Raw genomic sequence first — 72,089 nt, forward strand, 5'->3', positions numbered from 1 at the left:
AGAAGTCAGTAAATGAACGTATGTATTTGTAAACGCTTTGAAGTGGGAAAAGGGAAGGATTTAATAAGCTTTGCTTCTTTCTACTCCTTTTCGGACATGATGTAAAGAGAAATGATATGAAATTGTGTGATGTATTATGCTGCAAGTGTGTTCACGTTCGAAATGAACTAAAGAAAGAAAGAAGAAGAAAGAGTTGGGAAACTTTGGTCACCTCTCAATTAAATTAGACTCAGATTCTTGGAGTGACGATTCAATTCAGAATCGATTCACATATTATTCGGTAAATAAATCATAATAAAACCTTTTCTTTTTTTCTTTTTGTCCTGTCCAGCTTCTCAGGCAAATCATATAGTTGATGAAGATGCCCGTATCGGCTGTTCAGATTTACTTTACAAAAGAGAAGTGTAGGATACTTCTCTTGTTGCCTTATTTGTATTTGACTTTATTAAATGTATTTATATTATCATTCGGTGCAGCCGGGCCGGAGCAGGAGGGGATAGAAAGAGAAATAAAAGGAAGACAAAGGGGGAAATTGTGGGGACAAGAAAGGGATAAGACAAAGAGACAAAAACAACAGCAGCAAACACAACAACAACAATAGAGCAACATCAACAAATACGATATGTACAAATATGATGGTAAAAGCGACAGCAAAGAAGCAGTTAGCGAAATAAATAATACAGAAATGACAATGAGCATTATTACACAACAGAAATACAAATATCAATAGAAATAGCGCTTTTGATAATGAACAATACCAATAATTTACCTCTATTATCAACAATACAGTTGTTCAAATACAACAATACATATACGTAACAATAACTAATAATAAAACATTTTCAAAACAGGTTACAACAAGGTGAGCTTGATGACATTAAATGTCTATGTTGACAGGTGTTCGTAGTTACTGTAGTTTTGCTGATATCCAAATGGAAGGAAACCATTTTGCATTTTTGCTAGGAGGTGTTGGTTGTCTTAACCCTGACTTCCACAGAATGCAAAATGGGAGCGGAATGTCATCGCCACGGCGGAGAATTCTTTCCATTTTAATTCAAATCAATGTGTCCGTTTCTACCGCTTGCGGAACGGCGCTGACATGTCGGTGGTGTTCCGCATCCCTGCGCTAAATATATGCAGAGCTTCTATTTTGCCGGTCGCCGCAACACGGCAGATCAATTTAGCTAAAATCTGCTTGTGTTGGACAGGAAGTCAGAATCAGAATCATCAGAATCAGAAATACTTTAATAATCCCCGAAGGGGAAATGAAGATTTTCAACACAATCCCATTCAAGAGCCAACAAACATTACAAGGAGACAGAACATGATCGCTGACAGGTCTGCGCCCCTTACAAAAAAGGTGAGAAATTGGGGAGGGAGGGGGGTGAGAAAAAAAAAAGAATTCAGTCTAAGTCTGGGCCCCTGGAGAGGGGGTCCAGACTGAGGCCAAGGGAAAAATCTCATAGCCAGAGCAAACTTAAACATGTGTGTAAGAGGGAAACATTAAAGCACACAAAGGACATTAAAGACATTAAAAGAGCAGAGATGAGACAAAATACATTTTCCTGTTTACTTTCAAAATAAAAATAGTCCATCATCAAGGCAGATTGTATTTTACACTTTGAGACGTCCTAATGGGCGGGAACGTACATGAAGTCAACTTGTCAAAAGTTTTCAGGCGTAATTTCACCGGATTGACACAAATGGATCATGCTGATTCTGGTGGTCTAAAATTTAAGAAGCATATACAGGCATATCCCGGGCAGGTATATGGGAGCCTATGTCAAATACCAGCTGATACAGGCCGTTGAAGCAGGGGAGTGGTTAGTAGGAGTTGAATTAAATGTATGTATGTGTGTGTGTACAACACTCACCAGGGATGATGTTACTGTTTTGTTGTTGCTTGTTACAAAAAAAATATTGTTGTTCTGCCAGGCAAAACTGGAGATGTGTTCTGCAGTGTTTACTTTATCACGTGATTATGCGCAGATTCACGAGATCTCTGCGCGGCGGAGGCGATTGCCCGACGACAGATGGCGGTGCCGTTCCGTGGCAGCAACGTTTCGCTGCCGCTCCGCATCCTGTGGAAATCAGAGGTTAGACATTCTTAATTCGATTCAAGTAGTAACAATGATGATACAGGTATGTTCCATACAACTATCACTTATTATCATGTAGTATATACAATACTTAATGACTTGCTTCGCTTGTAGGCCTATAGTATCTGCGCCAACCAAGTTACTGTTGCAGTATCAGTTGCTTTCTGCTGTCGCTTTCCTGCGAATGAACTAGCAGTTTTCCAAAAAAACATTCTCTTATATCCAGTGTTGAGATACTTACTGAAAACCAGTAACTAGTTACAGTTACTAGTTATTATATTTCAAAAGTAACTCAGTTACTAACTCAGTTACTTACACCAAAAAGTAATGTGTTACTGTGAAAAGTAACTATTTAGTTACTTATTTTTTTCTTGTTTTTTTTTTTAAAGCTCCCATTAATGCCCTTTTAGCCTTCATTTCAGTACTGTTATTGCACTGGAGAATAATACAATCTGTTGATCAGCGCTAGGATTTTTCAAAATGGGGTCCCAGGGACCCCATCAAGTCATAAAAATGGGGTCCTACAGTAAAGTTTTGGGGTCCCACTTTTTTGTAAGAGTTTTGAAAAAAAAAAAAAGGATATCTCACAATCTATATTGTGTTTTGGAAAAAGGTTGTCATAAACGTTACTTAATTCATTAAAAAAAATAATGAAAAAAGAAAACTAATTTGTATACATATGTAAATGTATTCAGTTATAAACATTCATTCAGTTTCTTCTTTCCTTCATGGATCTAAACTTTATCGCTGCTGGTAGTTTTTTGTATGTTTTTATTTATTAAGTTGTAGGTGTATTTATTTCAGTATAAAAGTGTAAAAAGTGTTTTGCTTCGGTCATGAAATGATGATAATGGTGTGCCAGGGCATACATACATTTTATATTTAACGCTTAAATCTCTGGACTCCACATCAACTTCAGATCTATCGCTCATTTCAAAATGTTTTTGTTTTTTTTATGTTGTTTGTTTGTTTGTTTGTTTTCCGCCCTTTTTTGTCAAACAAAACTATGTTTTTAATGGCAAACACACAAAATATGCAAAATCTTCCAACAAAAATATTTTCCAAAGTGAAATATTTGATGTGAAGTAATCGGAACCTTGGATAGGTCAATAATTCATAATAACATTGATTTTGATTCAATATTATGTTTTGAGCAATGACAGTTTGAAAGAAATTGATTAACGTGGACCCCGACTTAAACAAGTTGAAAAACGTATTCGGGTGTTACCATTTTGTGGTCAATTGTAGGGAATATATACTGTACTGTGCAATCCACTAATAAAAGTCTCAATCCACTCCTTTGCTCTCTCGCTCTTTCTGTCTCTGACCCTCCCTCACGAATGCTGCTGCGTGCGCACAATTTGTTTTGTTTTTAACCCCTTCTTTAACCTGAACGTACAATGAAAATACACGCAACCCTAACTCAAAATGCTGGACATTTGCGGCATTTAAGAAACTCTGCCCGAACAGCCCCGCAAAAGAAGACATGAAAAGAGGACGCATGGTCAGTCTAGAATATCTCCATGTTAAGAAACTCGGCTTCAGATGCACCATGTCTTGTTAGTAAACACAGACACCCCCTCCCCACACCAACACCCACACACAACGCCTCTTCTTTTATTCCCGTTGTGACACAGGAAGAATCAGAAGGACGACACTGCAACTCTCCAATAAAACACACTCAGATCTTCTGTTTTTAGCCGATACTACATAAAAAATAACGTAAAATAACGCAGTAACGCATCATGTAGTAACGGTAACTGAGTTACTGAATAAAAAAAATAACGCGTTAGATTACTAGTTACCGCCGTTAGTCCCAACACTGCTTATATCCACCTGATGAATGGGACGGCGTGGCGCTGTTGGGAGAGTGGCCGTGCCAGCAACCTGAGGGTTCCTGGTTTGATCCCCAGCTTCTACCAACCTAGTCACGTCCGTTGTGTCCTTGAGCAAGACACTTCATTCACCCTTGCTCCTGATGGGTCGTGGTTAGCGCCTTGAATGGCAGCTCCCGCCATCAGTGTGTGAATATGTGTGAATGTGGAAATAGTGTCAAAGCGCTTTGAGTACCTAGAAGGTAGACATGCGCTATACAAGTATTACCCATTTACCATTGAGAGATTATGACAATTAAGGTAGATAGCTGCACTATAGCTAGCGAGCTAGCTGGCTAAATTGACAGTAAAGCAATAGTACTGTAGATTATTTAATAGAACAACAGTAAAATATATAATTTCCTAAAGTTAGTAGATATTAATAACTACTTACTCTTTCACAATTTCATTCATGTAAACGTGTCCGCTTTAACTTGGGCCTAGCACCAACAGTGAAAGGTGAAAGGTGACGCTAAAATCACAATATGTAATAGCAACTCCACAGCGCCACCTGCTGTACATCCAGCAGAGCAACACCATGTTGGGGTAACAGAGGCGGGAGGGCACAGCAAGACTGGGTGGGGTCAGGAAGTGCTGTCTCCCCTCTCGCAACGCCATTGGTCAGACGCCTACACCTTTGAGCGTGATAATTGGCTGCCGTCCGCGGCGTCTCGCACCTGATTGGTACACAATGTTACGCTGTCTGTGGGCTGAGAAGTTGACGTTTCCGTTGGCTCTTGGCTAGCAGCTGAGGCTGAATGGGTTGGGCCCACAGTGGAGAAATGGCGAGAATGGTGGACGATATCGAGTGTAGAGAGAAATTACAAAACCCCGAGCAGCAGGGACCGGGTCGGGGTGCGGCGAGATGGGGTCCACAACACGCTGGCGCTCAAGAATTGGCCAATTTATATTCGCCAGGTGAGTAGCGATGTCGCGTCTTCGCACTGACGATTGGTTTGTTCCCCCGGTACGAAATATGTCCCGTGCCGTGAAAATACTTAAACACGAGCATGACAACTTGCCAACACTAAGTTAACGACCTAGATTTAAACCTAAACACACGTCGACTATTTGGGAACAGCACACGTTGCACAATGGGAATCACGTGAGGGAGAAATAATGTGTATTTGAGGCGTTGTTGTGCTTGCAAACATGCAATAACTATAGAAGGCGAATATTGTTGGGATCATAACGCACAACTTAGTTTCCCTGGCAAATACACCCACATCCGTGTCCCAGGCAGCATGGCTCAACTAAAAAAACTCATTGTAACTTAGTAGATGATAGCTATTCTTAGTCATGGGATCATTATTCATTTCATTAAGTGAGGTCTCACACCTAGCATTCAAACCCACTTTATGTTGATATCCATCTAGCAGGTTTGGTTTAGACATTCTTTAAGCCAGTGTTTTTCAACCTTTTCTGAGCCAAGGCACATTTTTTTCATTGAAAAAATTCTGAGGCACACCACCAGCAGAAAACATAAAAACATGAAACTCAGTAGCTGATATTGACAATAAAAAGTCTTTCTCGCAATTGTTGGATATGAATTCAAACCATTACCAACCATGCATCACTGGAGCTCTTGTCTCAAAGTAGGTGTACTGTCTCGACCTGTCACATCACGCCATGACTTATTTTGAGTTTTTTGGTGTTTTCCTGTGTGTAGTGCTTTAGTTCTTGTCTTGCGCTCCTATTTTGATGGCTTTTCCTTGAACCCTATTCCCCGCACCTGCTTTGTTTTCGCAATCAAGACTATTTAAGTTGTGCGGACGCAATCCTTCTTTGTAGGGACATTGTTGATTGTCATGTCATGTACGGATGTACTTTGTGGACGCTCCTCAGGCTGTAAGTCTTTGCTGTCGTCCAGCATTCTATTTTTGTTTACTTTGCAGCCAGTTCAGTTTTAGTTTCGTTCTGCAAACCTTTCCCTAAGCCTCTATGCGTTTTCTTAGGGGCACTCACCTTTTGTTTATTTTTGGTTTAAGCATTAGACACTTTTGTACCTGCACCCTGCCTCCCGCTGTTTCCGACATCTACAAAGCAATTAGCTATCGGCTGCCACCTACTGATATAGAAGAGTATTACACGGAAACTCTGTCTTCGTTTTGCTTCACTGCTTTTTCTTAGCGGCACTCGCCTTTTGTTTATTTTTGGTTTAAGTGTTAGATACCTTTTTACCTACAGGCTGGGCTGCCTCCCGCATATTGTGATCACCACAAACCATGTTCCCGACGTCTACAAAGCAATTAGCTAACTGCTGCCACCTACTGATATGGAAGAGTATTACACGGTTACTCTGCCAAGCTCTAGACAGCACAGACACTCAACAACGGCACATTTACAGATTATAATTACTGGTTTGCAAAAAATATTTTTAACCCAATTAGGTGAAATTGCATAATCTCCCACAGCACACCAGACTGTATCTCACGGCACACAGTGGTTGAAAAACACCGCTTTAAGCAATTGGATACACAACACACAGGTTTTTTGACGTTAGCTGCTCACCAGTCGAAGCGGTGAGGAATATTTCATCGTGTGCGGGTTGCAAGTGAATATTTGACATGATAATTGTTAACCTTTGAATGGTGATTTGGATGAGATGATGTGAGCTTGAGCCACTGTTGCCTAGAGACACGCTCTCACAAAACCTTGTTTTTTTGCAGGCAAAAGGTGCCAAGAGTGGATAAGTGTCATCCTTTGCTTCTCTCTCATGGCCTTCAATTTCATTCACCTCCTTGCCAATTTCCACCTGGGACATGTGTGGTACATTCTTCTGGGTATCGGTATGTACTGGTCAGGGTACTAATTCAAAAAATTGTGTTTGCATCTTGTGTCAATATTTAATTTTCCTACTCTGCACTTCTTCGAACCTATGTGTAGCGGCAGGGATCCTCACTGCAGACTTTGCATCAGGCCTAGTTCACTGGGGGGCGGACACATGGGGATCAGTAGATCTCCCCATCTTTGGGAAGGTAGTCTCAACTGCAATCAACTGTTTTTAGTGTGGAGTATTTCTACCACCTACATTTACACCCTGCGTTTCCTCTTATTCTACTGCAGGCTTTTATACGACCCTTTAGAGAGCACCACATTGACCCCACAGCAATCACCCGCCACGACTTCATTGAGACCAATGGTGACAACTGCATGTTAACCATCGTCCCGCTCGCCAACATGGCCTTCAACTTTTACACACTAGCACCTGGTGAGTAATGCAGCAACAAATATGAGGTTTCATTTTAATTTAATTCTCATTACCGACCAATCAATAGGTTGTATTCACGCGACGTCACGTCTGGCTCATTAAATAGGTGAGAAAGTGGTGTGCCAGCGAGCATCTGTTGCAATTGCCTTCTGGGCGGCAGTTTGCCTTTCTCGAAGAAAAATGCCATGTGCTTGCGTTGTTTTAGGCTGTTGGAACCGTTTAAATCGCGAAAAGAATGAACATTTCTTCAGAGTTCTTCAATAGGTAATCCAGAAGGGTGAAAGATGTCAAGAACGCGCAAATTTGCAGTGATCACTTCGTTAAGGATTTGTTTGAGATACTTTGAACATTTAGTATTTCCCATTTAAGTATTATCTAGATATTATTTGTATTTTATCTTGTTTTGGAGTTTTTAAAAAGCATTTTTGCTACAAGTGCACCAACTAGGCTAGTCTAAATAAAAGAAAGCAAATGTGAGCAAAACCTAAATGAGGTAAGCTTTTACCAAAGGCAGCAATCATAAATGAAGCTTACAGCACATACACAACATGGACATCTTTAGTTGTACTTTGATAAAGACTGGGAAAAACCTGCATACTTGTAAACAGCGCATGCAACAAAAAGGCAACAAAAGTTAAATCATGAAATGCAACCTTACCCCAGCAAATATGATACATGATTTGTCTGGGAGAATCTTAATATCAGTTTCCCTGACCCAGTCCCACACAAAGAAGTTGTAGACAGCCGTGCTTTTCCAAGTTTTCATCTCTTTTGTTGTGTAGAATGACGTCTAGAGCACCAGATAGTTTGACATGTCTGGGAACGCGACTGACGGATAATCCTTGAGATCACTCGACAAATCTTTTTTTGATAACGTATAGGGATCTATTCCATTGCATAGTTTGTTTGTTTTTTGCTCGTATCTGCTTTTAATGGTAAAATCTAGGCCCCTTGTACTCAGATAGTTTGCACTCTCTTTGCTGCACACTGGTAGTGATGGGTTGATGAGGCGTCATGAAGCGTTTCGACACATTGCAAAACTGTATTGATACTGTGTCGATACTGTGTCACTAAATACTGACATCTGCTGGACATTAAAAATCCCTACAGGCAACCTATGGACCGACTCAACTGACACTGATTTTATGACCTAGTATATACAATAATATAAACCAAGTCATTGTATTTAATTTAGGATTATTTCATATCTTCATTTAAATAAAAATATATTTTTTTATCTTTTTTAGATACAGTCAATAAATAATGTGAACATGTATCATAACATGGAAATCTAAGAGAACGTGTTGTGAATGAAGATGCTTGTGGGCTGGGAATTATTATTATTATTTTTTTTACACATTTTTATTTAAAAATAAAAACAGTTTTTCCAACGTATTAAATTTTAGACGATTTCTCTTCTTAGTTATTATTTCTCCGGCTGTAGAAAAGACCCGCTCACAGCGCACAGAGGAGGCGTCGGTGCGACACAGTTCGCATATCGGTCACGTGACCGAAACAGCTCATGATCGTGATCACGTGACTTTCTAAAAGTGGTACGCGCACCGACACAGGGTTTTGTTCTATGAGCTTGACGCATGCGCCGATGCATCGGTGTTGCCGGACCCATCACTACTGCACAGCAACCATGTTGGTCTGGTGGTTTACTACTTTGTTTACTTCCTTTCAAAAGCCACGTGACTGGATACAACCTATTATGGTATCACAATACTTGTCTCACAATACAATACAATATTATGATACTGTGAAATGGCGATATATTGCAACACTCTACATCAGTGGTTCTCAAACTTTTTTCACCAAGTACCACCTCAGAAAACACTTGGCTCTCCAAGTACCATCAGTATGACCAACATTAAAATACAGTAGCGTAGTAGGCCTAAATATTAATTTAAAAAAAAGGCAGAGGTTTTATTTAACAAGTATATTTAATATTTGTAGCCACTGTAACATTACACAGTTTAAACAGTAACACTGTGTTTGACTATTTTTAATGGATTCTTTGGCGTACCACTCGATGGAGCCCGCGTACCACTAGAGTCGTGTATAAAGAGAGTATGGCCAACTCAGTTTCAAGCAATCTCCTTTATGATTGGTCAAAAGGCACTCACGTGACTACAGGGTGCCATGACTGCTACTAACTTTGAGCTAATGCTATGTGTTTGCTTCCTCGTTAGTTTTTTGACGAGTAAAAATGCACTGTTGTGCAGCATGGGGCTGCTCCACCCCCAACAATTTTGGAAGGCTTTTACATCGCTTTCCCCATAACCCGGAAAGAAGACAAGTCCGGGAAGTGAAGGTCCGCAAACAATAGTGGAGGGCCACTGATTACCAGTGATGGGCAGTAACAAGCTACATGTAGCTAAGCTATGTTGCTTAACTACACTTTCTATTAGCTTGACAGTAGCTTAGCTACTTTTTTTAACGAGTATCTTTAATTTTAGCTTAGCTACTTTCACACCCATGTAGTTAGGTAGCTTACATCTAAGCTACAAAGAGAGAATATAGACTGCGAATCCAGGCAAGAAAAAAATATATGGAGAAATTACAATGACCTGGATAAATGAGAACATCCATACATACATACGGAGAAAATCCATGATGATTTGGTGTTCGTATGATGAGTCACAATTGGCGATGGTTAAGGCGAAAAATTACGGACTGGCCAATCAGAGGAAAGATAAGGTGGGTCATCAAAACCAGGAAGCAAAATCATAACAGACACGCACTCATGTCACATGTTGACGAGGGAGTCAGAGACAGAGGTACCGGCAAGTAGACGACTAAAAAAACCCAAAATAAATATACTTGAAAATGGCAGAAGAATTCTCTCCTGCAGATTAGATTTTTCCTTCAGTGATAAAGACATGCAGGAAACCCACAATAATGCGTGTACTTTGCCATATTTATACAAATTTATGCTTTTAGAGAAAACAATGGCCAATAACCTTTGTTTTTAGTGCTTACTGCTCTCAAATTAAGGAACACACATTAAGGTGAGTTGAGTTCATGAAGTTTTACTGCACATAGCTATTACCAACTGTTCCCAAACAACACACAAGTCTTTTTTTTTCAAGATATAGATAGATGCTGTATTTTTACTGTAGGCAGAGAAAATGAATAACAAAGAAAAGGCAAACTAAATAAATACATACAGTGGAAATCGGGGACCCCGAGAGGTAGTTGTAGGGTTTCCCCAGCTGAAAGACAGATAGTTAATAGTAATGGAACATTATTGGGTCCATTTGTACACTCTCAGTTACATTAACATTGATACTATATATGTGGGGCCATAGATATAGATGCCGTTAAATGTAGCAAGCTACTTTTGCCGTGTAGCTAGCTACAATTCTTCGGGATAGCTTCCCCTGTAGTTTAGCTACATTTAATTGAGAGTTACTTGTGGCTTAGCTTAGTACATTTTTCATGTAGCTTGCCCATCACTGCCGATTACAGCGTCTTGTTCGAGGTAAACACACAACATCTGCGTTTTGTTCAGGAGAAAACATACATAAGCTAATATAAATAATAACAGAAGAAATTAATAAATTAAAAAGATGGTTTGACAGAAACGTACTATCTTTGAATCTCAGTAAAATTAGAATAATGCAATTGGGTAACCGTCGGAGAGAAATTCAAATACAAATGCAAGTGGACAGAGTAGACATCGAAAGAGTAAAACAGATTACATTTTGGGTGTAATACTAGATGAGAGAATGAACAGAAAATCTAAAAAAATATATACAACATAAAGTGGCAAGAAATACATCAATAATGAATAAATAAAATAAGTTCTGGACCTAAAATCACTCTACTGCTTGCTGGTGTTACCATATCTGAGTTATTGTGCAAAAACATGGGGAAATAACTACAAAAGTACACTTATTCTCTTAACATTTTATACAAAACAAAGTAAGTTATAACAATACATAATGAGTGATACATAGAGTTATTACAAATACATTGGAGGCAGCCACCACAGTTGACATGCTTTGCACAAGTCACATTTTGAAGTGATTGTTGGTCAAAAGCTAATGAAGATTTTGGTAAAATGAGGCTATTTTTATTACGTTTCTTGCGTCATTGGGTGCTTGTTAGAGTGCCTGCTGGCCACTAAACATTGCAGGAATGTAGCGGCAGAGTGCGTCAAATACGGCTGCAAAATTATACTTTCACAAAATAAAATTGTGTTTTATTATAAGTTAATGAGCTGGAGTATGTTTGGAACTATATGTAGACATATTATTTTGGTTTATTTCGTCAAAAAAACTAATGTCAAAACGACAGCAATTGCATTCATCCGGGCACAGCCGCACATGTCCTTGGTAACAGTCATGGCTCTTGTTGTTTAGTTGGCCATACTCTCTTTATACTTGACTCTGATTAGTGGTATGTGTACCACAGTTAGGGAATCCCTGTTCTACATTGTTCACTGATTAATTCATAAATGCATCTTAAAATACAAGTTGGCCCACGCACCTTGGGTGGCTAATGGTTAAATATTGTATGGCAATAATGAAACCTAGTATACTAACCACAATAACTACTAAAACAAAAATGACAGCACAACAATTACATTGGGTAACACAAAGAGCAACTCCCCTTAAGCAAGCGGAATAGGCTGTGACCATCTCTTGGGGAACTCCACAGTATCTAAATATAAAATGTTTACATTTATAATTACTTAAGGCCTACCATAGCTTAGGGTCACTAAAGCTGCTGGTAAAAGTAGTTAACAAATGTACTCAAGTGGTTTAAAGGTGATCCGGAAATTAATACTTTCTGCAGCCCACCAAGACTACCGTCAGCGGCCCCAAAGTAGATTGAGTTAGAGACTCCTGGTATAGGGAGAATTAAAAAAATATAAAAAGCGTCATAGTACCTTTTATGCCACATCTTGAATGTTTGGATTAGTGAATCTGGATAATAAAGAAGAGATTATGGATAAACTTGCGTAGTAGCACAGGCCTCAGGTTTGTATCCTTCTCAGCTAATACCGACCGTGTTTTGTCTTCCTTTCCCTGCAGCGGAGATGTACCATATCTACCCGTGGTATTGCTACCTGTTTGCACTAGCCATCTTTGTGACCCTCACCAACCAGATTCACAAGTGGTCCCACACATATTTTGGCCTGCCTGGCTGGGTGGTGTTCCTTCAGGACCTCCACATTATCCTTCCCCGCAAGCACCACCGCATCCATCACGTATCCCCACACGAGACATATTTCTGCATCACCACAGGTTTGTCTTCGTAGAGCCTCGTTGCTGCTGCTGTAAGACTTTTGTCACTGAGACCACCTCTTGCAGGTTGGCTTAACTACCCACTGGAGAAGGTGGGCTTCTGGAGGACTGTGGAGGATCTCATCCAGGGCATCACAGGAGAGAAGCCCAGAGCAGATGACCTCAAATGGGCTCATAAAGTCAATTAATACCACAGGCTAACATCTCGCTACCTCAGAAGAGGCTGGTTCTGTCCCGGCTTCTCATGCTCTTTTTTTTTTTTTTTTTCCTCACTGTAATTCATAGGAAGAAAAACTAACAGGTTTCTGATGCCATAGCTTTAACTCTTGCACATTTTGTCTGCTTTTCAAGACAATTTTTTCATTACGCCCGATGGAGATCTTCATTTCAAACGGCAATATATTTGTTAACTGCAAAACATGAGCGATTATTGTTCTCAATAGCAAAGAGGTCAGAGCTCTTTCTAATGTTTCCCTCACTTCAGAAAAAAAATCAAACCAGTAAGTCTCTAGGACCTCGGCCGTTTATTCAGATTATTTTTAGCACTGATTTACTTCAGCGATTTACAATAATTAAAGGTCTATTAGATGCTCAAGCGCTACATTTAAATTTTGATTGTAGATACAAGTGCAACTGGAGACAAGCAAGAATGCTTTTCCGTTATTAAAAGCTAAAGAACAAATTGATGAATAACTACTGTTACATTTGTTGAACTCAAGCACTTTTGGTGTGAAGCTGCAGTCGATTACATAATGTGATATTAATATCTGACCTATAATAATATTTGTGACCAGCCTTTTGCTTCAAACACGCAGACAGTCACATCAGATGGTGGCCCTGCAAAGATATTAAAACAATGAATATTTAAACCTTAACACTGAAATCAGTGGCAATATGTTTAAACTGAAATCACAGTCAAACTATCTTAATGAGAAGTTATTTTATTTGCTTATTTCAGTCTTTTAAGAAAACAGCAAATTTTGCGTTCCTGCTCATTTTTCTGAGATTGCGACATAAAAAGATAGAAACACATTTGCCACTCTTTTCGCAGCTCTTAAAACTACTTTTATCTTGAAGGAATCACATCTGATTGTACCTAATGTCGTGGCCTGAGTGTCAATGTTCTGAGTCACCCAGGTTGGTAATCTCGTCACATGACTTTGTGGTCAGGAACGACGCACATACAGTTTGGTCAAACTGCCTTAGACTCCAGAGATGTGTATTGATTGTGTCTTTGTTTGTAATTCAGCTTTGTGTTGAAATCCTGTGTTGTGTCCTGGAGTTCCACACACACCTACTAATGTTGACATGACTACATTACACACATAATTTTTTTTTACTGGGTGTTCGAAATGTTTTTGTGTGCGCAACATTCCTGTGTGTGTACTTGTGGCAAGTAGACTGGGTGACGGTACAAGGGCTCACAAGGATGACGGATGGCGAGCGAGGACTTTTCTTCACTCTCACAGATGAGATTATGTAAATTAGTCGCTTCAGTAAGTAATTTGTAAGTGTGTTATACAGTAAATAACTATGCAGCGTGGTATTGGGGCTCCGAACTTGATCTTAACTCGTTTGATTAGTCAAATGCCTTCTTTCGTGAAGCCTTTAAAATTATTTGAAAAAAAAGGAGCTCTAATTGAAAGTTCACGACAAAGGGAATGGACTTAATCGTAAAATAATGCATCACGAGCTTCTCCTTTAGGTTGTTGAATGCAGACCTGGGAGGATTGACCGTGCTGCATTGAAAATGGTCGTAGGGTTGAACCTAAATTATGTCTTCATTCCAAGGAAAATAAAGCAGTAAAAAGGCTTGATTGTTGTGCGTCTGATAGTCTATGTCTGCAGTTTAGGGATAGTGACATCTAATAGGCCACAATTATGTTTTTATACTATGGAGTATTTAAATGTTTTAATCTATTATACTTGAATATTTTGAATTTAGGGGTTGCAACAAAAACACATCTTAAATTTAAATTAGTATAATGTTTCTGTTAGTGTTCTCTTAGGACCATTTTAAGTGCATATAATAGAAAAAAACACTATTTGTGGCATAATTCGGGTCACACTGATGCCGCTGCAACCCTGATATTTCCTCAGAATAGATCAACAGCAAAAGAACACTCAAATGTCACAGTACTTGTTGAGTATCGTGAGAATCGGTTTTGAGAGCATTTGGTAGTTAAAACACAATGCTGGTTGTTGCTTTGTGTTTAGAGGTGTTGCATCAGTATTAGGAACAGATGGTAGATAGTTTGGCTGGAGGCTTTAGTGTATAGCTTTTTGTGATGACATCAGTCATTTTGAAGAGTTTTTGTGTTATTTGGTGCTACAAATATGAACACAATGTTTGATATTAATTGGTTTATAATAGTCAAATACTTCTCAATTTTTCCCACTGAAGCTAGTTGAGAGTAATGAATGTCAATGGTATCTTAAGACATGCTTTGTTCAGTTGATTTGCTTGGTGGTGTTATTGAATTGCCTTATCCTTTCCCTGATTGATTTACTGTAAATCATGTCAGCAAAATGGGAACGCTTTTGAACCGAGATTAGGTTGCCATTCTTTTGTCTCGCTTCTTTTCTAAGGCAAGGCCCATGTAAATGTTGTAGTTGGGGGTGATGGACTTTTTAAATATCACAATAATATACCTTGATGCCTTTTTGTTGTCTTCCGTTTGGGAGGTAGACAATGTGTATGAAACTGTATTTATAAAGAAACTAAATAAAACGTCAATAATTACATCTACCAGTTTTCCTTGTTTTGTTATTTTTTCCTTGTGTGTTATTGTAACCCTACCTGCACTGAAAATATAAATATATCACTTGCATACTGTATTGACCTGAATGTAAGACCATTTTTAGACAGCATTTAGAGGTTTATACTGCACCAGCAAGGCCCGGTTTGTACACCGGAAGCATCCTTTTACTGTAACTAATTTGAAAGTACATGGAATCATGTCAACTCGGCATACTTGAATCGGAATCAGGGGCCCTAAGCAGAATTTAATTTTGAGCCCCCACCCCCTTTCCCTTTACAATTTTTTTTTTTAGTCTCACACATTTGTCAGATCACTAGAAATGTGGCCTTCGCGGATGAGTCGTCTTTTGAACGGCTCTTTTAAGAATCGATTGGGAGCCATTTTGATTTTTAAAAATCCCTGGCATTTTGTAAAGTGCCAGGTAGAGTATCATATTACTTTACATTCATATTTTTTATCTTGTCAGACATTATTTTGTATGTATTTTTTTATATTTTTCTGTACTTGTATTTGTCTGTAGTTTTTATTTATTTATTTAGAAATCAATGCATGCCAATGCATATGGGATATGGCACCACCCAATTAAGTGTTTACAATGGCAACATAAGACAAATTAAAATATTGTTTAAGAATAATTCTTACCAATTGTGTATAGGTTTGAATTGTGTATGTATACGTTTGAATTATTCTGATCTAAATCTCATAACTGCTACTTGTGATTGTTTCCTTGATTAAAAATAAGTTACTTCCAAAAAAAATCTAACGAGCCAGTCTTTGGAACGGCTCTTTTTAAGGAACGGTTCCTCTAGACCGGCTCCCTTCAAAGAGCCATAAATGCCATCTCTACAGACTTCAGCGAAAGCAGGCTAAACACAATCGGTCGCGTGCACGCGACGTTGACGGCGACAATGGCTCGGCTACGTGCGCGCTCCCGTGCTGAAGGAATCAACATGGCGCTCGCCGCCGGATCAGGTAAATATAACGCAGCAATTATTTTACCGCCAAGTTTTCATTACAATAACCAGAGCCGCATAAATAACATTTATATTAATTGGTCAAGGATAGCAAGGACCGACTGTGCCTCATCTGGTATAGTTAATAATCTATTAACCGAAATGAAAGTAACGGTATTGGCAAAAACAAGCTACAGCACACATCCATCCATCCATTTTCTACGGCTTGTCCCGGGATGAGGTGGCGACTTGTCCAGGGTGTACCCCGCCTACCGCCGGAGTGCAGCTGGGATAGGCTCCAACACCCCTCGCTACAGTACCTTCGAATGCAATTCAGACTAGAACGAGTATGTATGACTGCATACAAATAACATCGTTTTTATAAAGCTGAATCTCTAACGTTAATGTAATCTTATTCGTTCTGGCGTTTATTTGGAGGCGTAAATTAGCAGCAGCGGAGCAGAAGGCTTGTCTTTCAGCCACCCAGCGACTATTTCCCCAAATGGGATCTTTATTTGAAGCCTGGTCGTCAGTGCACATCCTGTCAAGTCTGAACTCCTCCTTATTTAGGGTCAATACGTGGATATTGCATTGCATATGGATTTGTAGGTAAGTTGCATTGTGTTGATTGACATGTACGTACAGCAGGGATGCAGGTGGGCTGTGCAAGCAGGCTGCACCACCACGTCTCACCGCAGAGGCCACATGATGCAGCACTCCCCAGGACAGGAAGATCGGCACGGACGCTCCTTCTGCGTCTGAAGGTCTGTGAAAGCATAATATTACTTCTAACATGTTTAATCGTCTGCACGCAGGAGTTAAAGTCCCCCGCAATTTCCGGCTACTTGAAGAGCTGGAGGAAGGGCAGAAAGGTGTGGGGGATGGAACGGTGAGCTGGGGTCTAGAGGATGACGAGGACATGACTTTAACACGGTGGAGAGGAGTCATCCTCGGTCCACCTCGAGTAAGTGTCAAGTTAGTCTGAAGAATGTGGTAGTGTGCTGTATATAGACTGCCAACTACCTATGAAATGTGTCAAAACACAAGCATTGTTGCTGTCTAACATGCACTCACTCCTAGCTCCTTCTTCCACAGACAAGCTACGAAAACAGGATGTACAATCTAAAGGTTGAATGCGGGCCAGGATACCCAGAGTCACCGCCGTTTGTCAGATTTGTCACCAAGATAAATTTGAACGGCGTGCATACCTCCAATGGTGTGGTACGTACTTGTTTTTCTTCTAGCTGCAGGGCTCAAATAATTGCTGCCACTCGCAAATCATTTTCCAACCCGCACTCTTTCCAATAGGATTTTTAAGTATTGACTAATTGAAAAATAAATGAGTCTGTTATTTTGTCCGCTGTGCTTGATTAAGAATTGCAGGCATGCTGATTTCGTAACATTTACACTTGCGGGGGTAAAAACCTTACTGACCAATGCAATAATACCAGGGATGGCACAGAATTTGGGACTTTTATAAGCACCGACTGTATCAATTTATGTAAAATCAAACGGTGCCCTATTTCAATACCTTTGTTGCTTCTGATGCTGCGTCCGGTTGCAGACTATGCACCAGCTCAAACATTTGGCAAGGAAACAATCACTCAAGTAGCACTCAAAACGGACTCTAGGTAATAATACCATTTTCCATGCCAACACAACAAGAATGCCTGATAGAACACACACAAAAGTACAGTAAGGCTCCACTTTTCAAAATGTGCTTTCTCGCTGCTAATTTACATTGAATTTGCCATAGACATGTTACTGAATAGTATTAGACAGTAACATGGCGATTTCAACACCTCCAAATTTGGTAATGAAAGCTACAACAAAGATGCACGTTACAATCCAATAGCTGACGTGCAATTAATGCAATACTTACAGTATAATTAAAGGTCTATTTGCCAAGGTTCTGCCACGAACCTTCCAATTCCCAGTACATTGTAAAATGTGTCAAAGGCTCATAAAAAGCATTATAATAATAATTATAATGTGCTTCCTATAGCAGTGGATGATGTCTATTAATAAATAGGAATGTGACACCTGAATGATGAAATGATGTACGTCAGGTTCAGTCTTCATTTATGGCGGAACAAACTGTCCTTAGCTTTATACGGACATAAAGAAAATGAAGGGCGCAAGTTTAAATTCATCTTAATTGTAAAAACGATTTCCTAGCTAGGCAACACACCATAGCATATATAACCTATGCCATCTAAAAAAAATGCAACTGCATGCAAAGTCTTCTATATAATACTTGCAATTGAGATAGAACAGCACAATTATCATAATCAGCTCATTTTTAAAGGGGAATGGCACTTTTATTTGGAATTTTGCCTATCATTCACAATCCCTGTGTAAGACGAGAACACACAGGTATTTCGTTTTTTTTTATTGCATTCTAACTTGTAAATAAACGCTAACAAAAGTCAGCTAACAATGGAGCTGATGGGAGTAATCTATTTCCCCTTAAAGCCCTCCAGAAAACATCCAAAAACCTCCAACAATATTCTTATTTACATGTTGTGACTTGAATGCATTATTGTTATTATTAGCACTAACCCTGAATAATTACTTTAAGTGGTGCCATGATCACAGAGAGGTACCTAGTTTATGCAGCTATTGATATACTGAGCTGCTGCTGCTGCATTGCCTCTGAGTTGGTAAAAGATCATTCTAGATTATTAATAATGGCCCTCACTATAATAGTAGAAGGTGGTGGCCATAAACTGAAAAGTTATTAAACTTTGACATTCAACATGGACCCAGAAAACATGAGAAAGACAGGAATAGCGTCCGTTTTTTTTATTTTTACCTCTTTGCAGCGTGAAGAGTATGATTAATTGTTCATCTAAACTGGAAGATATAAACATCAGCATCCCACTGAAAGCAGACATTGTACAGTAAGTGATTGTTTTATTATGTTTGTAGTCAGTGATAGGCAGTAGCGTGCTACAAGTAGCAACGCTTCGTAGCTTAACTATATCGTCGCTCTTTTTTAAACCATTAGCGATTCCTGTACTGAAGGTTGGCTTTTTTTTACAGCCATGTAGCGTAGTAGCGTCTATCGAAGCTAAAGCTACACGCTACAAAGAGAAAAATGAACTGTACATCTACAAAACAAAAACATACGGAAAAAATCCATGATGATTGGTTGGTTTACATATAAGAAAATCCATGATAATAATTATATTCCTAAAATCGAAAACAATCGATCTGTGCTCGATTAGTTGGCCTTTCAGAAGATATATATCGATTTAACATAGATTTAAAACTTCATATAATTGTTTTTAGCACTTACTAATTAATTAAAGATCGTTAAGATTACACAAATAGATCCAAGATGGCCCTCCCCAGAGGATGACGTGGCGGAGTATTCCAAGTCAACTTTTACCTATTCAGTGGCCTAATGGTTAGAGTGTCCGCCCTGAGATCGGTAGGTTGTGAGTTCAAACCCCGGCCGAGTCATACCAAAGTCTATAAAAATGGCACCCATTACCTCCCTGCTTGACACTGCGCATCAAGGGTTGGAATTGTAGGCTAAATCACCAAAAATGATTCCCGGGCGCGGCCACCGCTGCTGCTCACTGCTCCCCTCAGGGGGTGATCAAGGGTGATGGGTCAAATGCAAAGAATAATTTCGCCACACCTCGTGTGTGTGTGTGAGACAATCATTGGTACTTTTTATTTTTTTATTTTTTTAATTTTTTTACTTAATACTATTTGCAGCCTTCTGAGGTAAATATCAACATGAACTTTTTCTACAGGCTAATACATTTTAAAATAAAATAATGAATGAACCAACCATTCAGGACTTTAAACTGCTCATTTTGCAACACACTGATCTAATCTGATGTGCCCAAGCCAGATACCTGCCATCTTTTCTTGGATGCTAGTTCATTAATGTCGGGGCTCAGGCTTTGAGCTGAAGCATCCCTCATTATCGAACAAAGGTGTTCAACAGTCATTATATCTCGTATTCCACAGTCTTGGGGGCTTGCCTTACAGGCACTGCTTTTAACGTCCTCTACGAGCTGACGTCACGTCCGCTTTTCATCCCTTCTAACAACATGCCCGCCCAGTCACAAGATATGAGCGGCTCCTTTACGCACAAACACGGGACGGTATAGCTCGGTTGGTAGAGCGGCTGTGCCAGCAACTTGAGGGTTCCAGGTTCAATTCCCGCTACCGCCATCCTAGTTACTGCCGTTGTGTCCTTGGGCAAGACACTTTACCCACCTGCTCCCAGTGCCACCCACACTGGTTTAAATGTAACTTAGATATTGGGTTTCACTACGTAAAGCGCTTTGAGTCACTAGAGAAAAGCGCTATATGAATATAATTCCCTTCACTTCACTTCACTTCACTTCACCCGTAAATGCAAAGCATACTTCATCAACAGCGATACAGTTTACACTGAGAGTGGCCGTATAAGCAACTTTAACATTGTTAGAAATATACACCACACTGTGAATCCACACCAAACAAGAATGACAAACACATTTTGGGAGAACATCCGCACAGTAACACAACGTAAACACAACAGAACAAATACCCAGAACCCTTTGCAGCACTATCTCTTCCGGGACGCTACAATATACACCCCCCGCAACCTCCAAACCCCCCACACCCCCCAGGAAAATACGTCACTAAAGTCTCAAATTCTGAACGGCTCATTTGGAGCCAGTTTGGAAGAAGGCAAAATTGTTTTCTGAATATCTCCACCATGCCTCCATGGTTTGATTTCACATTTTTGCAAGTTTATTTTGCACAATAGGACCATTTTAAGATAAAATCTCTAGTTGTGAAAAGCTGCATGCAGGAAGGAAACCTATATACTGTAAATTTTTTGTTGTGGTCAGAATGGATGTAAGAGTTGCATTTTAAAATCATTAGCAAAGGAAGAACCTTACTGAGTTTGAATGTTACATCAGACAATTGTACTACACGTGTCCTTATTTGAAGATCAACTATAACTTAAAAAGAAATGTGTTCAAATTTTAATTAAACTGTTCCAGAGTCCACAATAAAACCTTCATTGATTACAGGTAATGTTTTAAATAGTCTAGTATTCAAGTCTAAAGTGCTGCATAATATAACTAATATAAATGATTTAGGTGTAGCATTTAAATAAGTCACATTGCACTGTTTTATATTTGTAACAGTCTTACACGTGAAATGATAGCTCGGAGAACACAGAGGGCATTATTGGATGTGCCTGGGAGGTCAGTTTTTTTTTACACAACACTTCAAAAGAGACAATTTTATTATTGAAGCTGACTTATTGTCCCTACAGACGTTTCGTACTGAACAGCCAGTATTTTGGTTGCCACAATACCACTACATTTCATTTAACTTTTAACTATTTGCTATCACTAGCGCTGACTGGTGTAAGACAGAACAATTGTAAACACACTTGGAGTTGATCCTCTTGGATGCGAACTGAGCTAAAATCTCTCAAGCTTTGCTGACGTCTTGCATGAGCTCACATATGATGTCCAGGTTGATACTACTACTAAGATTTTGTCAAATTTTTTTGTTGTGAGTTGCTGAGTTTCACACGGGTCTTTATGTCTGTCTAACACTGTAGGTTGACATGCATGCGGTGACTGCACTGGCCAAGTGGCAGAACTCCTACAGTATCAGGACGGTGCTGTTGGAGCTCCGACGGCTCATGACGTGCAAAGAGAACATGAAGCTTCCTCAACCACCTGAGGGCCAGATCTATACTAACTGAGCCCCGTTTGTCTCCGTATTGTCCTCCTCCTTAGCTACTGTCCCAACCTCATTTTGTTGGCTAACTTTCCTTCAATGCATCCACATTCCTTTGGCTAAGAGAACACAAGCAGAGCAGAAAACCTAAAGCAAACAAGAACAATTACAGAAACATGCAAACATGAAGTAGATCATTACACACACACACACACACACACACACACACACACACACACACACACACACACACACACACACGCCTACGCACGTCATTCCAAGATACTCGTGTCCTCTCCCATCACTGGATCTCTTGGTGGACTCGACATAAGCCGGCAGTCCACACCAGTTGTGACCATTGGAACACTGTATGTACATCTTAATCTTTTGTATTATTTGTGGAAAATGGATGATTGTACAAAAACATAAATAATCTTAATAAGTGTACTTATTTGTGTGTTGCCTTCTTATAACATAGCAATAGCTCCATGCCTTTACATGCGGTTATTGTTTGCAGTCTTCTGATGTGATAAATCATGGGTAGGTCATGTGACTGCATACCTAATAACATTTTTCACAAGCGTGCTTTGAATTGCAGACTTTCATGCGCGAAAAGGCTTCGCTCATTTGAGTCAAATCTGTTTAATACGCTATTACGTGGATATTGTTGTGTCAATTTGCCTTTCTCTTCACTTCATTAACTTTACAGCAGGCTTTCTGGCATTGGTGTGGCAAATGAATAATGTCGAACAAGAGTAATTTGGCGACTTGTCCAGGGTGTACCCCGCCTTCTGCCCGAATGCAGCTGAGATAGACTCCAGCACCCCCCGCAACCTCAAAAGGGACAAGCGGTAGAAAATGGATGGATGGAAGAGTAATTTAAATCGGTGATTTACAAGTTTTGAGCGATTTTTAGAATATTATTTGGGGAAAATCTAATGCTATAGCTTATTCGGTTCTGTAACTCTTAACTCAAAACAATGTCTACCCTTGTAATGAATTGAAATCAATTTAATAACAAAACACTTGTTGAGTAATAAGCCTTTTATAAAGAAAAACACACTTTCAGATAACATTGTATGAAAACAATACAACTGAATATAGTTCATAAAACTACAGTAGTTTTATACAGTAATGTAATAATGTACAGCATTAACTTTTGGAGAGTGGACCTCTCTGGTACCTTCAGAGCTGCTTCTCAGTCAAACACACCATCTGCAGCTTTCCCATTTTTTTCTGGATAAATGTCAGCTGTTAAGATATTTTAATATCCTTGGCTGGTGTTAGAGTCATTTTGCTTCAGTGTGATGCAGGCTAGCAGTGATACGCTCAAACTACATCACCAAGTCATGTTTTTGATGATTTTCTTTCTTTAATTCAATGAATACCAGACACTTCTTATTTCTTGATGCTTAAAACTAAAATTTTTGCTTGCATCTTAAAGCATAACAAATATTCAAGTGACAGCTCTTATCTTAAAAACAACACTCTTAAGTTGATGTACCACTATATCAGGAAACAAACTACAAAGTGTAAAAAAAAGTTTGGACATCCACACCATGACTTGTTTTGACACACATACAGTATGAGTTGTGCACCTTGTTTACCAATATAGCACACAGTGGCTGCCCTCTGCTGGTGAACTGTGGCCATTGCAATTGACCTTTGCTACACTTAGCTGAAAGCAGGTGAAGTGTTTGCAGGAAACTTTCATCGTAAGCAAGGCTGCGTCCCTCAAGACAAACACATGGTCAGGCTTAGATGTTACGCACACGCATAGAACAGTGTTTCTTAACCATAGGGCCCATTGTTGGGCTGCGAGCGCTCCCTAGAGGGCCTCCAAAAAAATCCTGTTCCTCAGCTGTGGTCCGTATGGGCTGGAGCGGTACCCCATTGTAATACACATTTGCACCACTTGTGGCAATAATACGACTATCAAACGAACAGAAGAAGTCTGGAGTTGAAGTCATACACATGTTTCTTCAGTGCAAAAATTATAACCAAAGTGGTGAAGCTGTATTTTAATTTTCACTTGAATTTTACTGACAGTTTAGTTAAGAAACATTCATTTTTGTTGTAGTTTTATTTATTTTAGCACAACATAAGTGTATGTAAATTATTTTGTCCGTTATTTTTTAGTCTCTTCTTATGCAGTATATTTGGATCATACATATTTTATATTGAGCCTGACCTGAGTCTAATGTTTATGTGTTTAGTAAATAATAAACTTACAATGTAAACAATAATATACATTTTATTTCAACTGCACCTAACGGAGTAGCCACCTGTATTTTTGTCATGCTCTCATGTAGGATGACAATAACGCGTTCTAATCTATTCTGTATCATTTGACAAGGTTGTCAACTGTAAGTAGGTTAGATATATTTATTGAATATGACTAAAATGAAGAGTAAGATAACTAATTTGGTGTTAATATTTGAAAGGGCCCCGGGCCCCTCTGTCCTGAAAAAGTTGGGCTCCGAGGTCGAAAAGGTTAAAAAACGCTGAAATCGACATTGTATGTCTATGTCTTAATGTACAAACCCCGTTTCCATATGAGTTGGGAAATTGTGTTCGATGTAAATATAAACGAAAAACAATGATTTGCAAATCATTTTCAACCCATATTCAGTTGAATATGCTACAAAGACAACATATTTGATGTTCAAACTGATACAGATTTTTTTTTTTTGCAAATAATCATTAACTTTAGAATTTGATGCCAGCAACACGTGACAAAGAAGTTGGGAAAGGTGGCAATAAATACTGATAAAGTTGAGGAATGCTCATCAAACACTTATTTGGAACATCCCACAGGTGAACAGGCAAGTTGGGAACAGGTGGGTGCCATGATTGGGTATAAAAGTAGAGTCCATGAAATGCTCAGTCATTCACAAACAAGGATGGGGCGGGGGTCACCACTTTGTCAACAAATGCGTGAGCAAATTGTTGAACAGTTTAAGAAAAACCTTTCTCAACCAGCTATTGCAAGGAATTTAGGGATTTCACCATCTACGGTCCGTAATATCATCAAAGGGTTCAGAGAATCTGGGGAAATCACTGCACGTAAGCAGCTAAGCCCGTGACCTTCGATCCCTCAGGCTGTACTGCATTAACAAGCGACATCGGTGTGTAAAGGATATCACCACATGGGCTCAGGAACACTTCAGAAACCCACTGTCAGTAACTACAGTTGGTCGCTATATCTGTAAGTGCAAGTTAAAACTCTCCTATGCAAGGCGAAAAACATTTATCAACAACACCCAGTTACGCCGTTGGCTTCGCTGGGCCTGAGCTCATCTAAGATGTGGTCTGACGAGTCCACATTTCAAATTTTTTTTGGAAACTGTGGACGTCGTGTCCTCCGGACCAAAGAGGAAAAGAACCATCCGGATTGTTATAGGCGCAAAGTTGAAAAGCCAGCCTCTGTGATGGTATGGGGGTGTATTAGTGCCCAAGACATGGGTAACTTACAAATCTGTGAAGGCGCCATTAATGCTGAAAGGTACATACAGGTTTTGGAGCAACATATGTTGCCATCCAAGCAACGTTACCATGGACGCCCCTGCTTATTTCAGCAAGACAATGCCAAGCCACGTGTTACATCAACGTGGCTTCATAGTAAAAGAGTGCGGGTACTAGACTGGCCTGCCTGTAGTCCAGACCTGTCTCCCATTGAAAATGTGTGGCGCATTATGAAGCCTAAAATACCACAACGGAGACCCCCGGACTGTTGAACAACTTAAGCTGTACATCAAGCAAGAATGGGAAAGAATTCCACCTGAGAAGCTTAAAAAATGTGTCTCCTCAGTTCCCAAACGTTTACTGAGTGTTGTTAAAAGGAAAGGCCATGTAACACAGTGGTGAACATGCCCTTTCCCAACTACTTTGGCACGTGTTGCAGCCATGAAATTCTAAGTTAATTATTATTTGCAAAAAAAAAAAAAGTTTATGAGTTTGAACATCAAATATGTTGTCTTTGTAGTGCATTCAATTGAATATGGGTTGTAAAGGATTTGCAAATCATTATATTCCGTTTATATTTACATCCAACACAATTTCCCAACTCATATGGAAACGGGGTTTGTATGTTCACCTTGGCTTACACCTGTTTCTTTGTTTTACAGTTGGAAACATGCATTTTATAGTAAATAGTTTAGTTCTAAGTTGTTATTGTTTGATTCACACATCTTTTATTTCATGCCTTTTTTGTTAGTATTATTAGATCAGTGATATCTGTCTATATGAAGCACTTGTTTTCCCCTCTTCAGATTAGTGAATCTGTTATCAATTCTCTTGATAACATGCCTCCTATAATAATGTTTATGTCCCTACGACCTGTGCAACCATTAATAAACCCCTCTTAAGATTGCACTTGTCATGAGAGACAGCGAAGAAGAAGAAGTTCCTACTTCCTGTAAAGTCACAAGCTGCCTCACTCATGGCCTGTAGTGTGAAACATTTGCACTGTGTAAGATCAAGTGTGTAATGGTACTTGCTTTCCATTGTCCCAAAACATGCGTAATGACTGACTTGACCTAATTATGAAAGGGGTAGGATAAAATAAGCTTTGCTTCTTCCTACTCCTTTTCGGGCATGATGCAAAATGCAATGATATGAAATTGTGTGATGTATTATGCTGTAAGTGTGTTCATGTTCGAAATAAACTAAAGAAAGAAAGAAAGCAGTGTCCTCTATTATGCAGTATTTACTGCTGGGTGGACTCTGACCCAACCAGGAACCATGTGACCCCACACACTATTAGATCTTGTTTTTTTATGCACTTCTTTGTGGGATGACAGCCACTGGACTTAAGGCCCGCAGGGACAGAAACAACACGTAAGTACAGCTTGTGTCGTTTGTAAACATGTAGAGGGGCACACAGTATCATTTGATACTGTGTGTGTCATGATCATGTTATTGTTACTAACATGTGAGTGTCCGTGCAAGATTTTCGTCCCTCATCATGTGTGAGCAGTGATGCGGCTCACATGGTCCTTAGACACCAACGGAAGTCATAGAGGAAGTAAAACCAGTTGTCTGAAACCTGAACACCACTTTTTTTTTTGGCAAGTTATAGCGATTTATATCTTTCGTTTAGGTTCTCATTGGTTTCCCCTCACTTTTGTCTGAAGGGTGCAGCTGAGTTGTAATAGTATACAATAGTATTAATGGTAACACTTTAGTATGGGGAACACATATTCACCATTAATTAGTTGCTTATTAACATGCAAATTAGTAACATATTGGCTCTTAATTAGTCATTATGAAGTACATATTAATGCCGTATTCTGCATGGCCTTATTATATAACCAGTAAGCCATTAACTAAGAGTCTTCCCTCAATAACCTCAGAATTATTGCTTATTAGTAACCCTAACCCTAACCCTTATATGTTCCCCTAGTGTCCAAATAACTCTAAATGAAGTCTTTGTTACTTAGAATATGTTCCTCGTACTAAAGTGTTACCGCAGTAATACTATCAAGAATGGATTAAGAGTGTGTCGGAACATGGTGCCAGTGCACTGCAGAAAGAGCTGACAAAATATAAGATGATAAGACTAGAATTTAGGAAAACTAAATACTAAAAATCAGTGAAATTTTCTGTCCATGCAGTGAGTTAATTTGACTTGATAAGACATCCTAAATTAATAATTTTATATCGAGAAATTAGCAGGACTTTGGAGATACAAATAAGTATTTTATTCTGAAAACAAGCATTATTCAACTTCCAATTCTTAAATCAAGCACCCTCGGGATGTTGCAGAATCTTTAAACAAGACATTTCTATGTTTCTAATTTCTAGTCAAAATATCTCAACAAACTTCAAACAAGTCATTTTCTGTGAGACACAATAACATGTTATTAGGCAATATATATTCTGAGGGAAAACAAATACTACTACAAAACTTGACAACACTAGTATAGCTAATAATATGTTTTAATTGCTAATTTCAAGATCACTTTTAGGTTTTTAAAGCTTAAATATGTCTTATTTTAAGAAATCAGACAAAGACAATTTTGATTTGTTCCATTGGCAGATTCTTTTGCTCATTACAAGCAAAAATAACTTTTATTGTTTGTTTTTTTAGTACAGTATATATTTTTTGAATACCGTAGTTATTTTCTCAATGTCAACATTTTTAAATTAGAATCAAGAAAATATATGTATTCATGCTAAAATTAAGATTATGATGTAAAGCCAATGACTAAAACTAACTAAATAGCTCTTAAAACTGGGGAAATTTCTGGAAATAACAATTTTAAATCTGGGTAAGTAGCAAATCATTTGCATTGTGCAACGTTTATGCCATGTTTGAAAGATGTGGAATGTACAAGCATGAATTGTGTGTGTGTGTGTGTGTGTGTGTGTGTGTGTGTGTGTGTGTGTGTGTGTGTGTGTAGTTCAAGTGACATTTTACTTGTGTGTGTAATGGAACGCTGCAAATAATAAGAAGCAAGTTGTACAATATGATGTCATGTGCATACACCTTTCCTTAGCTACACCCATTATTAGTAATTGAGTGTTCTTCACCAGATTCCGCAGTCAACGTGTTTTGTTTTTTATTTGTACATTTTGTGTTCAGTACACAGTCAAGTGAACAATTCCACTGGCAAAAACGGAGGTATGAGACTAGAACATTTCTGTACCTATAGATACCTTTTTAAGAATGTTCTCTTGAAAGGATACTATTGGTCTTCAAGAGGATGATCTACAGCAGGGGTCCCCAACCACCGGGCCGCGGCCCGGTACCGGTTTGTGGATCGATTGGTACCGGGCCGCACAAGAAATAAAAAAAATAAAAATAAATAAATATATATATTTATTTTTTATTTTTTATTAAATCAACATAAAAAACACAAGATACACTTACAATTAGTGCACCAACCTGAAAAACCTCATTCGCACAAAAGGGTTGTTTTTTTCTGTTATTAATATTTCTGGTTCCTACATTATACATCAATATAGATCAATACAGTCTGCAGGGATACAGTCCGTAAGCACACATGATTGTATTTTTTTTACCAACACCCCCCCCCCCCCCGACCCCCGGTCCGTGGGACAAATTTTCAAGCGTTGACCGGTTCGCAGTTACAAAAAGGTTGGGGACCACTGATCTACAGTACACATTTGTACCATTTTAATGGTACCCTAAGGGTACTAGCTGCATTAAAAATAATTATTATCATAAGTGTTTAAAGTAGGGCATACTAATGGTAGTATAGTTATAGGTAAAGCATTTTAAGCCATCATTAATAATAATAATGATAATAAAATTCTAATAAAATACTGATTGTGTTATTAGCATTTTTAATGATTGCCATCATCTCTACTCTATTAACTTGTATTCATCATTCTTAACATGATCTTATGTTATTGCCAGTTTTGTTCTTCTATAGTTGGGTTGTAATCACGTAACCAAGAGGCATATCCGGGTTTCAGGTGATGGTCTAAAGTCCCATTAGGCGACTGTTTATTTACCTGCATCAGTGCAGATTTGGCTGTATTTTGAAAGGTTTAAAGGCAACTATATATGCGATCATGAAAAAAATATTTAAAATGGGATGGAGTGGATTTATACACTGTTAAGAAAAATGTTTTTTGAAAGATTTAAACCAAGACGTTAATGCTCGCTTCCTCGCTGCAACTTCACTTCACTTGACACAGATTTACAGAAGAAAAGATTGGAGGCACATCGTGTCTTTACACCTGGAGGGCTCTATAAATTAAAGTTGGACTTATTGGTGCATCGGTAAGTACCGTTAGCTAGCAGAAGGGTGGCCGAAGTTTGGCTTGCGGGTCACATGCCAAATTTAACTAAGTCTAACCTAATCTATGAAAAGCCATGTTCAACATCAGTTCGTTTATTTAAATTTTATTCTTTTTAGTTTACATGTTTTAAATGTATTTTTAGTATATATATATATATATATATATATATATATATATATATATATATGTATATATATATATATAGTATATACTGTATACGCACACACACACATACATACATACTAGAGATGCGCGGATAGGCAATTATTTCATCCGCAACCGCATCAGAAAGTCGTCAACCATCCGCAATCCACCCGATCCAACATTTGATCAGAACCGCATCCGCCCGCACCCGCCCGTTGTTATATATCTAATATAGACGATGCAAGGCATTAGTGAGGTTATAAAGCTTTTGCCTGTTAAAGAAAGGAGACTGATCCAATGCAGCACAGACATTCGCGTGCCACGCTGTCACGACCCAGACGCACACCAGTGCGCAATCATATGGGAGCCGCGCTGAGCGCACCTCCAAGCGCGTCTCGCTGCCGGCGACGGCCGGGTATGGGCCCGACGCTCCAGCGCCATCCATTTTCAGGGCTAGTTGATTCGGCAGGTGGGTTGTTACACACTCCTTAGCGGGTTCCAACTTCCATGGCCACCGTCCTAGCTGCTGTCTATATCAACCAGGGTGAGCCCCACCCCTTTCGTGAGCGCACTGCGCGCGGAGTGACCCCTGTTACGCGCCCCCGGCAACAGGGGTGGCGGGCAAGTAAGCTGCGCGGGCGGAGCGCGCGGAGTGACCCCTGTTACGAGCCCCCGGCCACGGGGGTGGCGGGCAGGTAAGCTGCTTACCTGCTGCGCGTGACGCCGGCCGCGGCGAAGGCGGACGAGGCGGGGTGTCGGTGCGGTGGGCGCGGTGGTGACCCTGGACGTGCGTCGGGCCCTTCTCGCGGATCGCCTCAGCTACGGCTCCCGGTGGGGCCCTCTCGGGGGAAGGGGCCACGGTCCCGGACCCCGGCGAGGCGTCCCTTCTCCGCTCCGTAAAAGTGTCCATCTCTTTTTTTTTTTTTTCTTCTGTTGTGGCATATGCTGCAGGTGCCTGCTCGTTTTTCGTATGTGGGTAACAACATTTAACTATGTATATATATTTCCGAATTGGTTTAACTGCCACCCGCCTGAATCTATTTAAAATCTAATTTTTTTTAATTTCAACCACCCGACCCGACCCGCGGATAAAATCTAATTTTTTTAAATTTCATCCGCCCGATCCGCGGATAATCCGCGAATTCCGCGGTTGTGCCCGCAAACCGCGCATCTCTAATACATACATACATACATACATATATATATATATATATATATATATATATATATATATACAGTCGTGGTCAAAAGTTTACATACACTTGTAAAGAACATAATGTCATGGCTGTCTTGAGTTTCCAATAATTTCTACAACACTTATTTTTTCGTGATAGAGTGATTGGAGCACATACTTATTCATAACGTTTGGTTATTTTATGAATTTATTATGGGTCTACTGAAAGTGTGACCGAATCTACTGGGTCAAAAGTATACATACAGCAATGTTAATATTTGGTTACATGTCCCTTGGCAAGTTTCACTGCAATAAGGCGCTTTTGGTAGCCATCCACAAGCTTCTGGTTGAGTTTTTGACCACTCCTCTTGACAAAATTGGTGTAGTTCAGCTAAATTTGTTGGTTTTCTTACACGGACTTGTTTCTTCAGCATTGTCCACACGTTAAAGTCAGGACTTTCGGAAAGCCATTCTAAAACCTTAATTCTAGCCTGATTTAGCCATTCCTTTACCACTTTTGACGTGTGTTTGGGGTCATTGTCCTGTTGGAACACCCAATTGCGCCCAAGACCCAACCTCCGGGCTGATGATCTTCGGTTGTCTTGAAGAATTTGGAGGTAATCCTCCTTTTTCATTGTCCCATTTACTCTCTGTAAAGCACTAGTTTCATTGGCAGCAAAACAGGCCCAGAGCATAATACTACCACCATTATGCTTGACGGTAGTTATAGTGTTCCTGGGATTAAAGACCTCACCTTTTCTCCTCCAAACATATTGCTGGGTATTGTGGCCAAACAGCTCAATTTGGTTTCATCTGACATCACATGGACAAAGATAAGACCTTCTGGAGGAAAGTTCTGTGTTCAGATGAAACAGGGTACACCCTTGAACAAGGGAAAGCACATTCATTTATTTTAATCAGTCTGTTTTAAAAACACAAAAAAGAAATTGCTACCAAATTGCTTCACCTTTCATCCTGTAGGTGTAATTTTGGCAGCAGACTGCATCATCCTGCTTGTCCAGCTGCTGCAGGATGTCGCTGCTGGTGCACATGCTCGCCTGTGCCTTTGGCCTGGGCTCCTGGGTGGCAGTGAACGGCCTGTGGGTGGAGCTTCCACTCATCGTCAACACTCTCCCTGAAGGCTGGGACCTGCCCTCCTACCTGACCGTCATCATCCAGCTGGCCAACGTGGGACCCTTGCTCATCACGCTCACGCACAAACTGAGCCCGGGCCGCATAAACGAGCGAGCCGTCATCTACGCCATCCTCTCCGTCGGCGTCTTGTCCTGCGTTTTGCTGGCCTTCTTCTGGGATGAAACCACCATCGTGGCTGGCGCCTCACACAGCACGGCCTTCTTCATCATCACCTTCTTCCTCTCGCTGGTGGACTGCACCTCGTCCGTCACTTTTCTGCCCTTCATGACTCGGCTCCCGGCAAAGTATATCACCACATACTTCATCGGAGAGGGGCTAAGTGGCTTCCTCCCTGGCGTTGCTGCTCTTGCCCAAGGCGTGGGTATGGCCAAGTGTGTTAACTCGTCTCAGGCTTCAGGAAACCACACAGGTGGAAATGGGTGGTTCCTCCAAACCCAGTATCTCCCACCCAACTTTTCCATAGAGGTGTTTTTTTCCTTCCTGACAGCCATGATGTGCATAAGTCTGTCTGCGTTTGTGGCGCTGAACAGGCTTCGTTTGCCATTGAGTGAACACCTAGTGGCAGACTCAGTGGCGCCAGTCTGCTCAGGCCTGGACAATCCTGCTGCGGACACTGATGGAGATGACCTAAGATGCCAGAACAAGGAAGAGAGCCAGATAGTTCCTCCCCTGGCAGGCCTCAATCACTCTGTATACCAGCTGACCTTGATCTACTTCCTGGTGGTGTGGGTTAATGGTGCTACCAACGGCGTGCTGCCCTCCGTACAGACGTACTCCTGCATGCCATACGGGAACCTGGCCTATCACCTTTCTGCTGCTCTGGCTTCAGTGGCTAACCCTGTGGCTTGCACCATTGCCATGTTCTTCCAGAACAGGTACTACAAAACCCCCAAACTAGGGATGTCCGATAATGGCTTTTTGCCGATATCCGATATTCCGATATTGACCAAACCCTTAATTACCGATACCGATATCAACCGATACCAATATATACAGTCGTGGAGTTAACACATTATTATGCCTAATTTGGACAACCAGGTATGGTGAAGATAAGGTCCTTTTTAAAAAAATCTAATAAATAAAATAAGATAAATAAATTAAAAACATTTTCTTAATATAAAAACAATATAAAAACAGTTACATAGAAACTATTAATAAATGAAAATGAGTAAAATGAACTGTTAAAGGTTAGTACTATTAGTGGACCAGCAGCACGCACAATCATGTGTGCTTACGGACTGTATCCCTTGCAGACTGTATTGATGTATATTGATATATAATGTAGGCACCAGAATATTAATAACAGAAAGAAATAACCCTTTTGTGTGAATGAGTGTAGTAAATGGTGGAGGGAGGTTTTTTGGGTTGGTGAACTAATTACTTGTAAGTGTATCTTGTGTTTTTTATGTTGATTTAATTTAAAAAAAACAAAAACAAAAAAAAACGATACCGATAATAAAAAAAAACCTATTCCGATAATTTCCGATATTACATTCTAAAGCATTTATCGGCCGATAAGTTGTTATTTTTTGCAAATATTAGCTCATTTGGAATTTGATGCCTGCAACATTTTTCAAAAAAGCAGGCACAAGTGGCAAAGAAGACTGCGAAAGTTGAGGAATGTTCATCAAACACTTATTTGGAACATCCCACAGGTGAACAGGCTAATTGAGAACAGGTGGCTGCCATGATTGGGTATAAAAGCAGCTTCCATGATATGCTCAGTCATTCACAAACACGGATGGGGCGAGGGTCACCACTTTGTGAACAAATGCATGAGCAAATTGTCAAGCAGTTTAAGAACAACATTTCTCAACGAGCGATTGCAAGGAATTTAGGGATTTCACCATCTACGGTCCGTAATATCATCAAAAGGTTCAGAGAATCTGGAGAAATCACTGCACGTAAATGGCAAGGCCGAAAACCAACATTGAATGCCCGTGACCTTCGATCCCTCAGGCGGTACTGCATCAAAAAGCGACATCAGTGTGTATAGGATATCACCACATGGGCTCAGGAACACTTCAGAAAACCACTGTCAGTAACTACAGTTGGTCGCTTCATCTGTAAGTGCAAGTTAAAACTCTACTATGCAAAGCGAAAGCCATTTATCAACAACACCCAGAAACGCTGCGGGCTTCACTGGGCCCAAGCTCATCTAAGATGGACTGATGCAAAGTGGAAAAGTGTTCTGTGGTCTGACGAGTGCACATTTCAAATTGTTTTTGAAAACTGTGGACGTCGTGTCCTCCGGACCAAACCATTCGGACCGTTATAGGCGCAAAGTTCAAAAGCCAGCATCTGTGATGGTATGGGGGTGTATTAGTGTCCAAGGCATGGGTAATTTACACATCTGTGAAGGCACCATTAATGCTGAAAGGTACATACAGGTTTTTGAGCAACATATGTTGGCATCCAAGCAAGGTCTTTTTCATGGACGTCCCTGCTTATTTCAGCGAGACAATGCCAAGCCACATTCTGCACGTGTTACAACAGCGTAGCTTCGTAGTAAAAGAGTGCGGGTACTAGACTGGCCTGCCTGTAGTCCAGACCTGTCTCCCATTGAAAATGTGTGGCGCATTATGAAGCCTAAAATACCACTACGGAGACCCCGAACAGTTGAACAACTTAAGCTGTACATCAAGCAAGAATAGGAAATGATTCCACCTGAAAAGCTTCAAAAATGTATCTTCTTAGTTCCCAAACGTTTACTGAGTGTTGTTAAAAGGAAAGGCCATGTAACACAGTGGTAAAAATGCCCCTGTGCCAACTGTTTGCAATGTGTTGCTGCCATTAACTTCTAAGTTAATGATTATTGGCAAAAAAAAATAAATTGTTTCTCATTTCGAACATTAAATATCTTGTCTTTGCAGTCTATTCAATTGACTATAGGTTGAAAAGGATTCGCAAATCATTGTATTCTGTTTTTATTTACGATTTACACAACATGCCAACTTCACTGGTTTTGGGTTTTGTATTATTATTGGTTTTTTACATGTAAGGGTGCAAACGTTTGCTCAAATTTCCCACACAAATGCATGTTAGGTTAAATGAGGACTCTAAACCGTCCATAGGTGGGAATGTGAGCTACCGATACTCAATGGTAACAATTTTTGGTACTTCTCCGGTTCATGTGTTAATGAATATTAATTTGTTTAATATTATAATCATATGTTTTTATTTAACATATACCACTGAGCTGATAATGATAACTGCTGTCTTGTTGTTGATTTCCTACACTTCTGAGTCTCATTTGCAAGTATTATATAGTACACGTTGCACGCAGTTGTAATTCCTAGACGCTAGATGGCAGTAGTGCATAGGCTATATGTTGTGTTGCGTAGTCAGGGTAGTCTTTGCCATTAAGCTGAATCTAGTATTTTGTTGCGTGGTACGTGGGCTCTGTGTAGTTGTACGCTAATGCAGTGTTTTTCAACCTTTTTTGAGCCAAGGCACATTTTTTGCGTTGAAAATATCCGGAGGCACACCACCAGCAGACATCATTAAAAAACTAAACTCAGTTGACAGTAAAAAGTCGTTGTCGCAATTGTTGGATATGACTTTAAACCATAACCAACTATGTATCAAAATAGCTCTTGTCCCAATGTAGGTGTACTGTCACATTATGCCATTTTTTGCTGTTTTCGTGTGTGTAGGGGGCGGTATAGCTCAGTTGGTAGAGCGGCCGTGCCAGCAACTTCAGGGTTGCAGGTTCGAGCCCCGCTTCCGCCATCCTAGTCACTGCCGTTGTGTCCTTGGGCAAGACACTTTACCCACCTGCTCCCAGTGCCACCCACACTGGTTTAAAAAAAAAAAAAAAAAAAAAAAAAAAAAAAAAAAAAATGTAACTTAGATATTGGGTTTCACAATGTAAAGCGCTTTGAGTCACTTGAGAAAAGCGCTATATAAATATAATTCACTTCACTTCACTTCACTAGTGTTTTAGTTCTTGTCTTGCGCTCCTATTTCGGTGGCTTTTTCTCTTTTTTTGGTATTTTCCTGTAGCAGTTTAATGTCTTCCTTTGAGCGATATTTCCCGCATCTACTTTGTTTTAGCAATCGAGAATATTTCAGTTGTTTTTATCCTTCTTTGTGGGGACATTGTTGACTGTCATGTCATGTGCGGATGTACGTTGTGGACGCCGTCTTTGCTCCACAGTAAGTCTTTGCTGTCGTCCAGCATTCTGTTTTTGTTTACTTTGTAGCCAGTTCAATTTTACTTTCGTTCTTCAAAGCCTTTTCTTAGGGGCACTCACCTTTTGTTTATTTTTGGTTTAAGCATTTGACACCTTTTTACCTGCACACTGCCTCCCGCTGTTTCCGACATCTACAAAGCAATTAGCTACCGGCTGCCACCTACTGGTATGGAAGAGTATTGCACGTTTACTCTGCCGAGCTCTAGACAGCACCGACACTCAACAACCACTACAATTACTGGTTTGCATAAAAAATATTTTCAACCCAAATACGTGAAATTAGATCATCTCCCACGGCACACCAGACTGTATCTCACGGCACACTAGTGGTTTAAAAACACTGCGCTAATGAATCACTTGATTAAAGTAAAGTGTTTTATTTTCCTATATTCAGACACAGTGTTACTGTTCAAACTGTGTGTAATGTTACAATGGCCAAGAATATTGAATATACATGTTAAATAAAACTTCCGCCTTCTTTTTTTTGAATACTTAGCCCTACTACGCGACTGTATTTTAATGTTGGTCATTATGGTTGTACTTGGGGAGCCAAGTTTTTTTCTGAGGTGGTACATTGTGAAAAAAGTGAGAACCACTGTTCTAAATGAGCTAAAAATATCAATACTACAGTAGTATTGGCCACGAGAGGAGACCAAACCAATCAGACAATTGGATTAAAATAATGTGAAAGTGACAAAAAGGTGTTATTTCATGTTTATAGGGCTCTCATAATGTTAAAAAACATGTTTAGAAGGTCGTAAACAGTTTTTAGGTTCTAGCAATGAAAATATTTTATTTATAAATAATTATTCATACTTAGTGGACATGTATTTATCCGGAACCAATTAACAGCGATAAACGGGGAATGACTATTTTGTAGCAGCTGTTTAATTGCGACGTCCATCGTAGTTGTATTTGATTCAAAACTGTAATGTAAAATTGCTAAATCTAATCAGTAGCATGTCTACGGCAAATCCAATATACATTAGCATTGAGCTAACGCATTTTGAAAATTTAAACCTTACTGTATGTATGAGTGTTTTCTATCATGCATACCTGCTTTGTTGGCATGGGATATTGCAACATTACCTAGAGGCAGTTTGGCTTAGGCTGCTCTGAGTGCTTCCTCGAGTGCTTGTTTGTCCGCCAAGTATTTGAGCCGGCTGAGTCTGCAACCGAACGTGACGTCCCCCGTTAGTGTTGGTTGGTGCCTTTAAAAGTATTACGGTACATACAGTATATACTGTATGGAGGCAAAATCCCATAAAGTATCCAAATACAAGATATCTTAACTACTGTAAATTTGATGACATATTCTTGAATTTTGTTATTTTACAACTGTCTTACTGTTCATTGTAAAAATGCCACTTAAAATATGAGCCTAATTTCAGCTTCCATCTGTTTTCAGGTCTCATATGTTTCTGGGTGTGCTGACGGTGATTGGAACAGGCTTTGGTAGCTATAACGTGGCCATGGCTGCTATGAGCCCATGTCCTCTACTTCAGGGGTCTGTGGCGGGACAAGTACTCATTGTGAGCAACACACAAACATGTTGTGTGACTGTTTACTGGTGGCTTAATATAGAAAATATCAAAGTTCAACTTCTTAACAGGATAGTGTCAACTCAGTAGTTATGATAAGTGATGACTGTTGTTGTTTTTGGCCACAAGTAAAAAGGCAACCCTGTGCATTGGCTCGTAATAATGAAAATTCCCTCTTGCCATGGTGACCCCAGATATTTTAATGTTGGTGGACCAGCCAGGACACCAGTCATGTAATGTTACCACTAGCAAAAGTTACTGTTCAGAGTTGTGTCATGTTTGTCCAAACTCAATTTTGCCACTTCAGCTTGTCAGTAATCAAGTTGTAATTACCCATATTCTGTGAGTGATGAACAGCGTTGGGTTATTTACTGAAAACCAGTAACTAGTTACAGTTACTAGTTACTTTATTTCAAAAGTAACTCAGTTACTAACTCAGTTACTTACACCAAAAACTGTGATGTATTGATTGTTTATGTTCCTATAGACATACATAAATTATATATATATATATATATATATATATATATATATATATATATATATATATATATATATATATATATATATATGTATGTGTGGGGAAAAAAAATCACAAGACTATTTCATCTCTACAGGCCTGTTTCATGAGGGGGGTACCCTCAATCGTCAGGAGATTTTAATGGGAGCATTCGCATACCATGGTTTATATAGGGCACAGAGTGGGTGGGTACAGGCTGGCCTAGGGGCGTGGTGATTGGTTCATGTGTTACCTAGGAGGTGTTTCCGTCTATGGCGGCATGTTGTTACAATTTCGCTGCGCTTGTTGAGGGATGACAGGTCTGGACGGTAGATAATAAACAGTTTCTCTTTCAAGCATAGGTTGCATCTTTTATTACCACTATTGTAAGGTGTGCTGGATGCAAGAATTTGCCATGTTATTGAATATTCAACATTATTGTCTTTGAGGTCCCAAATGTGTTTGCTGAGTTCTGTGGTATTTCGCAGGTTTTTGTTCCTGAAAGAAGCCTTGTGGTTGTTCCATCTGGTTTTGAATTCACCCTCGGTTAATCCTACATATGTGTCGGATGTGTTAATGTCCTTGCGTATTACCTTAGATTGGTAGACAACTGATGTTTGTAAGCATCCCCCATTGAGGGGGCAATCAGGTTTCTTTCGACAGTTACATGCTTTGTTGGTTTTGGAGTCGTTCTGACTGGGGGTCGACGGCTCATTTGCAATTGTTTTGTTGTGGTTTGAGATGATTTGTCGTATATTGTTCATGCAGCTGTAGCTCAATTTGATGTTGTTCTTGTTGAATACTTTTCTTAGGTTGTTGTCTTTGGGAAAGTGTTTGTCAATCAGGTTGAGGAATTTGTGTCCAATATTCGTTGAGACGTTTTTGCTGTATGGGGGGTTGTACCAGATGATGCCGTTTCGTTTTCTGTTCTTTTTTGGCTGGTTTCCTGGCGTGGGTTCATAGGTGAGGGTGAAATTGTATCCGCTTTCATCAAGGGCTTTTTGGTACGGGGGGGTTGCTTGGTCAAATTCAGCTTTGCTAGATGACAGCATCGATAGCCTTTTATTGATTCCGGTAGGTATTCTTTTCGTGGTGGTGGGTGGATGGTTGCTGTCATGGTGCACGTATTGGAGTGTTGTGTTGGGTTTCGTGAATGGTTGGTAGCTGTTATTTCTCAGGTTGAAAGTGACGTCAAGAAAGTTGACGGTTTGCTTGTTGGCTTCAATCGTGATCCGTAGGCCGTTCTCTTTGAAAATTTGGCATATGCGCTTCTTGGTATTCTCGCTGCTCCTTGGCGAGGCGCGACACACTGCCAGTCCGTCATCACGGTAAATACCAAGGTTCAGATTGAGGCTAGCGAGCTGGGAGAGGAGGAAACTCCCAACGAGTTCACACGTTTCTGCTCCGTCAAAACTTCCCATAGTGACGTCAAATGTTGCATTGTTCTTTTTTTGCCATGGTGTACTGTTGTGGATGAGAATGGAGTTTTTTGCGTGGATGATGATGTTTCTTTCGTTGCCTGTGATTGAGTCGTAGTCTGAGGCGAAGTCTAGTGCTTGAGTCAGTAGGTCTTGCGTGATGGAAGGGTAAAATTCCTCGATATCAAAGGAGATAAAGTTGTGCTGTTGTTTGTCTTGGATGTTGTTGAACCATTTGATTACTGCTGCTGTATTTCTCCATTGGTTGAGTGGTGTTTTGTCCTTGATTTTTGTGTTGACTCTGTCCAGGATTATTTTGCTGATTTTTCCTATTTCAGATTTAGTTGGGTTTATTAGTCGGCATGTTGGGTTATTTGCGAAGTTGGGTTTGTGATCCTTCAATGTGATGAAGGCTTCCTTGTTGGCTGTGGCGTCCACCCTGTCCTCAATGTCCAGTTCAGCCGCGATCCTTTTATTTTCCAGGTGGATGTTCTGTAAGGTATTGGGTTGCGCTTTTTTGTATGATTTGGTGATGCTTCTGTCCAGTAAGGTGTGGTGTTCTGGTATGTCCATTCTGTAGAAGTTTGTGGTTTTATCGGCAGCTATGATGAGGTTGTTTACTTTCTTGATGCGCTCCTTGTCATTTTTCAGCTTGGTGAGGAGTGGGTTGCGGATTGGCTTGAATTTGACTGATTGTATCATTTTGAGCATGTCGTTCTCAAAATCCTTTAGTTCCTCAACTGTGGGTGGGTTCTTGGTAGATTTGAATCCGTAAGTTTCCTTTTGCATTCCTTTTGTTTCAGGGTGGAGGAAAAAATGTGCTTTCCACCGCATCCTTCTTAGGAAGTGTTCCGTCTTTTCTATGAGCCTTAGCTTGTAGTCATTCTGCGCGGGTATGGGAATGTTCTTCGTGGAGTAGTCGATGTTGAATTTTTCCATTTCTGATCGTCGTACAGTGCTCAACAAATGTCAATTTGGAGCGGAGTATATGTCTTAATAAGGTTATCCAAAAAATAGTGCTCGATACCGTAGTAGAGCGCAATATATGTATGTGTAGGGAAAAAAAATCACAAGACTATTTCATCTCTACAGGCCTGTTTCATGAGGGGGGTACCCTCAATCGTCAGGAGATTTAACAGAACAATGCAACATTTGACGTCACTATGGGAAGTTTTGACGGAGCAGAAACGTGTGAACTCGTTGGGAGTTTCCTCCTCTCCCAGCTCGCTAGCCTCAATCTGAACCTTGGTATTTACCGTGATGACGGACTGGCAGTGTGTCGCGCCTCGCCAAGGAGCAGCGAGAATACCAAGAAGCGCATATGCCAAATTTTCAAAGAGAACAGCCTACGGATCACGATTGAAGCCAACAAGCAAACCGTCAACTTTCTTGACGTCACTTTCAACCTGAGAAATAACAGCTACCAACCATTCACGAAACCCAACACAACACTCCAATACGTGCACCATGACAGCAACCATCCACCCACCACCACGAAAAGAATACCTACCGGAATCAATAAAAGGCTATCGATGCTGTCATCTAGCAAAGCTGAATTTGACCAAGCAACCCCCCCGTACCAAAAAGCCCTTGATGAAAGCGGATACAATTTCACCCTCACCTATGAACCCACGCCAGGAAACCAGCCAAAAAAGAACAGAAAACGAAACGGCATCATCTGGTACAACCCCCCATACAGCAAAAACGTCTCAACGAACATTGGACACAAATTCCTCAACCTGATTGACAAACACTTTCCCAAAGACAACAACCTAAGAAAAGTATTCAACAAGAACAACATCAAATTGAGCTACAGCTGCATGAACAATATACGACAAATCATCTCAAACCACAACAAAACAATTGCAAATGAGCCGTCGACCCCCAGTCAGAACGACTCCAAAACCAACAAAGCATGTAACTGTCGAAAGAAACCTGATTGCCCCCTCAACGGGGGATGCTTACAAACATCAGTTGTCTACCAATCTAAGGTAATACGCAAGGACATTAACACATCCGACACATATGTAGGATTAACCGAGGGTGAATTCAAAACCAGATGGAACAACCACAAGGCTTCTTTCAGGAACAAAAATCTGCGAAATACCACAGAACTCAGCAAACACATTTGGGACCTCAAAGACAATAATGTTGAATATTCAATAACATGGCAAATTCTTGCATCCAGCACACCTTACAATAGTGGTAATAAAAGATGCAACCTATGCTTGAAAGAGAAACTGTTTATTATCTACCGTCCAGACCTGTCATCCCTCAACAAGCGCAGCGAAATTGTAACAACATGCCGCCATAGACGGAAACACCTCCTAGGTAACACATGAACCAATCACCACGCCCCTAGGCCAGCCTGTACCCACCCACTCTGTGCCCTATATAAACCATGGTATGCGAATGCTCCCATTAAAATCTCCTGACGATTGAGGGTACCCCCCTCATGAAACAGGCCTGTAGAGATGAAATAGTCTTGTGATTTTTTTTCCCCACACATACATATATTGCGCTCTACTACGGTATCGAGCACTATTTTTTGGATAACCTTATTAAGACATATATATATATATATATATATATATATAAATAAATGTGACATAACCTCATAATTAGACGTACTGATTTAAGTAATGCATGTGTCCAAAATTGTCCTTTTTTACCCTCATTAGGTGCTCTCGTGGCTTTTCTTCACTGGTACTCTGTCTTACATCAAGGTGATGGTGGGCATCATCCTGCGTGACCACAGCCACAGCGCCCTGGTTTGGTGCGGAGCTGCAGCACAAATGGGATCGCTGGTGGGCTCGGTTACCATGTTTCCTCTGGTAAACATCCTCAAGCTCTTCAAGTCTGGGGACTTCTGCAACACTAAATGCCCCCTCTAAAATGATGAGTATTTTGTTGAAGAGGAGAGGAGTGGTTGGCTTTAGTATTGATTGTTTTGCAGTGATTTGACCACTGCTTCTGAGCACTGGCGCCTTCACCTGTCCCTGATTGCCAATCAGGGTGCTCACCTGTCCTTAGTTGGCAATCAGGAGGGTTTGTCCTCCAGTGTTGTCAGGTTGACGGTGCTGGTTCAGTGTGGACTGCGCATGGGTTGTCTAACCCTGGATTTGCACTGCAGAACATCTTTGTCAGATTTAAAAAAAACAAAAAACAGAAAAAAACCCACTTCAAAAACAGCATTTGGTGGCATCCAAAACTACGCGCAAGCTCATGACCAAATGCATCAACTTAATGATTTGACGTTTTGATATTGTTTAACATGATTATACAACATTTCGGAAAGGAGGAAATACATCATAGGTCCCCTTTAATGTTTATATGTCAACTTGTTCCACTTTAATTGTATTTTGTTAGAAATTGTAAATACATGTTATTTTTTAAATAAGCGCTAAATAAACTAATTTATTAAAAAATAGAAAATGCAATGGTTGACATAGCAAGAAATCAACTCATTATAGTTCCCAAAGTCATGAAACCAAGACAATGTTATGTTTGACCGCTAGGTGGCAGAAGCACAACACCAAAAGCTGTAACTCAAATTTTACAAGCACTCAGTGACCACATTACAAAAGCTATTCCTTTGACTGTATATTTATAGTATGTGCGGCAGTGCCTGACAGGATTTTAAAGAAAAAAAAAAGTATTTTACTCATCTTCAGACATTTTGCTTATACTGGCTAGGAATTTTTAAACAGGGGGGAAAATACATTCAAAACAAGCTTACTGTTCATTTCAGCATTTGAAAGGGTCAGTGCACAGTGATCTTTATAGATAGGGAGAACAGGCTTTAGTGTCAACACTCATATTTTGCCAAGAGAGGGCGCTGTCTCACAAATTGTGGTGTGAAAATTTTACAGAATTGGGATCAGAGCTCACCTACATAGTCATCTCTAGAATAAGACAGCTGGTGAGAGAGGACATAATATGTAAATATTAAAAAAAGTTAAAAATGTTTCAGTATACCAATGATTGTCACACACACACTAGGTGTGGTGAAATGTGTCCTCTGCATTTGACCCATCCCCATGTTCACCCCCTGGGAGGTGAGGGGAGCAGTGAGCAGCAGCGGTGGCCGTGCCCGGGAGTCATTTTGGTGATTTAACCCCCAATTCCAACCCTTGATACTGAGTGCCAAGCAGGGAGGTAATGGGTCCCATTTTGTTTAGTCTTTGGTATGAAAGTTTTTTAGTATTTGTCTTCTAGGTTTTAAAACGTGTGAAGGGAAGCTTACAGTTTATTGTTATTAGCTAGCTAACTATTTGTTAAACAGTTAACTGTGTACATACTAGCAAAACATTCCTGTTAGGGTTGGTTGCCAGATTCTCTTTGGGGTTTATTGTCACATCTCCTACATATCATATCACATATACAGTTGGATTGCTTACAGATGTGTTTATTGTTTATGTTTCTTGCTTATTTTGTGTTGTGTAAAGATCCCTTCAGTTATGTATTTTTATTAAACGTTTTCATCTATAGTTCTGCCTTCTTGAAAGGTTTGTTCCCATTGAAGTAACATTGTGACAACCGACAACTATCCTGATGTGAAGGTGTTAGTTGTCACAATGTGTCCGTGTCTTTGATAGTTTATTTCTCCTTTGTTACAATGAGTTGTAGAATGAGAGGGATACACGTTTCAACACCGTAAGCTTCAATTTAATGTATAAAAAAAATAAAAAAAAGATTGAAAGATGCAATTTGTTATTCTGATAGCCAGACCTGTGTGTTTACTTCCTTCCGTACCTGATGGTTTCGGCATCACATGACAACCTCTGAGGAAGGCAACAGCTGTAGCCAAAACCGTCAGCTACAGAAAGAAGTATACACACAGATCTAGCTATAAGAATAACAAATTGCATACATTTTTCAAGATGTAATGAACCTCATTGGATTAAGATTGAAAGATGTTTTTATGATGACCAATTCACATTAGAGTTGCACAGATCAATAGTTTGATCGATTAATCGTCTGAGTGTAATTGTCCAGACCGCATGGAATGCCCGAAATTTGAAATACGGGCACACAGACTACGTTTACACTGCAGGCCAAAGTGGCCCAAATCGGATTTTTTCGAAATCTGATTTTTTCCAGCTGACTGTTCACACTGCAAGTAAAATGTGATCTTTATCAGACTCCCAATAAGGCCTCGACGTCACTTGCATGCGCAGTTCCATGAAGTGAAAACAAAGGAAATTGACCAGATTCCATAAATAAACAAGGGAGTTGCTACTACTACAAAATAAAATAAATAGCTACGGTCGTCACATCTTGAAAGGAGTGAGTTTTTTTTTTTTTTTACGTGAAAAAGATTTAAAGTAATATAATGTATGAATGAATGCATAAAGTGTAATATATTTAAGAGGGTTCTAATCTTGTTATGGCTGTAAAATAGAGGAGACACAGACATCAGCTGTATTTCTCAACTCACATATAAGCAAATACGCCACAGTGTCAGTTTCGGTCCTTCAACAATCGCTATTTCTTCGGAATCAAAATATATATTCATATATAACATTTAGCCTATTATTGGTGCACTATTGACAAGTGATGTACCAAAAATGTGGCTGTTGAAAGTCGACTTTGCTCACTGAAACTGGATGTTGTGATGAAGTGGGCTGCATCTTTTCCCGCGCACTCGAATGACATAGCTTGCCCAAAGATGACGAAAAAGTCAGATACGTGTCACGGCGCAAGCGCATGCCGCTGCGTATTCCTCATTGTGCTCCGAGGAGCGCGCCAAGGGACACGCCCACGGGTGCTCATCTCCTGCTGCAGTCGGTGGCTGCAATCAATCTTCCGCAATCAACGCATCTGTCGCTAATGAGAAGACCTGCCTTCATAAGCCTGCACAACCTGCTATCCCGTGCCAGAACGTAGCGACCTGTCCTGTACAGTAAGCCAAACCTAGCAAGCTCTATACAAGTTTTTCTCTTTGTGTTTTCTCACCCGTCGTGCTCAGTTGTCTCATGTCCTCCTTGTCACCCTTTCCTGCAGCGTACCTCCGTTTCCACGTTACGAGATGTGTGTCTCGTCTTCCCACGTTCCCTCTGTTTCCCTGACTGCCTCTTGGATCTCGACCTCCCACCTGTACACGGACCTCTGACGCCTCGCTATCGCCCAACTACCTGCTTGTCTCACGGACCTTCAAACCTGCTTTTCCCCCATTGGACTTCAGCCTCTCTCGCTCAACACTCACGGTAACAATCAGCAGTTAATTCCCGCACATAGTCACACAGCATACCCTTTTGGATTTAGTCACACGCCATTCTCTAGTTGATTCATATTATTGTTTTTTATTTATATACCGTATTTTCCGCACTATAAGGCGCACCAGATTATAAGGCGCACTTTCAATGAAGGACCTATTTTAATACTTTGTTCATATATAAGGCGCACCACATTATAAGGCGCATAGTAGAGGCTGGGGTTACGTTATGCATCCCGTAGTTGCGAGACCTGTTGTGGCTCAATATTGGTCCATATATAAGGCGCACCGGATTATAAGGCGCACTGTCAGCTTTTGAGAAAATTGGAGATTTTTAGGGGCGCCTTATAGTGCGGAAAATACGGTATGTAGTATATGTATATAATTAAACATAGAGCTAATACTACGCCCCTGTTGTCTGTGCCGTCTCATTCCCTCTGTACACACAACAACAGGGGTCACATAGACGTTTAGACTGAAGTCACACTTGAAAAGATCAGATACCAATTGGATTTGGACGACCTCGTGATGTGGCCTGAATCTGACGCAAAAAAAAATCTAATTTTAAGTACTTTGCAGTGATTTGACTGACAGAAAAATCTGATCTGTGTCACTTGAGGGCTAAAAAATCTGATTTGGTGTGCAGTGTAAACGGGGGCTAGTTTACACACTGTTTCTGCAATAGAAATTCATTTTGATATTTTAATATATATTTATGCACACAGGTTGAAAGTGAAGTTTCTATGTTGATGATGTGGATTTATCAGAACCAAAAAAAAAGAAGCTTGTACCTACCTTGAAGCTCGACACGGTGTCCAGTGCCTGTCCATTGACTTTGATGTCTGAGCGGATGCCATTGTTGTTATTGGTCATCATTTTGTTTTTTTCAGCATGGATGTTCAGTCCATAGGCTCGGGAGGTGGTATCAAGCCTTTCAACTAGACTGGCAAGTTTTCTTTCTTCTCCAGCTAGCCCATCAATATCATCTGCAAAACGAAGGTTGGTGATTGGTCTGCCTCCAATGCTGACAGTTCCTTCATGATCTGCCAGGGCATCCGTCATGATACGCTCCAGAAAGATGTTGAAGAGAATGGGAGAGAGAAGGCATTCTTGGCGCACTCCAATTGTTGTCCTGAACCAGTCTCCGATAGCGCCGTTGTAGAGAACTGCGCTGGTAGCTTTATTGTACAGATGTTGAATGACTCTGACAAGGTTAGGACTGATGTTGTATTTCCTCATGGTTGCCCACAGTGCAGCATGCCATTCCCGGTCAAAGGCTTTCTTGAAGTCTACAAACACATGGTAAAGGTGTTGTTGATGCTGCAGGTATCGCTCACAAATGATTCTCAAGTTGAAAATCTGTTCTGTGGTGCTCCGCCCTGTTCTAAATCCAACCTGTTCTTCAGCTATGACCAGTTCAGCTTGGGGTTTTAACCTATTTAGTATTATTTTCAGTAGGACTTTGCTGGGATGGCTAATAAGACTAAATTACGCATTGATGCCATGAAGTGTGTTTTATCCGAGTACTCGACCAGCCCTGTCCCGAGGAACAGGCATGCATAAGAAGCAACCTGATGGGGCAACCAGAGACAGGTGTGTCCTGATTGCCAACTAGGGATAGGTGTGTCGTGATTGGCAACCAGGGATAGGTGTGTAATGATTTCCAACCACGGACAGGTGAGAGAGGCTGCGCTCAGGCCATAGGTGAAGTGGCAGGAAATGAACACACGCAGGAAGTGGAGACAAGAAAACAAGAGCGCTGGGACAGAAACAACGCCAAGCATGGGAAAATAGTCCAAAGTCCAAAACTCTCAGGGCGATGACATAATTCCCATTACAGTAAAAAGGCTGACAACCAACCCTGTTCTCCCTTATTATGTACACATGTTGTTTTTGTTGTTGTCCAGGTCAAGGTGATGTACATGGAACAGAAACAACCTAAGTTGTTCTGTAAATAGTATCCTTGTAATAGGTCGTAAAACATCATCCTCTGCAGAGGCTGCAGTAGAGATGAGTTTGTGCTGATTTTTCACATTTTATGTATAACAAATAACAATTTCAATGTCAAAAATGCTGGATTGGAAGGACACTGGTTATTCATGGACATTAAAGAGAATGTTTTCCCATCGGCAGCTGTTCGTCCTCTCGGCCCCCTGCCCTTTGCAAGGGGAGCAAGAGGTTCCCTGGGAAGGGAGTACGCGAGGGAGGGGAATGGGGGGCGGGGGCTCTAATTACTGCTACTCAGCGGGGGCCAATGGCTGATGCTCCGCCGCTGGTCAATTGGGAGATTCCCTGACCTCGACACTGAGTAAAAACAAAAAGATAAGGAAGGCAAATTGGAGCACAAATTGGCCCCATGCAGCCTTCAAGGCTCAGTATCAGTGGAGGAGAAGCACACACAGAACTTTCTCACTCCCATTTTTCGCGTTTCACTGCAGTTTTTCCAAGGATGCTAATAAATAAATCTCCATAAATGTCCACAAATACCATTGACGAAAATGAATGGGGAATAAAACAAGCAATCAAATTGACAAGTAAAATAATGTGCTTGCTTAAGTGTGAACCAGCCCTTGCATTTGGGAGTCTGCATATTCCCACTTAACCAATCACAGTCAGAACTGCTCAATAGTCAGAAAAGAGGTACGACTGAAATATCGACAAAAAAGGTGTTTTGAAGTATTTTGGTGAAAAGGCTGCCAAAAAGAAGTCTGAGCTGATCTCTTTCAACATCAAGAGCTGTAATGTAAATTTTATTGAGGTTGTCAGCCTTATGTTTTTTGTTTTGTTTCACTGCATCGCTTGGAGGTCAACTGAAGCATCAACTGGGATATTTTCACTTCCCAGCAACCTAGAATAAAAAATGTTGGAGACACTTGCCAAAAATAAAGTGTTCATGACTGACAATTTTAAAGATGAGAGAATCTCCAAAGACATTATATCTTCCAGCCAAAAACACAATGAGCGTAACATGTATGAATTGGATTTGGTAAAAATATCTGAAGACATTTTCCCGTGCATTAAATATACATGAAACACGGTGAAGACTGTCAACGACAAGTGTATAAAATATACCAGTGTCTACTAACGAGTGGACATTCCTCCAAATAGATATAAATATTGCAAGAAAAGTGATCAGGAAAGGCAAAAAGAGGCAATGTAAAAGGGTTCCATATTTAACAAATTTTTCAACTATTGTAAATAAGCACAATGGTGTGTTTGATACAATGTAGCCTTCAAGCTTCCTTCCACTTCTAAAGACATGCACCTGGGGATAGGTTGATTGGCAACACTAAATTGGCCCTAGTGTGTGAATGTGAGTGTGAATGTTGTCTGTCCATCTGTGTTGGCCCAGCAATGAGGTGGTGACTTGTCCAGGGTGTACCTCGTCTTCCGCCCGATTGTAGTTGAGATAGGCTCCAGCACCCCCCGCGACCCCGAAAGGAATAAACGGTAGAAAATGGATGGATGGATGGATATATATATATATATATATATATATATATATATACATATATATATATATATATATATATATATATATATATATATATATATATATACACACACACACACACACAGAGGCTATGCATGTTTCGCAGGTTTCCCTGATTTATATTCCGCTCCACCCCGGTATTGAGCACTATATAACGGATTAACCACAGAAACCTCGACTATATATATATATATATATATATATATATATATATATATATATATATATATATATATATATATATATATATATATATATATATATATATACATATATATATATATATACATATATATATATATATATATATATATATATATACACACACACACACATATATATATATATACATATATATATATATATATATATATATATATATATATATATATATATATATATATATATATATATATATATATATACACATATACATAAATATATATACACATATACATAAATATATATACATGTATTATACTGCATATACACATATACATAAATATCTATACACATATACATAAATATATATACATGAATTATACTGCATATAAAAGGGCTGTCAACGTTAACGCATGTGATTAATAAAAATATATTATCGCGTTATCAAATATGAATGAAGATGAATCACTTTTGGGTTATGGCTTAACCCAGAAGATACAAGCATTGTTTTACACGGTCTATGATCATGACGAAAAGCGGCCAATTTTGCTTCAAAACAGAACTTTTGAAAAAACTGAGTTAACTTGTTGGTATTGCAGCGACACACATCAAGTTTATAATACCATCTTAAAGTGAAACACGTCCTCGATGGTGGCGCTGTTAGCATGAATGTTACATCAACAACAAACAGAGGAGAATGCTACGCTGGCGGTTAACCTGCGTCAATGTTGTCAACTGAAGTACCACAGTTAAGTTAAACATATGACTTTGCTAAACCGACGACCACCGCAAGTAAACTTCTCAACATCTGTGAAGACCAATTCCTGCAAGAAGATGTCATTCATATCACTACAGCTGATCTGTCGTACAATACTTTGGAGAGGCACAATTACAGGAAGAATTAACCAATTGATCTACACAAACAAGAGCATCAACTTGCAACCAAGGACTGAAATTAAATTAATTTTGCTTCCTGGAGAACTTTGGATATCTGTAAGTAATCACAACGAGCTGGGGTCGCATTGTACCAAAAACTGAGATCAGCATTGTCATCTGAAAAGGTAAACAAGCTGGATTGTTAAATTTTTTTTTGTCCTGTCCAGCTACTTAGGCAAATCATATTGTTGATGTAGATGCCCATATCTGCTGTACAAATTTACTTTACAAAAGAGAAGTGTGGGATACTTCTCTTGTTGCATTATTTGTATTTGACTTTATTAAATGTATTTATATTATCATTTGGCGCAGCCGGGCCGGAGCAGGAGGGGATAGAAAGAGAAGAAAAGGAAGACAAAGGGGGAATATGCGAGGACAAGAGGGGGATAAGACAGAGAGACAACAACAACAACAACAACAACATAACAGCATCAGCAAATACGATATGTACAAATATGATAGTAAATGTGAAAGCAGAGAAGCAGTTAGTGAAGTAAATATTAATAACACAGAAATGACAATGAACATGATTATACTACAAATGGAGCAATATAAATACCAATAGAAATAGCACTATGGATAATGAATAATAACAATAATTACCTTTATTATCAACAATACAATTGTTTCAAATGCAAAAATACATATATGTAATGATAACTTGAAATACAAAAGAAAGCTGATGAATGGAGGGAAAGAAAGAGAAGCGAACTGTATTAACCTTGTAGATTGTTATAGCAGTTATAAGTTAAGCTTTGTAAGTGTGCCGTGTGTTACCCAGTTTCTCCTAAGGGAACAACGTAAATATATGTTTGATGAAACGTGATTATATGCGTTACTGTATGTATTCATACAGTATGTGCTTGCAAATGTACAGTATGTGTATACTGTATGTATGTTTGTACAGTGAATGTGCGTGTGGATGTACAAACTTTGAGTGTGTAGTTATGTACTGTATTTGTGTATGTATGTGGGAGCGTATGTATGTATATATGTATGAATAATTGTGTGTATGTGAGTATATATGTGTATTTGTATGTACAGTATATTTGTCTGCCAGTATGTGCGGTAGCCAGAGTACGGCCCCAGCCACCCAGAGAGCCCATCCCAAAACAGCAGGTGCGGCGCCAAGGGAACAAGGGACCACCGACCCCACGCAGCCAGGCTGGCCAGCAACAGGAACCCCAGAGCCGGGCCCACCGTGCCACCCAGAAGTTGGTTAAACCAAAGAGTAAATGCAGATTTAAATTAAGCACTATGTCAAGTTGTTTATGAGTGCCTTTACTACAATATCCATTAGTAACTGTACCTTGTTTGCAAAATTATTGCAAATACTTTCAAAATGTGCAATTAATTCTTACTGTACTTACTGTCACCAAGATCTGTGCGAACCAATGACTTGCAGTTCTGTAAAACATTTAAAAAACATTTTCTCTCTGACATTCTGACTACAAAATTGCATTTGTATCAAAAATATTGGGGTATTTTCTTAAGCAAATTTCATTTATGCGGTAAGAATAACCTGTGATTAATCACTGACATGTGGTGTGATTCATTTGATTAAAAAATAATTGATATCCCTAATATATATATATATATATATATATATATATATATATATATATATATATATATATATATATATATATATATATATATATATATATATACATACATTATATATATACATTATACATATATACATTTTTAAATATGTTTTACCTTATTTTTTGGACAACATTAATTTTTAGTTATTCCAGTTAGTCCAGAGTGGATGCCTCAAAGGTTTTTTTCAATTCTCAGTACCATATTTTGTTTTTGTCAATAGTACTATGTAGGCTTTCTTCTTATTTTTTTCTGGTGTAAAGCACTTTGTGTTGCAACTTAATTCAAAATTGCTTCTGGTGTCTGGAGCTTTAATGCTGATGAGCTGTTTGTCCACACCTGTATTTGAGAAAGTGTGAGGCTCCGAGAAGCGCAACTGTGCCTTTATCCACTAGGGGTGTCGGAAAAAAACATTCACATCCGAATTGTGATTTCTATCTATTCTGATTCTAAGTTGATCAATTATTTTCAAGAATCGTTTAAAAAAAATAAGTTTTTATAGGCCTTCTCTGCACTTACTCTGCATGTAAACGTGTTTTTGTATCCTCTTCGGTAATCTGTTTTGAAAAAGTTTAATAACAATTTGTATACCACATATTATACTATGAGAATCGGTTTGAATTGAGAATTTTGTTAAATGGAGAATGGTTTCTGAATGAGATCATCACCTCAAGAATCGTAACTGAATTGATTAATGTAATACCTGTGACATGCTGTATTCTGAGATATGTTTATTGTGAGCCTGCTTTTGTACATAGCTGTCCTAAGGGTGTGTCAGAGGTGGTCCATGATTAAGAACTATTTTACTTCATAAAGTCATGAAAACCTGGAACTTTAAAATCTACCATTTCAGTGCCTCTTCTACCAAAAGTGTAGCAAACAAGTGAGGGAGATGATAGATTTTGTTTTCATTTTTGGTGGCCATTAACAATCTCGAGGGACATATATTACAGTTATAGCATCATTAAAAAGTCAATTCTGCAAAAAAAGAGAACCTGAGCTGAAGATAATTTGGACAAGTTGTGTTCTATGAGTAAGAGAAAGATTTTTGTGCAAAGAGTATGTCTGGCTATGAAGGTTGGGTGGCAACATTGAAAAACACGGCAACATTCAGCAAAACACAGTGCTATACCATTTGATTGGATCAATACTAAACATTTGTTAATCATTTTAGAAGGCACACGTAAACTCCAAAGTTAACTAGTAGAATTCCGCTTTTAGAATCTAAAATCTTAAAATAACATGACTTTCCATGCTTTATTAAAGGTTCAAGGATTATCACAGTGCTTCTCGAATTATTTCCTGTCATGACCTCCCTGGATGACAGAATTTCCTGTGACCCCCTGAATTGAACTACTATTGATATTTATTAATTTATCTGTACAATGCACTGTGCGAGTTACATTTTTTTTAATTCATCACCTTGTTATCAAAGTCCATCAGTAAATGAAATGAGCAGAGATAACATTTGCAACAAGCAATTTCCACCTTATGTTTTTAAGTCAATTTAAAAAGACAGCTCAGTCTGTGTGATTGTCAATATACAGAAAATAAAGTGCAATTCATTCAATGCATTATTATAAACTTCACACAAATGCAAATATTTTAGCTTTATCATCAAATATTTTTTTAAAAGAGCTATGATTTGTTTTTGTTTGTTTTGTGCAAAATTTGCAACAAATTGTAGCTCATCAGAAGGGATCAAAGTGTATATTTTTACTTTTCCTTAACTTAAAATCTATCCAGAAAAGACAAAAAACAAAACTTGATACCTGTTTGTTGTACATCCATTTAAGCCTTATTTTCAATGAAACATCATGAATCTTATATAATAATTAATTGAAATATTTATTATAGATTAATTAAATTATAAACTTATTTCATAGCATGTGTCTGTTTTAAATCAACTTCAATGCGATTTGTTGCCATCACTTTGCCACATGCACAGAAAATGTACAACAAAAGGAGAGGATTCTGTTTTATATTTAGAAGCTGCAGTGAGCCTTTTTGCACTGCACATGTTTTCGAATCTTGGCTTCAAACTTGATATTGCTACACTAAACTCCTGCTCAATATTAAGCTGGGATCTGTACTTTGCTTTTATTGCAAAAACCCATCTCACAGAGATAGGATGTTGCAAAGAGGAGTAGAATGGCATAAAACACACACCGGTCTTTCATCATTTCCTACCGTAGGTATGGTGAATTTAAAAGCTTTATGTATGCTTTGTCGTACTTCAGAGTCTTTTATTTCTGATTATCTAAATTTGTTTGCCTTGCTGCTTATGACTCCTCATTTTTTCTTTTCATTCCTGTCATAAACTTCTCCATCTCTCCGCCTCTGTACACATGTGTGCCTTATAGTGTTGTCCCGATACCAATATTTTGGTACCGGTACCGGCAGAGGTGTGGACTCGAGTCACATGACTTGGACTCGAGTCAGACTCGAGTCATGAATTTGATGACTTTAGACTCGACTTGACAAAATGTAAAAAGACTTGCAACTCGACTTAGACTTTAACATCAATGACTTGTGACTTCACTTGGACTTGAGCCTTTTGAATTGACATGACTTGACATGACTTGCTACTTTCCCCAAAACCCAAAGATGAAAAAGTTATTCGGGAGCGCTCCGTATTTTTCATCGTGTACTTGTCTATCAGCGTTGCGTGTGTCAGCTGGTGTGGTCTCAGTACAACAGCCAATCAAATTAGATCTACTTTGTTTTCATCACACAGCATTCATCCAATCAAATTGCAGGACAACCAACGAAGAAGACATGTCCAAACCACACGCCAGTGAACAAAAAACGATACCTAAAATAATTTCGTTTGGGTATAAAAATTACGAGGTGGTCAACACAAAACGGTTTGCAGTATGCAACACATGCGGTTCGAAAATTACTGATGGAGAGGCAACAACTTCCAACTTCGTCCGGCATTTGAAGTTGCACAAAGAAGGGTAAGTTTTGAATGTAAGATAACGTTTATTGGCTAAGTAACGTGACTTTTATTTGCTGTGTAGTTAAATCAGTGAGGCTGTAAACTCACTGCTAACGTTATAACGTTATTGCAAACACGGGAATCTGTTGCAGTTCACTACCTTATTCATACTTTTTGTTCAGTGATTTTTTTGAGCAGGGTTACGTTAGTCAATATATCATGCGTAACGTTAGACGGCGGTCAGCAGCACCGCGTATTTAGCCACCTAAAAAAAGACAAAAATAGTAAAATAAAGGTCAGTTAAAATGTATACTATATTATGAATATGTGTACCGTTTTAGCTAGCTTTCTGACATACTGTTGGTTGTTTACCTCAGTGGTCCCCAACCACCGGGCCGCGGCCCGGTACTGGTCCGTGGATCGATTGGTATCGGGCCGCACAAGAAATATTTTTTTTTTTCTTTTTTTAATTAAATCAACATAAAAAACACAAGATACACTTACAAGTAGTGCACCAACCCAAAAAAAAACTCTCCCCCCCTTTTGTTCTGGGCATTGAACATGAAGACTCTTCCTTCACTGTTCCGAGTGGCCATGAGAGTCTTGGCAGTGCCTGCCTCCAGTGCTCCAGTGGAGCGAGTTTTCAGCCATGGTGGCATCATACTACGCCCCCATCGTGCACAAATGACTGACAGACTCTTGGCTAATTTGGTCTTTTGCAAATGCAATGCAGCATAGGGCCCTGACATATAAAAAGTACAACTTTTTTGTAATGTTCACGTATATGTCATGTTTTTTCAATGTTAACACTTTTGTACAAATAAGTACATTTGCACTTTATTTTTCAATGTGTTTGTTCTGTAAAGGAATGAGTTAATGTTTAAAATGACTGGTTAATAGTGCTATTATAAAGTGCAATGTCAGCACAATTTTCTTTCCTGCAATTTAAAATGCACTTGTTTTAATAAATAAATACTGAGTTTCAAAAGCATACACAATCTGTGTTAATATATTAGTCTGTGGTTAAAAGGACTTGAAAGGACTCGAAACTCAAAATGCAGGACTTAGGACTTGACTTGAGACTTTCCAGTCTTGACTTTGGACTTGACTCGGGGCTTGCCTGTCTTGACTCGGGACTTGACTCGGACTTGAGGGCAAAGACTTGAGACTTACTTGTGACTTGCAAAACAATGACTTGGTCCCACCTCTGGGTACCGGTACCAAAATAAATTTGATACTTTTCGGTAATTTTTTATACTTTTCTAAATAAAGGGGACCACAAAAAATTGCATTATTGGCTTTATTTTAACAAAAAATCTTAGGGTACATTAAACATGTTTCTCATTGCAAGTTTGTCCTTATATAAAATAGTTAACATACAAGACAACTTGTCTTTTAGCAGTAAGTAAACAAACAAAGGCTCCTAATTTAGTCTGCTGACGTATGCAGTAACATATTGTGTCATTTATCATTCTATTATTTTGTCAACATTATCAAGGACAAGGGGTAGAAAATTAAATATTAGTCTACTTGTTCATTTACTGTTAATATCGGCTTACTTTCTCTTTTAACATGTTCTATCTACACTTCTGTTAAAATGTAATAATCACTTATTCTTCTGTTGTTTGGATACTTTACATTAGTTTTGGATGACACCACAAATTTGGGTATCAGTCCAATACCAAGTCGTTACAGGTTTATACGTTGGTCATATTCAAAGTCCTCATGTGTCCAGGGACATATTTCCTGAGTTTATAAACATAATATGCATTTTTTTTTAAACGAATGAAGATGTTGTGATGCCAAAAAATATCGACGTAATCATAGTAGTATCGACTAGATACGCTCCTGTACTTGGTATCATTACAGTGGATGTTAGGTGTAGATCCACCAGTGGCATTTGTTTACATTGTGAGCTATGGTGTGTAGTTAAGCATGTTTAGCTATTCCTCGTCCTGCAGGGATGATACTTGTAAGAAACTTACTTTATTTGTCGCCATGGAGGTAAGGATTAGTGATTTAGAAGTAGCTAAAACACTGCCGATGGCGAATGGATGTTCGCCGCTAGCTAGCTAGCCATGTCTTGAAGGACCTGTTGGGGTGGGCGTGTCAGTGTTATAACTTCACCTTTATCTTTAGTTTTTAAGCCAAAATGCGTCCGTTCTCCCTTTTCTGTCTGCACACTGAGTCTGCTTGTAAGTACTCCGTGATTGTGCGCTACCAAACATGCTCGTCTGCTCGTAAAACAGCAATGACACGACGAGACGACGACGGCGACGCGGTGGACTGGTACTTTTCAGAGGCGGTATAGTACCGAATATGACTCATTAGTATCGCGGTACTATACTAATACCGGTATACCGTACAACCCTAGTGCCTTACTACTTCTACTGTTTAGCTTGAGCACTGCTGACACCTATCTTCAGACTTGTGTAGGATAGGACTTTATTGTCATTGCACAAGTACAACGAAACTTTGCTTTCAGCACAAACCCGTTCAAGATTAGACAAACAAACAGTGTACAGGGTTGCAGAACAGGAACGCTGATGGGTCGCCACAAGGCGCCCCGTAAAAGATGGGAAAAAGGTAAAATGCTGGGGAAGAAGATGAGTAAAAAAATACAATCTAGACTGGGCTCCCAAGGGGGCCTAGTCTGGAATGGGAAAAAAACCTCCATGCCATGCACACATAAACATGTTACATATAATCACGACAACTCGCAACAGAGGCGTTGAGGGAGTTGGAGCCCTGTATTGTTCTAACACGAATACTAGAGTGTAGATGAATATAATAGAAATATTCTTTGCCAATCGCGACCTCCCTGCCACTTCACCGCAACCTCCCAGAGGTCCTGACCCGCTATTTGAGAAACACTGCTTTTTCAGAAGATGATGCTAGTTTTGGAATGTCACAGTCAGAGCCCAGACCTAAAACAGTTTAAAACAGTTGTGGGGTGTCTTGAAAGAGATATTATGTTTTTTTCTTTAGTGGAGCGTCAACTTGGCTAAATATCACACCGCGCCAACACTAAGTAAATACAAGGACAGATACTTTTTTTAAACTAGTTTGTAGAATAGAATGCAGTATAGCACGGTGCCAACAATAAGAAGTAGGAAGCTGATCCAAAAAATATTAGTATTTAGAAGTTTTTTTTAGTTTTTTTTACATCCATCCATCCATCCATTTCCTACCGCTTATTCCCTTTTGGGGTCACGGGGGGCGCTGGAGCCTATCTCAGCTACAATCGGGCGGAAGGCGGGGTACACCCTGGACAAGTCGCCACCTCATCGCAGGGCCAACACAGATAGACAGACAACATTCACACTCACATCCACACACTAGGGCCAATTTAGTGTAAACCCTTTTAAAGTTGTATTTTAAAGGGGGTGTTCACTCATGCCTCACTTGAGGACATACATCGTATATATAATAATAATTATTATTATTTATTGACAACATGACCTTGAATGTGTTCATGCTATTTATGGCATCAAAATGATTTTCTCTCGAAGCTTCATTAGTTAAATTCCTTGATTAGCTTAGGGCTTTTGTGTCCATGCAAAACAAAGGAAAGAAAAGTGTATCATTTTCCTGCGAGTGTCAGATGGTCCCATCGCTCCTCCAGCTGGTCAGGAGGGGCCGGGGGCCACCTGGATACTGAGTCCCGGTCCTGTGAGATCCTGCAGTCTCCTCCGCCATGTGAGGACGCCGCAGACTAGGCCACTGAGAGGTCCATCTGGTCAGGACAACACACCCCAAAGAGTCAAGACCCCCCCTTCCCACCGTACACACATGCACACCCCGGCTTCCCCCCTCAGAGGCAGCCGGCATGTTTTTTTCTTCTAAACGAGCAGCATGAAGAGGAGGATTTAGTCATCCCTTAACTGGATAACGGCACCGTGATGCAATGAATGCACTGCTGCGGCTTGCCTGCTGAATCGACAGATGTGTCACCTGTGTGTGACTTTCCTCTCTCTGAAGCATGCATGCCCAGTAGGAGGTTGTGTACAACGTCAACACTAACACACAACATGTAAAGTAGTATTTTTGTTTTTGCAGGCGGGGGGCAAAAATAACAACATCATGTTTTCCGGGGGTGGGAAAATTTGCTTTGTTGAACCCGAAGGCACAGCTATTTTTGCAGCTGATGTTAAGGCGAACAGCAATAATAATAATAATAATAATAACAGCATCCCTACCCCTCCATCACACTTTCACCATTTAATAAACGTCTATTTATTTGAAATGAAATGTGACAGGCCTGTGTCATTTGGGCACGGAGCAGACAGTGATGCACGCAGGCCCACTTCTCCTTTTCTATCAGCACGTATTGATGTTGCTTTAATGAAGTGCCTAGCACTCCACCCTAGGAAGAGACAAGTCTGTCAGCATATGTAAATGCTTCCTGCCTGTCATTGTGGCGGGGGGGGGGGGGGGGGGGGGTGCAGCATGGGTCAGCATGGATTCCCCCTCAGGGAACTCTTTGTTCTGGGGACCGACTGTGCCACATGAGGGGACCAATTACAGAGCCGCACAGCAGGACGGGACACAAACATGTTACCCTGCTGCAGCCAGCTAATTATTACCTCCACACCGTAGAGAGCCCATGGCCGGTTCATCATGGGTGGGGTGCAGAAACTCTCACTGGAGGCTGTAGTTTACATAAATGCACGGTTGGGTTTATATTGAGGGCCACATGATCACAGTTTGGGGAAAAAAGGTCAGCTTAATTTTGCAGCCTCAAATAGACACTGAACTCCCTAAATCCCAGTGGAGCTGTTTTGTATTGTCAATGCAAAGGCAATTTGCAGACTGCCAACCACCCTGATGTGGTGTCAAGAAATGATTTATGGAAACCTGACTGGACCTGGAGTGCTGACACCTCGCCCACATGGTTGTATTAACAGTCACGTCTGATCGTCAATTAAACACTTAATCGAACGGTCAATGATAGAATGTTTGTTTTCTTCGTCTGTCGTACAAGAGGGTTCACTCTGTGCATTACTCTCGGCACCTAGGCATGTTTATTCAATAGCAGAAATAAATGAAGTCTCTTGTCAGTCGTCCAAAATCTCTGTCTCTGTGAGTAGAGGTGGGACTGCTCGCTTACACACACAGGATTCCCAGAGAGCCTCACAAGTCACCACTCACTAATGAGAAGCACCGCAAAGTAACAAAAATTAGGAGGGAAAAATGTGATTGCAAATCCAAATATTTTGGCTTCAAACCGAATAAGCAACATGAGCCTATCAACAGTGTTGGGACTAACGCGTTACAAAGTAACGCGTTACTGTAACGCCGTTAGTTTCGGCGGTAACTAGTAATCTAACGCGTTATTTTTTTTTATTCAGTAATTTAGTTACCGTTACTACATGATGCGTTACTGCGTTATTTTACGTTACTTTTGATGTAGTATCGGCTAGAAACAGAAGCGCTGCGGTGTCGTTCTTCTGAATCTTCCTCTGTCACAAGCCGGAGAGAAGGAAAGAGGCGCGGTCTATGTGTGTGTGGGTGTGGGTGTGGGGAAAAAAAGTTGTTGGCACGTTCAGTCCACACACAGCGTGGTCATGGCGAGCGGAGTAACGGAGGAGCTTGAACGCCCCCGCCATTGAATCGGTGTGTTTATAAGTGCAGACTCGGTTGTGCAAAACGAGGGTTTTAAACACATGCTGAACGTGCTTGAACCACGTTACGACATCCCGTCGCGCACCCACTTCAGCAATAAGATTGTGCCAGATCTTTATGAGCAGGAGAAGAAAAAAGTTGTGGATGAACTATCCCGAGCATCATCTGTTGCGCTCATGACAGACGGGTGGACGTCCAGCGGAACTATAAGCGCTCACTTCATCACAGCAGACTGGGAGATGAGAAGACACGCCCCCTCTACGAGAGTCACCTTGCGCAGGTACTGACACAAGCAGTGGAGGACTGGAAGATAAAGATATCCCAGTCACACGTGATAATGCCAAAAATCAAATAATTACAGAGAATGAGGCAGGACTGGTACCACAGATAGGTGCTTTGCACATGTAGTGAATTTGGCATCACAGAAGGGAATCTCAGTCAATAGGATGGAGCGCCTCTTTGGGAGGATCAGGAAGGTTTCTTACTTCCACCCAAGCACAACAGCTGCTCATGTGCTTAAGACAAAGCAAGAAATGCTAAAGCTGCCTGCTCATACATGATGTCCCAACGAGGTGGAACTCCACTTATGATATGTTGGAGCAGCAGGCAGCTATATACTCTGCATTGACCCACAACACCCTGAAGACAAATGTCACCCTGTCTGATGATGATGTGAGAGTGGCAGGTGAGGTCCTCCAGGTGCTTAAACCCCTCAAAAGTGTTCCATCTCTACTGAGCACTGAAACTTCACCATCTGTGTCAATGATCCTGCCACTGAAAACAAGTATTCTACAATCCATGGCTCCAAGTGTGGAAGACAGCAGCATCACTCCAGATGTCAGGCTTTATGTTTCAAGGAAGATGATGTGCCTTCTTATGTTGCACTTTAACTTGTTTTTTATTCATGGTCATTGGTCCAAGTTTAAAGAAAGGAGGAATGCCTTTTTATGTTGCACTGTTTTTCATTAATTATGTTAAAAGGAAAATAAAAATGTATGTCAAGTTGATCAACAGATTGTATTATTCTCCAGTGCAATAACAGTACTGAAATGAAGGCAAAAAGGGCATTAATGGGAGCTTTAAAAAAAAAAGAAGAAAAAAAGAAGTAACTAAATAGTTACTTTTCACAGTAACGCATTACTTTTTGGTGTAAGTAACTGAGTTAGTAACTGAGTTACTTTTGAAATAAAGTAACTAGTAACTGTAACTAGTTACTGGTTTTCAGTAACTAACCCAACACTGCCTATCAACACAGACAAACAAGCAAGACTATTGCGTAGTCACTACTGCCTAGTTTATCTTGTTATATTCTTATTTTTACCGTTATATTTGTATTCTTATTGTTGCTTATTATTTTTATTCTTATTGTAATATTTTCTATTTTATTTCCATTTATACCCCCATTATTTACTTTTTACTTTTTAAATTCGATCTCAATTCTGTACACTGCTGCTGGAATTTTATTTTCCTGAGGGAACTCTCCTGAAAGAGTCAATAAAGTACTATCTATCTATCTATCTATCTATCTATCTATCTATCTATCTATCTATCTATCTATCTATCTATCTATCTATCTATCTATCTATCTATCTATCTATCTATCTATCTATCTATCAAGTGTGTCACATTTGTTGAAAAGTGATGGCAAGGAAAAAAAGTCAACAAAACAAAACAGCCTACCCAAAAAACTGCAATTGAAGGTGTTCAATATTCATTGAAGAATATTTTTTGCTAACAGAGATTGAGCACTTGTTTATTTATTTAAGATAATTAAAAGTTATTGCCCTTCCAATTACAGTAGACAAAATACTAATGCCAAATAAAAGTTTACTTGCATTATTATTATTATTATATATTATGATTACATTCTCGCGCTTAAAGGAACCTAATATGATTTTAATCTACATTTAAAACACCTCTTTGTGGACTACATTATACATATTAGATAGACATGTATTTATTTGATTTAATTTATTTGAGTTTGCATAATATTCGATTGCACAGGCGTTACCAAATTGCAAATGAAACCATGCCCCACTCTCTCCAAAAGTATTATCATTTATCTTTTGAAAATGTACACTGTTTGAATATATCTATTTTTGTCCCCAGACACTGTCATAAATAAACATTATTTAGATTTACCCGATCACAACATAAGTTAAAATTGCCAAAGTACCAATGATTGTCACACACACACAAAATGTGGTAAAATTTGGCTTCTGCATTTGACCCATTCTCTTGTTCACCCCCTGGGAGGTGAGGGGAGCAGTGAGCAGCAGCGGTGGCCATGCCCGGGAATCATTTTGGTGATTTAATCCCCAATTCCAACCCTTGATGCTGAGTGCCAAGCAGGGAGGTAATGGGTCCCATTTTTATAGTCTTTGGTATGACTCGGCCGGGGTTTGAACTCACGACCATAATGTCTAAATAATTAGACATTATATTGTGATGTCACAACGTAGCCAGACTGAAAAACACAGCCTTTAGGGGCATCCAAAACTGCAGACAGGCTCACATTATTATCTAATAATGCATACACCTTAGGATTTGATGCTTTGGCATTGTTTAACACAAGTATCCAACCTTGTAACAACATTTATAAGTCAGAAAAGACAAAATTAATCATAGGTCTCCTTTAATTTGGTCTCAAACTAACGCTGACAATAGTATTGTTCATCTGCAATAATTTGTGGGTCCAGCAATATGTATTAGTCATGTCTGAACACAACAAAAGGTTGTATACAAGATATTGCTAATGATTTTTTTCTGGTCAAGGAACGGAGGCATTTGCCAGATTTGTGATGATGCTAAACTGTCAGGTGTTTGATAAAGTGGCAAAATTAATGACCAGGTGCACTTAAATTTCTTAACATCCAAGCAGGAAGTGCATCATCAGAGGTCTGTTGAAGGGTACATCTGAGGGCAAATTACCAAACACTTCTTGATGCAAATAGGCGTCCTTCCCTAGGTTTCCATTAGTCCCCTCCCAGTACATCCAGCTCATTCATCTCCTTGCCCCCCCCCCCCCCCCCCCAGTGGCCGGTCGAGCCCAGCTGCTAGTGGCTACCAGTCCCCCTTGTGTGTGGGACCAGTCAAGTGGAAAATGGCTGCTACCGAGAGAGCCCACTTTAGAGAGCCATCATCCTTTGAAGGGGCATGATGGCCTTTGACAGCCACAATGTTAACATGGAGACCACACGAACGCCGAGCCGCTATTACCGTGTTTACTAAAGCAGGAATACGGGAGAGTGGATCAAGGGGAGAGAGCCCCCTCGGTTGGAGGAGTTCGGGGTGTGTGTCTAAGCTCGGCCACACTGGCATCGCGGGGAAACATGACACAGGATCACTGGCAGATTGTATTTCAACACGTCACCTGGGCTTTTAGCAAACAGGTGTGATATGTTGTTGTTTTCCCTGCGTGTTCTTATCCTGCATGGGTGATAATTATGTTGCAACTCCTGAGCTTATTGTGCTCATTAGCTGATGCAATGATCCCTAATTCACAACTGACTCTCAGCACGCCCCATTTTATGGCAGTGGCGGCAGATAAAATCTGCAGCAGTGTCATGTCAAGCCAGTTTACCACGGCCGTAACTTCACCAATAGGCTCACACAACTCGTGTTGCACATGTTGCTGGAGGACAAACTGCCAATGAGCAACAGTGATTTTAACTGCAACAAATGGCCGAGGTCCGTCATTAGCCAGATTTTGGGTGAGGGGATCATTACCTGCCACAGATGCCGCTGTTGTTTTGTGTCTCCAGTTGTCCCGAGGCCACAACAACCCTGGTACTTGAAAAGAGCAGCAGGGGCCTTTGTAGAGACGCACACCTGATTGCAACGATCACACGGCACTTCGACCCTCGCACAAGTCTCTCAGGTGCTGCCTGAAGGCCGCCCATCTGTTGCTCCCCATGTGCGGCCATTGGTCCGTGTGCACAGGTCGGTCCCTAGCAGGGTGTGGGAGGTTGCAGAAAACATGTAATTTACAGCTTGTTGACACCTTTTTCTCTCACTCTCTGCAGCCGTGCAACAGTGTTTCAATTGCAAAGGGGTGACAAAAAGAGGCAGTTTCAATTGCAAAGGGGTGACAAAAAGAGGCAGTTTGTCTAATTAGCACTAACAGATAGACATTCACATCTATACCATTAGGTCATAACCAGATATAAAAATGAGCAGAAATCTCAGGTAAAAAGGACAAAAAGCTGCAGCCTTGCCAACATATTTGTTATATACAGAAGGAGGAGACGGCACAGACAGCAGGGATGTAGTCTAGATCTATGATTTATTATATATATACTATATATATATAATATGGCTATAAAATGGCTCCAGTACTCTGGAATATCCTCCCGGTAACAGTTAGAGATGCTACCTCAGTAGAAGCATTTAAGTCCCATCTTAAAACTCATTTGTATACTCTAGCCTTTAAATAGACCCCCCTTTTTAGACCAGTTGATCTGCTGTTTCTTTTCTTTTCTCCTCTGCCTCCTCGCCGGGTTATTACGGTTCCGGTGACCATGGATGAAGTGTTGGCTGTCCAGAGTTGGGACCCGGGGTGGACCGCTCGCCTGTGCATCGGTTGGGGACATCTCTGCGCTGCTGACCCGTCTCCGCTCGGGATGGTCTCCTGCTGGTCTCCTGCTGGCCCCACTATGGACTGGACTTTCACTACTATGTTAGATCCACTAAGGACTGTTCTTTCACAATATTATGTCACTCGACATCCATTGCTTTCGGTCTCCCCTAGAGAGGGGGGGTTACCCACATATGCGGTTTCTCATAGTCATTCACATCGACGTCCCTTATGTGGGCTCTGTACCGAGGATGTCGTTGTGGCTTGTACAGCCCTTTGAGACTTTTGTGATTTAGGGCTATATAAATAAACATTGATTGATTGATTGAATAACAAAATAAACTAGAGAATAGAGTGTCACTAAATCCAATAGTGTATGTGTGTGCGTCTATGTGTGGGGATTAACTGTAGAGTGTTACCGGAGTGTTGAGCGAGAGGAAAGTTCAAAAGGGGCAGGGCAGTCTTGTAGATCCGAGAGTGTGGGGGGAAGGGGGGGGGGGGGGGGGGGGGCTATAGCGAGGCGTAGAGGGTCCGTGTCCAAGTGGGAGGTCGAGATCCAAGAGGCAGTCTGGGAAGCAGAGGGAACAAGGAAAAACGAGACACACAACTCGTCACGGGGGAACAGAGGTCTGCAGTTGGAGAGACAAGGAGGACACGAGACAATCAATACGACGGGGAAGAAAACACAGAGAGAGCAGGATTGCATATAGCATGGATAATTTAGGCTTACTGTACAGGACAGGTAGCTACATTTTGGCACAGGATAGCAGGTTGTGCAGGCTTATGAAGGCGGGTCTGATGATCAACTTCAGGTGTGCTGATTGCCAGTGATTGATTGTAGCTGTCGGCTGCCGCAGGACTGACACGCGCCTGGCGCGCTCCTGGAAGTGCGCTCTTGGAGATGAGTGCGCATTGGCATGCGCCCGGGCCGTGACAATATTGTAATAATATAATGCTGAGTTGGCACTATCCCGCCTTATCTTTCTGGAGAGGTCTTGATTGCATTGTTGAACACTACACCAGGGATATTCAATCAAATCGTTTTGGGGCCCACATTTCCAGAAAGCTAAGAACTGGGTGGCAAGACTTCTCCCTCAGCCCTAATTTCCTCTACAGTAGACATTTGATTTTGGTCTATTTATTTTTGGCAAAGTTACAGGAGTGCTCTGCTGTTTTTAAGGACCTTCTGCAAAAAAGCTAGTCGATGATCATCTCTATGATAGCACTCTAGTAGTGCTTTTCGGAATCTGCTGCAAAAATGTGAGTCTCTCACAAGTTTTTTGAACTGAACTACCGTGCCACCAAAAGATGAAAAAGAGTGGACCGAAGATGGAACCTTGAGGAACACTACTAGTATAGCTAAAGAAGTTGAGCAAACGACTACTGACTGTATCTGAAGTAAACAAGCTACAGCAACACCTTAGTTACATAAATCACATTATGAAAAAATGTGTAAAAGGGAGGACTTGAAGGGGTGACTTAAGGAACGCCTCAGTTATGTAAAGTTGGGATGTCCTACGTTTGCTAACAAAGTTAAAATGCCAAATTCCTTGACAGGAGCACTCCAGTTCTTTTTCGGTATTTGCTGCAAAAAGGTTTGTCTCCTATATTTTGACTTGAACCTGGGAGCCGGTATGTTGTCATTCCCGGGCCGCCAATTGAATAGCCCTGTCCTACATATTTTAACATATTGTAGTCCAGCTCAGTTAGAAATACTGCAGAAGTTTAAAGGGGAACTGCACTTTTTGGGGAATTTTGCCTATCGTTCACAATCCTTATTAAATACATGCGTTTAAAAGTCCGCTTACAACGGAGCTTATGGGATCCGCTCAATTCTGCCTATTAAAACCCTTAAAAACACCTCCATTTAGGTTTTATATACATAATGTAGGTATATACTGTATGTAATGAATATAGAGCGGTATAGCTCAGTTGGTAGAGTGGCCGTGCCAGCAACTTGAGGGTTCCAGTTTCGATCCCCGCTTCCACCATCCTAGTCACTGCCGTTGTGTCTTTGGGCAAGACACTTTACCCACCTGCTCCCAGTGCCACCCACACTGGTTTAAATGTAACTTAGATAATGGGTTTCACTATGTAAAAGCGCTTTGAGTCACTAGAGAAAAGCGCTATATTAATATAATTCACTTCACTTCACATGAAGTAACGGGCATATTTATAATAACATTTAATATTTACGTATTTTGATCATTTTAAGCAAACCATGACATTTGCTTTTTTTTCCCTTCTGATTATTACTCACTGCAGACTTTAAGAGAGCCAACAAACATAATAAAACATCACTTACTGTGCAAAGTCTGCTGTCATTAGGATGCCGATTGCTAGGATGTTCCTATATTCCCATTTAGAAGAAGAATGTCTCATAATCCCGGTGAAGAAACGAGGCGGGGTTGACCAAGCTTCTTTTCATGTTGTTCTCGCCATTTCCGGTTCCTAAAGTGTACCAACTTGTCATAGTACGTCCTCAGCCATCTACTTTCCAGGTGAAAGAGGCTTGATTTTTGATCTACAGTAAACTTCCAGGGAGCAAGAAAGCGAGGAAACACTTCGCCAGCCGATCATGTGGAAATAGCGCACAAGCTTGTTATTACAGCGCCGCTATAAATAGTTTGTCTGCGTTAGCGCTTATAATAACAAAATCACTAATACTTGGTTAATATTCAAGTCACAAAATATAAATGGAGTATTGTTGGCGCTTTTTGAACGGTTATTTATTGGATTTTATGGGCGGAATGGAGGACCTTTCTTCGGCTCCGCTGTAAGCAGACTTTTAGTTACGTTTATTTAATAGTTAGAATGCATTAAAAAAAAAAATCCATCCATCGTCATGTCTTTCATACTCATTGTGAAAGTGCCGTTCCCCTTTAAGTATGTGATGTATAATAGTACTCTGTTTTACTCAAAGAGCCCCCAGCATTGCCCAGGGTGAGGAGCGCAACAGCAGCGAGACTTCCCTTTCACTTTAATGTGTCTTTTAAGGGGAAATTTGTTCTGCAGTCATAGCAACACTAGATTGTACATTATGCAATAAACACACATTGTAAACACATTAATATGGACAAAGTGTCCGAAGACATAAAAGCAGGAGACGGATGGCTAACAAGGGCACAGATGAAGCATTTATCAGTTTTGCAAATAAAAAGGTTTTAATACAAGTCGGCAGTTTTAATACCTGCCATTATACTCTTTAATGCATTAAATCCGTACTACCCATAATGCACCAAAGCTGCAAATTTCAAAGAGCTCACTGGATTTTTGACCTTGTAAATATCGAACCTTTCCCATAACCTGAGCCAGTGTTGTTCTACTGGTCACACTTGATGTACATAATACATACGTCCTCAATAATTCATTGATGAAGAGAGGAAGCATCCGATGCACTTGTCGATGTTGTCTCTAAGTATTTGCAAAGGGTTTATTGATACTTTATTTCTAGCAAATCTATTAGCTGCAAATTGGTACGAAAGGGATTATCACTAGAAAGGACTAGTAGAACCACTGTGGCTTTTTAACTTGATTAATATTATGATCTCATACTGATTATTGATCCCTCTCACCCCTGAGAGTGCGATAGCAGCAGATGAAGCAGTAATCTTCCCTTTCTCCTCGTTCACTCCCACTTTAGCACGATTTACTCCATTACGGCGATCCGTCGCTGCTGAGAATGTCATATGCTAAGTTAACCTCTGCAGGCTGGCCAGGGATGAAAGGACATGGACGCCATCCCTTCGATGACGAAAACTGGCAAAGTCCCCAACCTTTAAAACAACTTGAGCCACTGGTGGACGTATCAGGTGGTACAAGTGCACTCAATAAATCAGCGAGGGGCTGATTCTGACTCCCACACACCGCTCAATGTCCTTGAACGTGGCTAATGCAGGAAACACAAAATCTATCTGGTTTAACTGCCACCAGTCAGTGAGTCATCCAGAGCACTTTTGACCGTGTGCCGTGCAGCTGATGTCCATTTCATAAATGTATTGTGTTGGAATAGTCACACATCATTCCTACAAGCGAGCCTTTTCGCTGGACGGCCGACCGCAAGGACAGCCAACAATCCCATTGTGAAATTAGCAGGGTCCACTGTGCTTTTCTCGGCTTTAATGAATAATTCAGCTGTCAGGGTGAAAAAAGCAGGGCGAGGAGACCTTGTCATCAGCTACTGACTCAGCATTCTCTGGCCAAAGGGTGACACTTTAAACCTAAACAATGCATCCTGAAGCTTCCAAAGCTGGGAAAACAGTACGGGCAGTCTAGCAGGGGCAAGACACACGTCATTGACAGGTGACGCACGCAAGATAAACCATTGGCCAGTGTTGTGCAGTGAGGTTCAAGGCGAGTGAGGACAATTTAATATGCTATAATCAATGTTAATACAGGCTGCTCATTAGGAGAATAACAAGAAAAAGAAGATAATATTCACTTTCAAAACAATATACTTCTTAGCAGTGATGGACTTAGAGAATGTAGTAAGTTAAGCTACAAGTTACTCTCGATAAGGGTTGTCCCGATACCAATATTTTGGTACCGGTACCAAACATTTTTTGATACTTTTCGGTAGTTTTCTAAATAAAGGGACCACAAAAAATTGCATTAATGGCTTTATTTTACCCAAAAATCTTACGGTACATTAAACATATGTTTCTTATTGCAAGTTTGTCCTTAAATAAAATAGTGAACATACAAGACAACTTATCTTTTAGTAGTAAGTAAACAAACAAAGGCTCCTAATTAGCCTGCCGACGTATGCAGTGACATATTGTGTCATTTCTCATTCTATTATTTTGTCAAAATTATTAAGGACAAGTGGTAGAAAATGAATTATTAATCTACTTGTTCATTTACTGTTAAAATCTGCTTACCTTCTCTTTTAACATATTCTATCTACACTTCTGTTAAAATGTAATAATCACTTATTCTTCTGTTGTTTGAAACGTTACATTAGTTTTGGATGATACCACCAAATTTGGGTATCAATCCAATACCAAGTCATACATTGGTCATATTCAATGTCCTCGTCTAGTGACATATTTCCTGAGTTTATAAACATAATATAATTTAAAAAAAGTAAAGAAGATGTTGTGATGCCAAAAAATATCAACGTAATCATAGTAGTATCGACTAGATATGCTCCTGTACTTGGTATCATTGCAGTGGATGTTAGGTGGAGATCCACCAATGGCGTTTGTTTACATTTTGATGCCGGTGAGCTACGGTGTGTAGTGAAGCATGTTTAGCTATTCCTCGTCCTGCAGGGATGATACTTGTAAGAAACATACTTTATTTGTCGCCATGGAGGCGAGGATTAGTGATTTAGAAGTAGCTAAAACACTGCCGACTGGGGCTGGACTTTAGCCGCTAGCTAGCTAGCCATGTCTTAAAGCACCTCTTCCTGGGGGCGTTTCAGTGTTATAACTTCACTTTTATTGTTAGTTTTTAAGCCAAAATGCGTCTGTTCTCCCTTTTCTGTCCACACACTGTGTCTGCTTGTAAGTACTCTGTGATTGTGCACTGCGGAACATGCTCGTCTGCTCGTAAACCAGCAATGATACGACGTGACGACGACGGGAGCGCGCGGGGGTGGCGGATCGGTACTTTTCAGAGGCGGTTACGTACCGAATATGATTCATTAACCTTTTAACCGTTTTACCGTACAACCCTACTCTCGATTAAATGTACCTAAGTTTCAGGGGAATCTATCCCCGGAGAATTGTAGCAAACTACACTATAAGCTAAATGGCAAAAGTAGCTTGCTACATCAAAGCAACATTTACCGGCATCTATATCTATGGTCTCACATATATACAAATGGACCCAATAAGGGTCTGTCATGGGTTATGGGTTATACTTGTATAGCGCTTTTCTCCCTTCCATGTACTCAAGGTGCTTTGACACTATTTCCACACTCACATACACATTCACACACTGATGGTGGGAGCTGCCATGCAAGGCCCTGACCACGACCCATCAGGAGCAAGGGAGCATTATCTTGCTGAAGGACACAACAGACGTGACTACGATGGCAGAAGCTGGGGATCGAACCAGGAACCCTCTACCAACTGACCTGTCATTTAGCTCGGGACACCCTACAACTCCTGCACCCGACTGTATGTATTTATTTAGTTGGCCTTTTCTTTGGCCCACCCCTATAATGTTAATATTTTTTTCTACCTACATTTAAAAACAGAATCTATCTATATCTTGACAAAAAAACAGTGACTTGTGTGTTGTTTGGGAACAGTTGGTAATAGCTATGTGCAGTAAAACTTCATGAACTCAACTCACCTTAATGTGTGTTCCTAAATTTGTGTTGGCAGAGCTGTTATGATTTTGGTTCACAGAGTAAACAACTAAAAACTAAGGTTTTGGGCATTGTTTAAATATGGCCAAGGGCACGCATTATTGTGGGTTTCCTGGACGTTGTCTTCATTTCTAAAAGAAAAATCAAATAAGAATCTTACCGCCATTTTTGAGTATGGTTTTTTTTTGAGTCGTCAGCTTGAAGCGTACCTCTATCTCTGACTCCGTTGTCGCCATGTGCATGAGAGTGTGTCTGTTATGCATTTTCTAACTAGTTTCGATGACCCGCCTTATCTTGCCTCTGATTGGCCAGTTCCAAGCCAATTGTGACTCATCATACAAACATCTACCAATCATATGGATGGATGTTCTCAGTCGTCCAGGTGATTATATTTTCTCAATATTTTTTTGGCCTGGATTCGCAGTCCCTTTTCTCTTTTTGTAGCT

General features: G+C 40.1%; 3 protein-coding genes across 3 annotated transcripts; all 3 read left to right on the forward strand.

The window, feature by feature from the left end:
- Nucleotides 1-4,666: 4,666 nt before the first annotated feature.
- On the forward strand, nt 4,667-15,191 carry peds1 (plasmanylethanolamine desaturase 1). The gene is made up of 6 exons (XM_061983946.1): nt 4,667-4,891; nt 6,643-6,762; nt 6,860-6,951; nt 7,040-7,184; nt 12,230-12,442; nt 12,509-15,191. Exons 1-6 carry the CDS (start codon nt 4,732-4,734, stop codon nt 12,628-12,630), a joined length of 852 nt encoding a protein of 283 aa, XP_061839930.1. The 5' UTR covers nt 4,667-4,731; the 3' UTR covers nt 12,631-15,191.
- An 849-nt stretch (nt 15,192-16,040) lies between these two features.
- Nucleotides 16,041-22,316, forward strand: LOC133621691 (ubiquitin-conjugating enzyme E2 variant 1-like). The gene is made up of 4 exons (XM_061983959.1): nt 16,041-16,176; nt 16,973-17,121; nt 17,253-17,378; nt 21,748-22,316. The coding sequence occupies exons 1-4, from the start codon at nt 16,113-16,115 to the stop codon at nt 21,892-21,894; spliced, it is 486 nt and encodes a 161-aa protein (XP_061839943.1). The 5' UTR covers nt 16,041-16,112; the 3' UTR covers nt 21,895-22,316.
- Nucleotides 22,317-26,663: 4,347 nt separating this feature from the next.
- Nucleotides 26,664-44,259, forward strand: slc52a3-1 (solute carrier family 52 member 3-1). The gene is made up of 4 exons (XM_061983971.1): nt 26,664-26,708; nt 31,942-32,990; nt 37,720-37,843; nt 42,451-44,259. The coding sequence occupies exons 2-4, from the start codon at nt 31,993-31,995 to the stop codon at nt 42,661-42,663; spliced, it is 1,335 nt and encodes a 444-aa protein (XP_061839955.1). The 5' UTR covers nt 26,664-26,708; nt 31,942-31,992; the 3' UTR covers nt 42,664-44,259.
- The last annotated feature ends 27,830 nt before the right edge of the window (nt 44,260-72,089 follow it).

Source organism: Nerophis lumbriciformis, linkage group LG01, assembly GCF_033978685.3.
Source record: "Nerophis lumbriciformis linkage group LG01, RoL_Nlum_v2.1, whole genome shotgun sequence".
In the NCBI taxonomy this organism is placed as follows: Eukaryota; Metazoa; Chordata; class Actinopteri; order Syngnathiformes; family Syngnathidae; genus Nerophis; species Nerophis lumbriciformis.

Excerpts from the sequence above, each read along its gene's own strand:
- peds1 (XM_061983946.1), top strand. The coding sequence starts at position 4,732 with ATGGGTTGGGCCCACAGTGGAGAAATGGCGAGAATGGTGGACGATATC. Across the intron at positions 4,892-6,642 it reads GGCCAATTTATATTCGCCAG|GCAAAAGGTGCCAAGAGTGG; the intron begins GTGAGTAGCGAT and ends GTTTTTTTGCAG. Across the intron at positions 6,763-6,859 it reads GTACATTCTTCTGGGTATCG|CGGCAGGGATCCTCACTGCA; the intron begins GTATGTACTGGT and ends ACCTATGTGTAG.
- slc52a3-1 (XM_061983971.1), top strand. The coding sequence starts at position 31,993 with ATGTCGCTGCTGGTGCACATGCTCGCCTGTGCCTTTGGCCTGGGCTCC. Across the intron at positions 32,991-37,719 it reads GCCATGTTCTTCCAGAACAG|GTCTCATATGTTTCTGGGTG; the intron begins GTACTACAAAAC and ends ATCTGTTTTCAG. Across the intron at positions 37,844-42,450 it reads TGGCGGGACAAGTACTCATT|GTGCTCTCGTGGCTTTTCTT; the intron begins GTGAGCAACACA and ends TACCCTCATTAG.
- LOC133621691 (XM_061983959.1), top strand. The coding sequence starts at position 16,113 with ATGGCTCGGCTACGTGCGCGCTCCCGTGCTGAAGGAATCAACATGGCG. Across the intron at positions 16,177-16,972 it reads GGCGCTCGCCGCCGGATCAG|GAGTTAAAGTCCCCCGCAAT; the intron begins GTAAATATAACG and ends GTCTGCACGCAG. Across the intron at positions 17,379-21,747 it reads TGCATACCTCCAATGGTGTG|GTTGACATGCATGCGGTGAC; the intron begins GTACGTACTTGT and ends CTAACACTGTAG.